Source organism: Cryptomeria japonica, chromosome 10 (genome assembly GCF_030272615.1).
Source record: "Cryptomeria japonica chromosome 10, Sugi_1.0, whole genome shotgun sequence".
Taxonomy (NCBI): Eukaryota; Viridiplantae; Streptophyta; class Pinopsida; order Cupressales; family Cupressaceae; genus Cryptomeria; species Cryptomeria japonica.
This window is the reverse complement of record NC_081414.1, coordinates 430,338,124-430,410,212: the sequence shown is the minus strand read 5'-3', so window position 1 is coordinate 430,410,212 and position 72,089 is coordinate 430,338,124. Positions and strand designations below refer to the sequence as shown.

The 72,089-nt window shown below is 35.7% G+C and overlaps 1 protein-coding gene across 2 annotated transcripts; it reads right to left on the bottom strand.

Moving 5' to 3' along the window:
- Positions 1-42,051: 42,051 nt before the first annotated feature.
- Positions 42,052-65,563, bottom strand: LOC131075654 (ABC transporter C family member 14). Of its 2 annotated transcripts, none has more exons than XM_058012502.2 (12): positions 65,326-65,563; positions 63,097-65,192; positions 62,459-62,779; positions 62,192-62,278; positions 61,236-61,883; positions 60,976-61,140; positions 51,110-51,404; positions 44,190-44,404; positions 43,729-44,034; positions 42,992-43,055; positions 42,635-42,874; positions 42,052-42,538 (listed from the first exon to the last, which is right to left on the bottom strand). In XM_058012502.2, the coding sequence occupies exons 2-12, from the start codon at positions 65,182-65,184 to the stop codon at positions 42,438-42,440; spliced, it is 4,530 nt and encodes a 1,509-aa protein (XP_057868485.1). In that variant the 5' UTR covers positions 65,185-65,192; positions 65,326-65,563; the 3' UTR covers positions 42,052-42,437. The 2 variants fall into 2 exon arrangements, with proteins under 2 accessions (XP_057868485.1, XP_057868476.1); XM_058012493.2 differs by having other exon boundaries at positions 63,097-65,189.
- Between the last annotated feature and the right edge of the window lie 6,526 nt (positions 65,564-72,089).

Genomic DNA, 72,089 nt, shown 5'->3' with positions numbered 1-72,089 from the left:
GGAGGCAAGACCACAACATATACAATGGGAAGAGGAGGGGTAGGAAGATCTAGGTTTGAGATACAAAGGAGGAATATCCATATTCATAGTTGAAGACTTATTAGGTTAACTCAAGGCCGATATCCTCTCTTGTTTGGATTTTTTATAACATAAGAAAAGGACATGTTGGATATTGTTGTTGCTAGGATATGTTGTTGTTATTGACGCCAATATATTCCTGTGTTTTGGTGTTGCAGAGAGTTGGTTTAGTTGTTTTAGTTGGCATGTTGTAGATGTGCTGGTGCAGATTTGCAATTTCGGTAATGAAATATGTCTAGTTGATTCAGTGTTGGTTTCATGATGATTTTTGGTGATTTGATTGAGTTATGGATTCCGGTATGAGGATTGGTTTTCCAGTGTTTAGTGTTGTAGTGTTCTAGTATTTGATCCATTGTGCTCTGAAATGATTATATCTTGAGTTGCAGATTTGGGAGAGTGTTAATTGGGATGTTCATGTGTATCTTCAATTCAAATGGTTCATGATTTGGTGCTCCGCAAGTTATCTTTCCAATCTTGTTTATCGTTATTGAGTATTTTTTTGTATCAGCGTGTTGATCGATGAAGATTTGTTTAAGTGGTGTTGGTGCAGCTATTGTAGATGGTTCTAACGTGTGTTTTGGTGTTTCCTAATCATGTCCTTTTTTTTTCTTGGTCCATATTGATCATTGTGCACGTTATTGAGGATCTTATGGATCTGGTGATGTTCTTCGTGTTATGCAACATTTTCGGTGGTGTAGCATGTTAGGTATGATCTTGATGATATTTTTGGTGGTGTTGCATGTTTGTGGATTTGATTTGGGTCCATGCTATGTCGTCATGGCATTGTATTGGTCTGGTGGTTGATCTATGTATCGTGTGATGTAATTTTGTTATTAGGTCTTAAGGGTTGAGTCGACCTTGTAGTCAAGGTTGATGATTTGTATAAATAAATGTCATATTCATATAATTTGGTGATCGGTGTTGTGTCTTCATTATCACAAACTGGTCTATGTGGGAACAAGTGAATTCATCTTTCTAGTGAGAAGTATAGAGTAGAGAGTGTTGCAGGGAAGACAAATGTGCTTAACTGGAACTGCCATCAGGCATGTGGAGATGTTATTCTTTTAGTTAATCTAATCCAGATTGTTGTGTTGGAATCAATGAAAACTGAGAGGGGGTTGAATCAGTTTTTTGTAGTTCCCAAATTATTTAAGTTGATTCTTCAACAACCAGATGCAAATAACTAAAAGCAAAGTGTAGAAACAAAAACCAAATAAGTGTACAACCATAACACCAAGATTTTTACGTGGAAACCCAAAAAGGGAAAAACCATAGTGGGATTTTGAACCCACAATATTATTATTGTATGGCCAGTAGTAAAACAATATTACATGAGAGGAATGCACATGCATTCAGGCACACTACCTAGAGCTCACTGCTCAATTACAAAACATGGCTACAACCTCGAAGGACTCACTGTCCTAGAAATGAGATATAGAGGATAATACAATGTGTGAACTGGAGTATAGCATCTACAAATGCCATAAATCAGTTTCGCTTAGGCTTAGGAATGATTCATTGTCACTGTTTTGATAAACTGCTATGTTTTGCTCTTCTACCAAATACTAGATCATTAACACTCAAGATGGACATGTGAAACTTCACTCAATGGAACCAAAAACAATTTCGAACACAAAAATTACACCCAAAAAGATCACCCAAAACCATCTTATATATTTGCACCACCAAAATAAATCTCAAACAAGTTGGCTTCTCAAAATATCAAATTATGAAATGTGTAGCTTCAAGTCAGCTCAAATCTTCACAAAACCATATTTTGGATCCAAAACATATGATCACACGCTTCCCATAAGGTGATCTAATTACCTCAAACTTACCAACAACCACTGGATTCACCTCAAACAATTTGGTCCACACGTTACACCACCAATAATGAAAATAACCCTATTTTACTTCTCTATCGGATACCGAACCTTCTAATTGTTGGCAATTGACAATCATTTGATTGGTTTCAATATGTTGTCATTGATGGCAACATGTTCCAGCTTTCACATTTTGTTTTGGTTGATTACCGACGGACACTTCACTGGCACCGGCACCGACACCGACACCGACACCGACACCGACACCGACACCGACACCGACACTGACACTGACACCGACACCGACACTGACACTGACACTGACAGTGACACTGACACCGACAGTGACACTGACACCGACACCGATAGGTATCTTCTCCGGTAGGAGAAATTCTTTGAGTACCGGTATTGCAGCATGACATGTCTTCCTCAGAATATCGGTATAGGAGGTTGACATCATTTTGGGAGATCCGACAATCAGTAATTAATTTTGATATTTATGTATATTTGTAATTGGGCCGACTTTTATATTCATTTTGTAATTATCTATGTAAGCTGACATAAGGCATGAGGATTGTAAAGGGTATATAGGTTAGTTGATTAGATCATTTTGAATATGATAAATATGATATGTAATAAGAGATATGATGGTAGGATATTTTTGTAACACAAAGATTATGTAAGAGGTTATTCCGGTAAGGGTTTAGGGTTTTTGAACCAGAATAGACAGAGCTTAAACCAGAACTATACACAGGCATTGGAGATGCTATCTTTGCAGTTCATTCTCTTTTCCGGATTATAGTTTGGATTTTTATGTAGTCAGTGAGACTCCTTTTTGTGATGAGTAGTGTGCTCTAGGCTGTAAGCCTTCCTGCAAGTGCAAGCCCCCATATTTTGCAATATCTTTTCATATGGCCAGTGGATTGATATTATGGGTCACAAATCCCATCGTGGTTTTTCCTATTTGAGGTTTTCCATGTATAATTCTTTGTGTTATGGTATTCATTTGTTTGATTGACTTATTGGTTGTTTTACTTCTTTCATTTATATATATACTAGCATACCGGTTGGTGAATGCATGATTTAATAAGGCTAAAATTGATCATTTTGGTAGAACATTGATTCACCCCCCCCCCCCCCCCCCCCCTCTCAGTGTTCTTGGATTCCAACAATTGGTATTAGAGCTTTGTGCCTTGGAGAAATTTTAATTTCTTGAGGGAGATCCTAAATCTGGAATCCATGGATATGAATTTGGAAAGGCAACTTGAGGTAGCAATTGAAGATTATGATGCTGAAAGGGTGAAGAAATTGAAATTTCAAGATGAATTGAATTTTGCTCAGGAATTCATTCTTATCCTATAGGAGAGGTTGTTATTTATTCAAGCTAGGAGAAAGGAACTACTACAAAGTTGGGATAATGATGAGAAAGATACCCTTAATGAGAGATGTCAGAAGTTGAGTTAGGAGAACATGGTTATGAGGAATGAAATGCAAGCCCTAACTATGAGAATGTCAAAGGAGATTGAGGACCAGAAGAAGAAGGAAGACAATCTTGCTATATCTCTAAAGGACAAATTTGAGGAATGCACCCGGTTGGTTCATAAAAATGATATGTTGAGAACTGATTTAGTGCAATCCCAAAGTAATGAACAAGAACTTGAAAGACAAATGATAATTCTAAGAGATGATCTAGCTATTGTAAGTGAGTACAAGGACAAATTCAAGATTAGTTTAGCACAACTTGACGAGTTATTGAAATGTCAAAGACAGAATGGAGATTCCAGTGGACTTGGATTTGAACAAGGTTAGAGTTCCGGTGTTGCAAATGAAGATCAAAATCAGAAGGCACTGGTAAAGAAGCTTAATGCTTACAAAATTAATGATAGATGTTTTATTTGTAATAAATTTGGTCACATGGATAGGTAGTGTAGAAATAGAGAAAATCAGAACTATAATTATGCTCCCAGTCAATGTTCTAAATGCAATAAGTATGGTCATAAGACAGAAGACTACATAATGAATGTTAAGTGTTATGCATGTGGGAATTTTGGTCATATGGCTAATCAGTGTAGGTCAAACAATTATACTGGTTTTAGCAAAGCAATTCAAAAGAACAATGTTACATGTTATGCATGCAACATGGTTGGACATATTTCTAAGTTCCGTAGAAGAATAAATCCACCAATTGATAATAATGGATGAAATGATAAAAGAAAAGAGAAGGTCAATGAAATCTGGAAAAGATCATATCAAGAAATGGGCCAGGAAGTCAGAAGATCAATCAGAAGATGGGAATGCTCCAGTTACTCAACCGGCAGAGGAGGTTTCTCCTACACCAATAGGAAACTCATCCGGTAACTAAGGTAGATGCCTTAGGGGTAGGAAAAATTCATGAAGATAGTGCTTCTTCCCCGAGAAGAGGTTCTGGAAGATGTTCCTGACATTTGCAGATGCTTATTCGGCATGGAGATGTTTGACTGAGATTCGGTATCTTTCACCAAAAGTCATTCATATCAATGATGGATTAGGGTTTTTCTTGTAGGATATAAGGTTGAATCCACTTCATTTATAATCACCTTGCAATTAAGAGAGATTCAGAGAGAGTCTAAGGCAATTCAGTACGATCGATATCTTCTTGAGAGATTTCTCTAGCGATCGAAAGAGTTCTTCGGGGTTTCACCGACAACTATTTCAGGTACTTATCAAGTTAATCTTTCATTATGGAAGCGAGATCATCCTCTGCATAAAATTTTATTACAAATCCTATTGTTGTTGAGGCAAAGGATTGTCCTAGGCTGATTTTCAAGAAATGTCTGTATATTGTCATCTTGGATGATTCAATTGGCACTTTTTCCCATGTCCTGGAAGGAGTTGCATATGTTGAAGATGTCAGAACATGCATTCACTATCATATTGAGGATCTGGGTACTAGCTAGTGATATTAAGAGCATGTCTATGAGCGAGTTGATGGGATATTTTGGAAAGATTAAGCCCGAATAAAAGAATATTAAGGATTTAGGGTTTACTGACATCCTGGATATTCCTGAATTTGAATATGAGATTGTCAGATATGTTTTGAGCAGAGTGAATGGAGAATTCATTTGGTTGGATAGGCCGTATAATATTTTTAAGGAAGCCATCAGGGCCATCACTAGTTTGTCACAAGTTGTTCAGCATCTAGAGAAGAAGATTTCTAACAATCAGATTAACAAGATCATTGGCACAACATCAGATTGGAGATTTATGAGGGTTAGTACTATCACCAACAGAGATATCAAATTCAAAAGTACAATTATTAGTTACAAGGTAACTCAATCTAATCGTCTGAATTTTGTTTCTAGCTCCTGCATTTATGCAACACATAATATGATGAGGGATAATGAGTTGTTAGATCTCTGTGGATGGATGTTGGTTGAATTTTTAAATAACCTAGGAAAGATCAAAGGACAGAAGAAGGGAACATTCCAGTATAGTAATCTTATTGTCTGTTTGATGCTATTTTTCATTAATGAGACTCTTGGTTTTGGGAAGAGGCAATGGACATTTGATATCCCAGTAGGAAGACAACTGAAACAATCTATTGCTACTCTAGGTAGTCAGCATGATGATAAGGTTTGGGGTTACTTCAAGGTATTCCAAAAGGCTGTGAAATCTAGAGAGAAGGTTCCAAAGCAAATTGTTGAGAAATACTCAACCGAGATATGCTTCATGGTTAAAAAAGGATGAAACATTAATGGAAGCGATCAAGCCCTGGAAGATATGGATTGAAGAGATGGGTTATGAAGTTGATTCTTAGATTCTAGATGCTTATGCAAATATGCTAATTGATGAACCTATAGATGAAGATGAGAAGTCATTTGGTACTGCAGAGTAGAAAAAGAAAGAGGTTGAAACAAAGTTTAACAGGAGGAAGAGGGAGAAGCAACAGGGCAAGGAGAGCAAGTTTGTGGAACATGTATCTCAAGATATCAAGGCATTAATAGATGTTGTTCCGATAAAAAGAACGAAGAGAAAAGAGCCTAAATTTTTTATTGAACCTATTCCATTAGACTCTGGAACTGAGGATGACACACACTTAGCATTTAAAAGGGTATTGAGGAAGAAAAGTGAAGAGTCAAAGGAGGAAACAAGGAAGAAACCAGTTAGGAAGGTTACATTCAAGGTATCGACAAAAATGAAAGATCCAAAGGAAACACCTTCTGCTCCATCCTGTACTGGAAGAAGAAAGAAGATGGATGACACCAATCTTGCACTTGTTTTTGGTAATGTAACTATTATTCCACCCAAGACTTGTGCAGAATTGGTTGATGAAATAACTAAAGATGGTATGTTAAAGAATATACAATTTTATTATGAGGATTTGGATGATGATGAATAGAGAAGTTGAGGAAGTAGTTTTATTGTATTTGGATATATAAGAAAGCCTAGTTAGAAATTGAAAATTGAATCACAACACAGTTATATAACAATTTAGATGCTAGAAGACTATCAGCAATGGAGGAGGACAAGTAGATAAAGATTCAAGAATTTTTTACTATCTATGTCTCCATTACTCCTAAGGAGTTGGATATGACACTTGAAATTGCAGACAGAAAAATATTTCAAAGCAAGCACAGGATAGTCAATCTTATGTTAGGTAGGGTTAATGAGATTGTCACTGAAACCCACAAGGCATGGATTCAATTATTTGCTGCAAACCTTGGTTTTTATTCTTCACCAAAGCCTAAAATAGATACTACAGACATCCCGGCTGAAGGGAAAGGTAAAGGTATAGTAGGTACTTCATTGACAATTTTGAAGGATATTAAGATATTGGATATAGAGTCCCCGATAGAATCTAATGTACAAGACACAGAGCTATTACTGGCTAATGTAGATATACTGATAGATTCTGAGAGTGTATAGGTTGAGGTCACAATTCTTAAAGAGGAACTGGTAGTAACTGATACTGCACCAAGTGGTGAAGCCACCGGTGCAAGAGAAGAAGATATAAAAGTTGACAAACCATCAGAGGAGAAGGGTAAGGAATTCGGCAGGGAACCGGTAGTGAGTCCATCATTGTTGTCAATTAACACCTCGTAGGTTGAATGGAAAAGCATAACTGAGATGAGTTCTATTGAACTCATGATGATGGCTACACAGAAAATGATGAAGGAAGGATCTATGGACAAAGGAGTTATTGATTAGTCTATCACAGTTTTGCATAGACTTGTCCTGAAGTGCAAATTTTGATAAAGGAGCAAGCCCTTCTGACAAGCTTAAAACAATCATAGAGTACATTTCCAAGGACTTTCAATCTTTACAACAGATATCAAACCGTCGGGCACTGGAGAGATTTACATAGGCAGAGAGACCTACATTTGATTAGATGATTGAGTCGGAGAAGAAGGAGATTAATGATAAATAAATAAATTAAATTTATTTATTTCACTTGCTTGAGGAATAATTAAATAAATTTAATATTTAATATTTAATTACAAAAATCTAGATTTAGGGATTATAGAGGAAAAATTAGTTAGGATAATAAAAATATTATTTGAGTAAGGATAAATTATAGGTTTTAATTGGAATAATATAAAATTATTTAATCAAGGATTTTAGAGTAAACAATAATTAACTAGTTAATAATTATTTGATTATAGGGAATGAAGAAGAAGATTGTCACAATTGAATAATAAAATTATGCAATTAGTTTAGACAAAAAATTAGTAGAATGTCATTGTGCAGATATTGGATAATTTTTCATCATCATAATCTTTAGTATCTAGATTATTATGATCAACATCATCATCTAAATTAATCACAATAGGAGATCTAATGCATAGAGGAGATGAAGAAGACAGATAATTTTGCATAGATAATTTTAATTTTTGACATAGATGATTAAGATAAAGCTTCTCCCTAGGATTAAGTGAAGGTTGGGAAAATGGGACCAAGTTAACATTTGATGGCTTAGGTGAGGAAACACTTTGGGAAGAAATTTCACAATCCTTGGCATGACATCATCATCGGTTTTCTCTTGCACTGCAATTTCTTTTGTTATGACTAAAAGCTTGGAAAGGTTTAGAATCAATCAACACGAGCTTCTTTTCATCATTTCCAGGAGGAACAAAAGAAACCTCACTAAGTTGAGAGATACACGATGTTGGGCGCTTTTATCTTAAACCTTTATAAGATGTACGAGGCAAGACCACAACATATACAGTGGGAAGAGGAGGGTTAGGAATAAGTCCAGGTTTGAGATACAAAGAAGGAATATCCATATTCATAGTTGAATAATTATTATGTTAACTCAAGGCCGATATCCTCTCTTGTTTGTATTTTTTATAACATAAGAAAAGGACATGTTGGATATTGTTGTTGCTAGGATATGTTGTTGTCATTGATGCCAACATATTCCTATGTTTTGGTGTTGCAGAGAGTTGGTTTAGTTGTTTCGGTTGGTATGTTGCAGATGTGCTAGTGCACATTTGCGATTTCATTTTGAAGTATCTCTAGTTGCTTCAGTGTTGGTTTCATGATGATTTTTGGTGATTTGATCGAGTTATGGATTTCAGTATGAGGATTGGTTTTCCAGTGTTCAGTGTTGCAGTGTTCTCGTATTTGATCCATTGTGCTCTAGAATGATTATATCTTGAGTTGTGGATTTGGGAGAGTGTTAATTGGGATGTTCATGTGTATCTTCAATTCAAATGGTTCATGATTTGGTGCTCCGCAAGTTATCTTTCCAGTCCTGTTTACCGCTATTGAGTATTTTTTAGTATCAGCATGTTGATCGATGAAGATTTGATTAAGTGGTGTTGGTGCAACTATTGTGGATGGTTCTAACATGCGTTTTGATGTTTCCTAATCATGTCCTATTTTTTTTGTTTTTTCGCATTGATCATCATGCACGTTATTGAGGATCTTATGGATCTGGTGATGTTCTTCATGTTATGCAACATTTTTGGTGGTGTAGCATGTTAGGGATGATCTTGGCGATATTTTTGGTGGTGTTGCATGTTCTTGGATTTGATTTGGGTCCATGATATGTCATCATGGTATTTTATTGGTCTGGTGGTTGATCTATGTATCTGTAATGGTGGGAAAATGATGAGTGATAGATCAAGAGGAACACTAACCCTTTCCCTCAAAGAGAGATGATAGTTTCACTATTAATTATCCTTCAAGAACTTTTCACCATTACATTAGGAAGATAAGGGATAATTCACTAGATCCAATCTCCACACAAAGATGATAGATTGAATTCTAAATGAATTGGGAAGGTTAGGATGATGCCTTCTTCCTTTGTTTGATTTGGAAAGGAATTGATTAATTATGTAGTGCAAAAGTAACAAAGAATTTATTATAACTTGAGATCTGAATATGGGATGAAGTTGTGCACCTAGATTTGGCAGTAAAATGTCAAGACAAAGTCGCCCTTCAAATTTGACAAAAAGTTGTCCAGACCGTGGCGGGAATGTACATGGTCCTCCAAAAAATCCGCGAAACAAAAAGGGTTTTTCCGCCTCTGCAAATGAAGCCTGAATCCGAAAGTACAATTATGCACCTGCAACATACACACATAAAAGAGAGGGAAATGTGTTGGGATTGGGGGTTTTCCTTTAGGTCAAACCCTAGTTTTGGAATTAACCAAGTAATGAAAGAAACTACTTGCAAGTAGATGTAAATGAAAGATTGAATTGTAAATCACCTCAAGGGAGGTTGTAGTAGAAATGTTGATAGAAATACTTGTGTGGAATTTGAATGTTGAAATCAATCTCCTCTTCAATGGTTGAATCCTTGACTTGAATGCAACACCTAGCCTTGAAGGGAGACTTGAGAATGCTCAGTGCTGGAAAAGAGTGCTTGAATTCTCTTGAATGCTTGATCATTTGTGAATTTCCCACTTATCCAACTTTTCCCACTTATCCAACTTATCCAACTTATGCAACTTGTCCAACTTATGCAAATGAGAGGGCACATGCCCCCTTAAATACATGCTTGAAGGATTTGAATTTCATCATGGGCCGACATCGAGGAGATTTCCCACTCACTGCACAACCCACAATGTATTCTCTAGAAAGGTCCTGCCTCAAAATAGGGCAGGGCCAGGGGCACCACGCCCCTTTCCTACCCCTATCTCCAGGGAAAAGTGTGGACAGAGTGATGCAAAGGCCAAGGAAGAAGTTGTTTCGCAAGCTGAGCACTCTTCGGTCTCCGATCAAGCTAGAGGATTCAAGTTCACGTGCTTGAGGACCCTAATGTAGTCATAAATTGCTAGCATCTCAATTTTATGACACTACATTTACCCCCACTTTAGCGGGAGTATAAGCGTATGCCGATACTGTCGATAAAGTACAAGGAAATAAAATTGAAATAATTTCACCATGTCAAGGAGGCAAGATGCACCAAGCCCCCAGTGGACTTAGGATCTTACGACTTCGTTTGACAAAGTGAAAGGGAAGATCGAGAAGGGGAGAACCATGAATTCAAGTAGTAAAGTTCCCTTCACTATGAGTCATGAAAGGGATAAAAAGATTACAAAGCAACGCAAAGTTCACTAAGTAATTCTAAGTATCACAAGAAGGAAAGTGTTAGCAGAGTGTATGCCCCCACATTAAAGTGATCGCACACGCCTTATCGGGAGCGATTGCTTTAAGGTAGGATACACCCAAGAGAAAAAGAAGAGAGGGAGCACGTTATTGCAAGTATTTAGCCCCCAATAGAGGTTTAAATCCAAGGATAATGAACACAAAACACAAGGTAGTGTCACTTTCCTCGGGGTCAGTATACTTGCAAATACTTGCAATAACGTGCTCCCTCTCTTCTTTTTCTCTTGGGTGTATCCTACCTTAAAGCAATCGCTCCCGATAAGGCGTGTGCGATCACTTTAATGTGGGGGCATACACTCTGCTAACACTTGCAATACTCTCTTCTTATCACAAGAAGGAAAGTGTTAGCAGAGTGTATGCCCCCACATTAAAGTGATCGCACACGCCTTATTGGGAGCGATTGCTTTAAGGTAGGATACACCCAAGAGAAAAAGAAGAGAGGGAGCACGTTATTGCAAGTATTTAGCCCCCAATCGAGGTTTAAATCCAAGGATAATGAACACAAAACACAAGGTAGAGAACAAAACACAAGGTAGTGTCACTTTCCTCGGGGTCAGTATACTGTATGATAATTCATATATATCATGTATGTATATGCATATAATAATCTTCATTCCCCAAAAAAGGACACTACCTTAGAAGAAAGGGAAGAGAGGATGTATTTTGAGTCAACATGAAAGAGACCAAGAGAAGATCTCAATGCTTTGCATCATCCCCAAGTAGACATTAAGGGAACAATAGAAGAACATGGATGCATATAGAATAATGGTCACAAAAGAGAAAGAGAGGAAATAAAAAGATTTGCAGTGCTATTAATATTGCTAATCTAGCACAACATTCATCTCCCGATCTTGCTGATCACTATTTCGGGAAGGCGAGAAACATTCTAAAGGAGAGACATCGAGCAAAGAAGATGGAGCTATCACAAGATGCAAACAAGGACTATGCTCATGTGGTAAGTCACTTTGTTTGATTCTAGGAGCTAGGATTAAAGTTTGAGAAATCTCATCCGATAAATGTTTGTCCATATCAACATACTCATACTCACTATCAGAAGCATTAGGAGTTGTATTACTATTATGAATAACATTTTCACCCATTTATTCATCAAAGTTTAAAGCAAGAGGAGAAAGAACACGAAGAGGCGTAAAACCATCACATGTTTTATGTAACTTATGATTTTGAGATGTTGGTTGAACATCTTTCTTAGGAGAAAAGGGAACAAATGTCAACTGTTGGAGTCTGAGGATATTGAGTATTTTGAGGGATAGCTTCATGAGCTCGAACATGACATCTTCGTCGGTGTTCTCTTATACAACGATTCCGTCAAGTCTCAGTGGAAGGCTGAGAAGGAGGAGGAACATTCGAAGAAGTAGGAATGGTTTTCTCCTTTATAGTGGAAAGTTTAGGTTGAGATATCTTTGGTTGAACAATAGGAGAAGCAGGCCTCTTCTCTCGATAAGAGGAAGGAGGTGGAACTATGCTATAGAAAGGAGGAATATTAGGTGTAGGAAGGAGACTGGGTCCATTATGAGGAGGAGGTATAGGTCTAACCTTAAGAGGAATATTGGTGTTCTCCTTAAGAGAAGGTAAAGTCACATCCATAGGAGTAGGTGGACAATTTTCCTTAGGAAGGAGATTAGTTCTATCTGAGAAGGGAAGAACCTCATCTTGAAGAATAATAGGAATGTCAAGTGTTGGCGATCTAGGTTGTCTTAAGGATAAAATCATATCGTTCTTCCATTTTTGATAAGATTGAATAAAAGCATCGGTCCTTGATGGAAGAGATTGAAATTGTTTAGGCCAAAAGAGATCAATAGGAACACCAGGGCTTCTTTCATATGGACAAAATAAGCTATGGTTCACAGTTATGATTTCTCCATTGTGAGTAAATTTATACACTTGTGGATTGGAGAAGAAATAACCTTCATGGAAGATAGCCAAGGATAGCCCAACTTCACACAGAATTGCTCAGAAGAAGGTATGATAAAAAAGTCAACATCCATGGATTTAGTATGGACTTCAACATGAAGGGTGATAGAACCAATGGTAGGACAAGAGAAGCCATCAAATAACTTCACATCTACATTCGAAGCATCATATAGTGGTTTATGCAATCGTAAAGTAAAAAGATACTCTCTAGTTATGACATTAACCATGCAAGAGGGATCAATCAGGGCACCATGGAAAGGGATATCCTTAAACTTTGCAGATATGTATAAAGGGCCATCAGGTGTTCTAGTGATCTTGCTAGGGTCAAATGTGATACAAGGATCCTTAGGCATATTTCTACCATATTAACCAAGTTTGGAGCCATAAATATGGTGTTTCAGAAGAGAGAGAATGAGGCACAATCTTAATAACATTAGAGGTATGAGATGGCAAGGGATCAGTGAAAATCTTAAGATTTTGATTAGGAGGAGCCACTAATTTATTCCCTTTATCATTCACACCTACCACAGATATAGTATTATTATCAATCAAGTCTTGAACCTTATTTTTCAATGCAAAACATTTCTCAGTATCATGACCAGGTTGACGATGAAATTGGCCAAAGGATTTGTTATCAAAATAAGGAGATGCAAGTTTGGAAGGATCAACTTGTTTTATAGGAGGAAGTTTGATAACATTTATATGCAATAATTGAGACATACTACTATGCAAAGATTCATTCAAAGGAGTAAATTGTTTTTCTCTTTGGAAAAATTTAGAAATAGAAGGCACAACTATTGTAATTTTCACATGATTATTGTTGATTGGATCATTGAACTTGATGAAACTTTTTCTTGGTTTGAACTTTGCAAACATTTGTTGAAAACTCTCCCCCTTATCACTCGGAGCCAGAGGAGTGGATTGCTCCATTTGACTCACAAGCACTTGATAATTGTGGAGTGTTGCGCACAACTACGGAAAGGAAGTAAACTCAGACAAAAGAAGCTTTTCCCTGATATCTTTTTGTAAATTAATAATGAAAATTATTTGAATATCATTATCAAGTACATGAAAAGAAATTTGAGTACACAAATGCTTATATCTACCAATGAAATCAGTCACTTTTTCTTTAATACCTTGTTTACAATGCATTAAATCAGTCAAAGTGATTTTAGGACCAATGTTGTTTTGAAATTGTTGGATGAAAGAATTTGCTAGTTGTTGAAAGGAAGTGATATAATAGGAAGGCAAAGAGCAATGCCATTGTAAGGCCTTATCTCTTAGTGTTCTTGTAAACAATTTTGCAAGCAATCATTGATCATAAGCAAAATTAGTACACAAGGTTTGAAATGTTTTGACATGCGTAAGAGGATCACCTTTTTCATTATAGAATTCCAATTGAGAGATCTCCACATGTTTAGGTGGCACGGCTTTCACAATATCAAGAGAAAGTGGGCTCACAACATCAAAGGTAGGAACATTAAACTTGGATTGACTCATGCAAGCAATTTGTTGTTGTAAGGAAGACATTGTTTGAGCAAGATTGTTGATTGTCATTTCGGTAGAAGAATTGATGTTAGACATAGGTGATTGAGAAGGTGGTGTGATGTTGTTGAAAGAAGGCATGGACTAAGAATAAGGTGGTGGTACACTATGATAAGTAGGCATTGGTGATGATATGGTAGGAAAAGGGACACTTAAAGGAGGAATAAAGTTGTTGAAGGAATTGCCCCATTCTGTCACACTAATTGGTTGAGGAATAGTAGGAATACTCATGGAAGACATGCGTATCAATGGAGGATTAAATGAAGAAGAGGGATTGCCCCCATGACCTATGGTTGTAGGAATGACATTTTGAGTTGAAGTAGCCATGATGTTGGATGTGAAAGTAGGAATACTAGTCATAGGATTGGTCAAAGGAATAGCAGAATTGACTTGTGTTGAAGGTTGTGAGTGACCTAGGGTTTCAACACAACTTTTGATAGGCATGACATTGAAATCAACAATATGTGCAATGCCACACAATATATCAATTTCATTCTTATCACTTTGAAGCATGCATTTAAGACCTTCAATTAATGGAAGAGATTCACTCTTACGGTATTCTTGGGACATCCATTGTTCAAAGTTATCAAATTGATTGTCCAATGTAGAAAGTGGATCTAAAGAAACCCTAGTTAAACATCTTCTTCATCATGGGATCCATCAACAGGCACATGATTGGGATGGGAAGAACTAGCATGATCCTCATTAAAGAAGTCACCCAAATTAGGCTCCATCTCCTTGCTAATTATACCTTGGGAAGCCTTAATTCTAATACTTCGTCTAACGGGGATAGGATAGGTAGGGCTAATAGTGGTAAAACTTATGCACTAGAGGGAAAAATTGAATTTTGAATTACGGAACAAAGCTTACAAAATGTAATAAAATAATGATTACACAATTTGAACTTTGTTGGAGAAACAAAATGAAACAATTTCCGAAAATGAAAAGGAATTGAAATTTTTTTAAATTAGGGCCAAGGGGATACCACTTAATTTTAAAATCAGAATTTTTAGAATCAGGGCAGACAACAATTAACCTCTTAATGTTAAAAATTTTCTTGAAAGTTGAAATGTTGAATTTTGAAGGTTTTTTCTTTTCTAGAGGGTTCAAAAATCGATAAAATCAGCCAATCTTCTGGATTTAAGCTAATAAATATAGTCATAATAGTCTCTCAAAATTTCAGGAAAAAAGCCAAGGACTGTGGCAGGAACGCACATGGTCCGACCAACATTTTCCGAAATTTTTAGGGATATATATTATGATAATTTAAAAGCTAACCCCCCAAAATTGGCAAATTTTACGATCTCTAGATGGGCGAAATGAAGGCACAAAGGTGAAAACATGACCCTATTAGGGTTTTGAAGAAAAAGAGGAATTGAAGTGCAATTTTGAAAAGGGTCAAACCTAATGGATAGGGACAACTTGGAAAATGTTTAAGAATCAAAATGTAACTGAAATTGATTTGAAATTCACACAAAATCCAATTAATCTTAAAAATTAGGGTTTGATGACCTAACCACTTAATTTTGAAATTTGAATTTTGGGAAAAGGGGGGAAATTAAAAATTTGAATTCTAGGATTGAAGACAAATAACAATCAAAAATCTAAAAATTAAATTGAAATCCGATTTTTGCATAAGTTCACTATGATTTTTGAAAATTAGGGTTATAACAAGTAACCTCTTAATTTTGTAAATTTTAATTGCAAATTGAACAAGACAATGAGGAAATTGAATTTGATAATCAAAACAATTTTCAGATCTAAGACAAACACAAGCAATTTTTTACAAATCACAAGTTCAATTTTAATTTTAAAAACTAGGTTTTTTAATGATTTAACCACTACTAAGTTTGCAGAAAATTTAAACTTACAAATGAAAAATATGCAATTTTGTTCAAAGGAAAGCATGCAAGACATCAGGTTCACCAAAATGTAATAGTGGGAAAATGATGAGTGATAGATCAAGAGGAAAACTAACCCTTTCCCTCAAAGAGAGATGAGAGTTTCACTATTGATTATCCTTCAAGCACTTTTCACCATTACATTAGGAAGATAAGGGATAATTCACTAGATCCAATCTCCACACAAAGATGATAGATTGAATTCTAAATGAATTGGGAAGGTTAGGATGATCCCTTCTTCCTTTGTTTGATTTGGAAAGGAATTGATTGAATTATGTAGTGCAAAAGTGACAAAGAATTGATTAAACTTGCGATCTGAATATGGGATGAAGTTGTGCACTTGGATTTGGCAGTAAAATGTTGAGACAAAATCGCCCTACAAATTTGACGAAAATTTGTCCGAACCGTGGCGGGAATGTACATGGTCCTCCAAAAAATCCGTGAAACGAAAAGGGTTTTTCTGCCTCTACAAATGAAGCCCAAATTTGAAAGTACAGCTACGCACCTGCAACCTACACATAGAAAAGAGAGGGAAATCTGTTGGGATAAGGGGTTTGCCTTTAGGTCAAACCCCAGTTTTGGAATTAACCAAGTAATGAAATAAACTACTTGCAAATAGATGTAAATGAAAGATTGAATTGTAAATCACTTCAAGGGAGGTTGTAGTAGCAATGTTGATAGAAATGTTTGTGTGGAATTGAATGTTGAAATCAATCTCCTCTTCAATGGTTGAATCCTTGACTTGAATGAAACACCTAGCCTTGAAGGGAGACTTGAGAATGCTCGATGTTGGAAAAGAGTGCTTGAATGCTTGAATGCTTGATCACTTGTGAATTTCCCGCTTATCCAACTTATCCCACTTATCCAACTTATCCAACTTATGTAACTTGTCCAACTTATGCAAATGAGAGAGCGCATGCCCCATTAAATACATGTTTGAAGGATTTGAATTTTGTCACGGGCCAACATTGGGGAGATCTCCTGCTCACTGCACAACCCACAATGTATGCTCTAGAAAGGTCCTACCCCAAAATAGGGTAGGGACAGGGGCACCACGCCCTGTCCTACCCCTGTCTCTAGGGCAGTGTGTGGACAGAGTGATGCAGAGGCCAAGGAAGAAGTTGTTTCACAAGTCGAGCACTCTCTGATCTCCGATTAGGCTAGAGGATTCGATTTCACGTGCGTGAGGACCCTAATGCAGTCGTAAATTGCTACGGTCACAATTTTATGACACTGCAGTATTATGTGATGTAATTTTGTAATTAGGTCTTAAGGGTTGAGCTGACCTTGTAGTCAAGGTTCATGATTTGTATAAATAGGTGTCATATTCACATAATTTGGTGATCGGTGTTGTGTCTTCATTATTAGAGAGTGGTGTATGTGAAAACAAGTGAATTCATCTTTCCGGTGAGAAGTGTAGAGCAGAGAGTGTTGCATGGAAGACAAATGTGCTTAACCAGAACTATCATCAGGCATGTGGAGATGTTATTCTTTCAGTTAATCTAATCTAGATTGTTGTGTTGGAATCGATGAACACTGAGAGGGAGGTGAATCAATGTTATGTAGTTCACAAATTTATTAAGCTAATTCCTCAACCACCAGATACAAATAACTAAAAGAAAAGTGCAAAAACAAAAACCAAATAAGCATACAACCATAACACCAAGATTTTTACGTGGAAACCCAAAAAGGGAAAAAAACACGGTGGGATTTTGAACCCACAATATTATTATACTATGGCTAGTAGTAAAATAATATTACATGAGAGGAATGCACATGCATTCAGGCACACTACCTAGAGCTCACTACTCAATTACAAAATAGGGCTAAAACCTTTGAGGACTCACTGTCCTACAAATGAGATATAGAAGCTAATACAATGTGTGAACTAGATTATAGCATCTACAAATACCATAAATCTGTTCTGGTTAGGCTTAGGAATGATATGTTGTCACCATTTTGATAAACTGTTATGTTCTGCTCTACTACCAAATACCAGATCATTAACACTCAAGATGCGCACGTGAAACTTCACTCAATGGCACCAAAAACAATTTCACACACATACATTACACCCAAAACTGGATCTTATATATCTGCACCACCAAAATATATCTCAAACTAGTTGGCTTCTCAAAATATCAAAATATGAAATGTGTAGCTTCAAGTCAACTCAAATCTTCACAAAACCATATTTCAAATCCAAAACATATGATCACATGCTTCCCATAAGGTGATCTAATTACCTCAAAATTACCAACATCCACTGGAATCACCTCAAAGAATCTGGTCCACACATTACACCGTCAATAATGAAAATAACCCTATTTTACTGCTCTATCGGATACCCGACCTTCTAAAATACTTAATAAACAACACTAGAGGATAGGATTGCATGATAATCTACTTCTCATACTTAATCAACTTAACTCTGATCACTAAGATAACAAACTTATCACCAAAAATGAGAAATGCCCACCAAAACTGTACATTGAGTATCACCAACAGACTTATACCAAAACTTACTCAAGACATCCATATATCCCAAACTCCATATCGGATAAGATCAGTAGGCCAAGTTTCCATCAATGAAAACTCCTAAGAAATATCATGCACCAGACATCATCAATATTCACCAAATCATCACCAGAATAGTGTCTTATGCCAACATGTTGTCTGACCTTTGTAAGGCAATCAACCTTCCTCAAGGTTGTAGCCCTTTCTTTTTTTTTAGCAGTGGGCTCTAGGAAGTGTGCCTAAATGCATGTGCATTCCCCATTGTAATATTTACACAAACTAATTTAGAGTATCATTTTATTGTGGGTAGGTTCCCACCATGGTTTTTCCCTTCACTGAGTTTTTCACATCAAAATCTTGGTGTTATGTGTGTTGTTGTTATTGTGTTTATCTTTGTTCTTGGTGCAATTAATCAGATATAAAGTTGTGCTTAAATTGTATGATATGGTGAAAACTGATTCACCCCCCTCTTAGTTTTCCTTCATTTTGTTGCCAACAATTGGTATCAGAGATAGATCCTCTGGAAGAAGCTTGACCGCTTGAGGAGATCTGGGATGACAACCTATGTTTTCAAGAAAGAGAGTCTGAGATTTGATGGAAGCAATTACACTGTATGGAAGGACCAGATAGAGTGTCATTTTAAGTGTCATGGAGATGATTATTGGAAGATTACAAAAAATACCTACAATGTTCCTCAGAATGGTCCGATTATTGTTAATGAGATCAAGGATGTTGAACATAACAAAAGAGCTAAAGAAGCATTACTGAGTGCCCTAACCAATTCAGAGATGACTAATGTGATGGGATTGTAGACTACACATGAGATATGGGAAAAGTTAGAGACCTTGTATGAAGGAGATAAACATGTCAAAGTTGCTAAACTACAAAGTTTGAAAGGAAATTATGAGATTCTAAAGATGGGAGAAGATAAGAACATATCATCCTTTATGGCTAAACTGAATGAGCTTGTCATGAAAATTAGATGTGCCGATGGAACTCTTGAAGAAGATGAGATTGTTGCTAAAGTTCTAAGATCCTTGCCTCCTTCTTACAAACCTAAACTTGTTGTTATTGATGAAATCTAGACTGTGACCACTGTGACAAGAGACATGTTGGTTGGTAAACTTGTTGCTTTTGAGTTGGGTGAATTTAGAGAATCACATGGTAAATATGAGACTCCGTTTAAAGTCTCTGTATCCAGGAAGAAGAAGTATGAAATGGGAGAACGTTCATCTAGGGTTTTCAGATATGAAAGAGAAATGAGAGAGATGAAAGAACAGAAAAGAGAGTTGGAAGAGCTTGAAGCACTTATTGCTCCAAGATTGCCTAAGGGATCCGGTAAGTATGATGGGAAATTACCTTTGAAATGTTTCTCTTGTAATAAGATAGGACATTTTACTTCTAGGTGTCCTAAAAGAATGTCAAAGTTATGATAAACATGATAAATTTGTTAAGCATGATATATATGAGAAGCATGACAAGTATGATAAGCCCTATAAACCTAACTAGAAGTACAAATATCAGAAGAAATGTTATTATGCTACTGATGAAGGTGTGACAGATGAAGAGTCTGAGAATGGGAATTCAGAAGATGAATTTGTATTAATTGCTATCAAAGAAAATAATCTAGTACCAGTGGATTCCACAAGCTGCATTGTTGAGGAGAAATATTTGGTTGGTAAGATTAAAGAGAAAGACGAATGGGTAATTGACAACGGTTGTTATCATATAGCAAGTGATAAAAGAAAATTTGTGAATATGGAGAAGTATGATGGTGGTATAGTAAGATTTGGAGATGATAAAGATTGTGTAATTCCTGATAGAGGTTCTATTTCTCTTGATGGTAAGCATAATACTGCTAATGTCTTATATGTTGAAGGTTTGAAGCATAATCTTTTTAGTGTTGGATAGATGGTTGATAAGGGATATGATTTGTGATTCAAGAATGGTAAATCCAAGATTTTGAATGCCTCTGGTATAGAGATTGCTTCAAGATCTAAGACTAAAGGTTATATTTTTCATTTGAATGTTGGTGAGAAAAATTATTTGATTGCTCAGATAGATGAAAGTTGGTTGTTGCATAGAAGGATGGATCATGTTAATTTTGACTACATGATTAAGATATGTTCTACTCAAGCTATTAGAGATTTGCCCAAGATTGTGAAACCTTCTAATCCAGTATGTAAGGAATGTTAGTTGTGAAAGCAAATAAGAATTTTATTAAAGAGTAAGAAGTATATATCTAATGGGTTATTAGATCTTGTGCATATTGATTTGTGTGGTCCTACAAGAGTGAGAAGTATGTAGGGTGACAAATATTTCATGTTGTTGATTGATGAATATTCTAGAATGATGTGGGTTACTTTTCTAAGGGAGAAATCAGAAGCACTGGAGAAATTCAAGATATTCAAAGCTAAGGTGGAGACAAGATAGGATTGAAGTTGAATGTCTGAGATATGACAGAGGAGGAGAATTCACATCCAGTGAGTTTGATTCATTATGTGAAAAGCATATAATTAGAAGACGATTATTTTCTCCTAGAACCCCTCAGCAGAATGGGGTTGTTGAAAGGAAGAACAAAACTATTTTGGATGTTGCTAGGAGTATGTTGATTGAAGGGAATGTTCTAAAGACCTTTTGGAGATAAGTTGTTAGCAATGTTGTACACACATTCAACTGGGTGCATATAAAAGGTGATTTCGATAAGACTCTTTATGTGTTAGGGTTTGGTTATGTTCCTACAGTTAGATATTTCAGAATTTTTGGAAGCAAATGTTAAATCAAAAGAGATGAGGATGTAGGAAATTTTGATGCAAAATGTGATGAAGGAATCTTCTTGGGTTATTCTAATAAGAGAAAGGCCTACCGATGTTATAATGAGAGGTTGAGAAAGATAGTGGAAAGTGAAAATAAGAAGGTTGATGAATGCCATGAAAAGAAGATCAGAGCATGCGGGTATGAGTTTGATGATCAAAATGTTATTTCAAAACAAGTGCATATTGAGAGCCTAAAGTAGAATGATCTAGTAGAGATAGCTAATCCAGATATTGTTGTTGTCGATGAAGAAGTTCAAAAACCTCAGAATCAAAAATAATCAAAAGAACCAAGGTATGTGAGATTAAATTATTTAGAAAATTAGATTATTGGTGATAAAAACAAAGGTGTGATGAATAGGAGAAGGATTGTTGCTGAAGAGATGTTTGATTTCCAAGATTGAACCTAAAGATGTTGCTGAAGCTTGTAAAGATGAGAATTGGATAAAATATATGGAAGAAGAGTCGAATCAAATTGAGAAGATCAATACATGGGAAATTGTTCCAAGACCAAAAGACAAGAATGTGATTGGTACTAAATGGGTGTTCCAAAATAAATTGAATGAAGCTAGTGAAGTGGTTAGAAATAAATCAATATTGGTATGTAAATGATTCTCACAGATGAAAGGAATTGATTATGAGGAGACTTTTGCTCGGGTAGCTAGAATTGAAGCTGTTAGATTACTTCTTACATTGCTTATAATAAATTCACTTGGTATATTAGATGGATGTAAAGTCAGTCTTTTTGAATGGTGATTTGGAAGAGGAAGTCTACATTGAGAAACCAAATGGTTTTTCATTATCAGATGAAGGAGACATGGTATGCAGATTAAAGAATACACTGCGTGGACTTAAACAAGCCCCTAGAGCTTGGTACGCTAAATTGAACAGGTATTTGATGAAGTTGGGATTCTGTAAAGGTACTCTTAATAGTAATTTATAATTTAAGGTTGATAATGATAACATTTTGATTGTTGAAGTTTTTGTTGATGACATTATTTTTGGAGGAGATGATGATTTGAGTATGAGGTTTGCTGATGATATGCAAAAAGAGTTTGAGATGTCTATGATAGGTAAGATAAAATTATTCTTAGGATTGTAGATTACACAGACTAATAAAGGCATTTTTATTTCTCAAACTAAGTATGTGAAGGAATTGTTGAAGAAGTTTGGGTTAGATAACTCCAAACCTATTGGAACTCGTATGGTGACTAGATGCAAGTTGTCTAAGCATGATGAATCTCTGAAAGTTAATTAGATCTTGTATAGATGTATGGTTGGTGGACTGCTATATTTGACTCAGACTAGACCAGATATTATGCATGTTGTTTGTCTTTGTGCAAGATTTCAAGTTGATCCTAAATAAAGTCATGTTACTATTGTGAAGAGGATTTTTAGATACTTGAATGGGACAATTGACTATGGTTTGTGGTATCTGAAGAATGATGATTTCATGTTATGTGCTTATACTGATGTTGAATAGGCAAGTGATGTTGATGACCGAAAGAGTACCTTCGATGATGCATTCTTTTTGGGAAAGAAGTAGGTTTCTTGGGCAAGTAAGAAGCAAGATGCTATTTCTCAATCTACAGTAGAAGCTGAATACATTGTTGCTACTAGCAACTGTACTCAGGTAGTTTGGATGAAGCATATGCTAAAAGACATTAGAGTTGTTTATGATGAGCCTATTGTCATATATTGTGATAATTAAAGTGCTATTAATATTTCCAATAATCCGGTACTGCATTCTAAAACAAAGAATATATCAATCAAGTATCATTTATTGAGGGAGAAATTCAGTGAGGAAGAAGTCAAATTGGAGTATGTATCTACAAAGGATCAGATTGCAGATATCTTTACTAATCCTTTGCATGCAGATACATTTGTATATTTGTATTGCGTGTTTGTGGATTTGATTTGGGTTCATGCTATTTTATCATGGCATTGTATTGGTCTGATGGTTGATTTATGTATCATGTGATGTAATTTTGTAATTAGGTCTTAAGGGTTGAGCCGACCTTGTAATCAAGATTGATGATTTGTATAAATAAATGTCATATTCATGTAATTTGGTGATCAATGTTGTGTCTACATTATCAGAGAGTGGTGTATGTGTGAACAAGCGAATTTATCTTTCTGTGAGAAGTGTAGAGCAGAGAGTGTTGCAGGGCAGACAAATGTTCTTAACCAAAACTATCATCAGGCATTTGGAGATGGTATTTTTTCATTTCATCTAATCCGGATTGTTGTCTGATCTTTGTAAGGCAGTGAGCCTTCCTCAAGGTTGTAGCCCTTTCTTGTTTTTGAGCAGTGAGCTCTAGGAAGTGTGACTAAATGCATGTGCATTCCCCATTGTCATATTTACACATAATACTGCAGAGTATAATTTTATTGTGGGTAGGTTCCCACCGTGGTTTTTCCCTTAACCGGGTTTTCCACGTCAAAATCTTAGTGTTATGTGTGTTTCTGTTATTTTCTTATCTTTGTTCTTGTTGAAATTGATCAAATATAAAGTTGTGCTTAAATTGTATGATCCAATGAAAAATGGTTCACCCCCCCTCTTAGTTTTCATTCATTGTTGTTGCCAACACACGTTGACAGAGTTGCAATATAAGAAAATGGGAAATCATAGAAGTCAAACATGAAAATTTTCTACACAAAAATATTGTTTCTATATTTCACACCCTTCATTCAATAAAGTATTTATACAATTGTAATATCCTATTTTGTAGGAAAAAACTCCTTAATATATTGAGTTGTTTTAACAACTCAACAAAATACAAACAAGCACTCAAATAAATATTTTATCACCTAGAATAGTTTTGTGATTTGTAACTACAAATCAAATTTATTTTCACTTCAAAAAAATTATTAGACTTACTAATGTGAACACTAACATGATTTCTAACACCCCCCCTTAGTGTGAACATGGGGAGAAGGAACACCACACAAGTTGGAAATAAAATAGTATGCCTATGCATACTTTTAGGTATGCATATTGCTATCAGGATCTTGTTACACATGATCACATACATACGATTACTTGTTTCACTTTATCCTATTTTAAAGGAAAAAACTCCTTAATATATTGATTTGTTTCAACAACTCAACAAACATACAAACAAGCACTCAAATAAATATTTTATCATGTAGAATAGTTTCGTGAGTTGTTACTACAACTCACAATTATTTTCACTTCAAACACATTATTAGACTTACTAATGTGAACACTAACATGATTTCTAACACCCCCCCTTAGTGTGAACATGGGGAGAAGGAACATCACACAAGGTGGAAATAGAATCGTATGCCTATGCATACTTGTAGGTCTGCATATTGCTATCAGGAACTTGTTACACATGATCATATACATATGATAACTTATCTCACTTTCACTTCCAGTGAACTCATCACTAGCCGACCATACTTCCAAGAAGTCCGATAGTTAGAGGATCTCTATAGTCAGTCACTCTCCTATACAATTGTTTACAATATCGATGAGGTTCATATGCTCCACCTTAGGGTAAAATTACAAACCCATGTCACACTTTTATAAAGGAAAAGGTTAACACAACAATAATTGTTCAATTTCGATGCCATAAAAGTGGCATTTGTATTTTGAATTTAAAGATGATGTAAACTAATGAAATGTGTAAAATTTGATGAAGTTTGATTTTATTATTTTTTAAATTTTTTTTGTCAAGGATTGATATTTTTTTTTACTTTTAAGGTAAATGTTTTTATTGCTGAAAAATGTTGAAAATCAAGGGTTTTAGTTCTCACCCAAAAAAAAATATATAAATCAACTTTTTTTTTTCTAATTTTGATATCCCTAATAGATGACATACATATACAGTGCATAAAAAAAAAATTAATTTTCGATGTATATTTTCTTCATTATAACATTTTAAAGTCAAACATACCTGAATTTGACAGTTTTTATCTCCCACCACATTTTGTTTATTTAAATTATTGATAATAATAATAATAATAATAATAATAATAAATACCCTTTTGGAGAAGACTCTCTCCTCTACTGAACCATATTTTTTTCAATTTTTTTTGAGGTGATTCAATATTTTTTTTTGTTTTTCAAACCAGCCTCTTACCGAACATTTACCTACTTGTAGTATTTTTGAAATAATATATATTAAATTTAATCAAACCATCAGAAAAATTATATGAGTAGATTCTTGACTTCGATCTCTACAAAAGGGTATTCTTTGTTTTTTTAATAAATTGAATTTACTTGTAGATTTTTGTTGCAGAAGTTAGGAGTTTCATAAATTTGTCAAATTTGGTGATATGGCTACCACTTAGGATGTTCTGACCGGAAGGGTTTCGACCAGAATGCTTCCAAATGGAACCCTTCCAGCTGGATCGTTAGAGGTGGGTGTGACCGGTCATTTGAGCGACCATGCCTCTTCAAACCCATACAAATGATGATTTTTTTGTTTTGTTTTAAAATATGAAAATAAAGGTGTCTGAAATAATATAATTCATTTTTGAATTAAATCAATTGTTTTTGCAAATAAAAGCGGCATTTTTTAATTAAATCAATTGTTTTTGCAAATAAAAGTGACATTTTTTATATAAAGTGACGAAGATTTTCAATTTTTTAAAGATTTTGGTAGAAGGCTTCAAAAATTTTCTAGTATGTTATATTTTTTTTTCAATTAAATAAATATCTAATATTAGAAGGCTTCAATTTTTTTTTAAGTATGTTATATTAAACTAAATATTATTTAGATTTTATTAAACCTTATTTTTAAGATTTTTGTAATTATTTGTAGTTTTTGTACTTTTTTAATAATTGAAATTAAGGGGTCGTTCAGGTCTTTATAGTTCCTAGTATGTACTAGGGGGTATATTGTACCTACTAGGACTTTGAAAGGGGTGATATGGGGTCCTAAGGGGTCACACATGTGTGGCCCCTTAGGACCCCATATGACCCCTTAGGACACTATATGATCCTATGGGGTCATATGGTGTCTTAGGGGGTATGTTGTACCTACTGGGACTTTAGAAGGGGTCATATGGGGTCCTGAGGGGTCACACATGTGTGGCCCCTTATGACCCCTTAGGACGCTATATTATCCTATGGGGTCATATGGTGTCCTAGGGGGTATGTTGTACCTACTAGGACTTTAAAAGGGGCCATATGGGGTCCTAAGGGGTCACACATGTGTTCTACCCCTTAGGACCCCATATGACCCCTTATGACACTATGTGATCCTATGATGTCATATGGTGTCCTAAGGGGTCATATGGTGTCATTAGGGGTTATTTGAGGTCCTAAGGGGCCACACATGTGTGGCCCCTAAGGACACCATATGACCCCTAACAACACCATATGATCCCTTATGAATTTATATGATCCTATGGGGTCAAATGGGGTTAGTAGGGGTCATTAGGAGTCATAAGGAGTCTTAAGGGGTCATTAGAGGTCATAAGGGGTCCTTATAGTCCTAAGGGGTCTTATGGTGTTGTATGGGGTCTTATGTTATACATGATAAGATGCTTAAAGGGGTCAAAAGATGTCCTAGGATGTATTAAGGGGTCGTCCATGTACTAGGGGGTATGTTGTACTGACTATGACTTTCAAAGAGGTCATATGGAGTCCTAAGGGGTCACACATGTGTGGCCCCTTAGGACCCCATACATGACCCCTTAGTACACCATATGACCCTATGGTTTCCTAAGGGGTCATATGGGGTCCTAAGGGGTCACACATTTGTTAGAAAATGTATGTGTGGCCCCTTACGACCCCATATGACCCCTTAGGACACTATATGACCTTATGGTGTCCTAAGCGATCATATGGGGTCCTAAGGGGTATGTTGTACCTACTAGGACTTTAAAGGGGGTCATATGGGGTCCTAAGGGGTCACACATGTGTGGCCCCTTAGGACCCCAAATGACCCCTTAGAACATTATATGACCTATGGTGTCCTAAGGGGTCATATGGGGTCCTAAGGGGTCATATGGTGTCCATTTTACCTTATGTTGTACATGCAAGGACTTTAAAAAGGGTCATATGGGATCACACATGTGTGGCTCCATAGGACCCCATATGACTAGTTAGGACACTATATGACCATGTGTCCTAAGGGAAATTTTGTACGTACTAGGACTTTAAAAGGACTCATATGGGGTCCTAAGGGATCACACGTCTTCTCTAACACATGTGTGACCCCATATGACCCCGTACGACACTATATGACCCTATGGGGTCATATGGTATCCTAAGAGGTATGTTGTACCTACTATTACTTTAAAGGGGTCATATGGGGTGGGGTCACACATGTGTGGCCCCTTAGGACTCATATGACCCCTTAGGACACTATATGGCCCTATGGGGTCATATGGTGTCCTAAGAGGTATGTTTTACTCATTGGGACTTTAAAAGGGGTCATATGGGGTCCTAAGAGGTCACACGTGTGTTAGAACACATGTATGGCCCCTTATAACCCATATGACCCCTTAGGACACTATATGACCATGTGGGGTCATATAGTGTCCTATGGGTATGTTGTACCTACTAGGACTTTAAAAGGGGTCATATGGGGTCCTAAGGGGTGACACATGTGTTCTAACACGTGTGACCCCTAAGGACCCCATGTGATCCCATACGATACTATATTAACCTATGGGGTCATATGGTGTCCTAAGAGGTATGTTGTGCCTACTAGATAAGAGGTATGTTGTACCTTATAGGATTTTAAAAGAGGTCATATGGGGTCCTAAGGGGTCACACATATGTTAGAACACATGCGTGACCCCTTAGTACCCCATATGGCCCCTTAGGACACTATATGATCCTATGGGTGTTGGATATTGTTGGTTATTGTTGTTGCTAGGATATGTTGTTTTCATTGATGTCAACATATTCCTTCATATTGCTCTGGTGATTGCAGATTGGGAAGATCTTATGATCAGGTTCATATTGTTGGTTTTGTTGATCACTATTTTGCAAAATTTGGTATATCCTACGGTATATTCTGGTGTGATCAGATCTTGTGTTGTTTTTTTGGGATATTGCTTGGGATGGTCTTGTGTATCTTCATTTCAGATTGATCATGATTTGGTGCTCCACAAGTTATCTTTCTTCGTGACAGTTGTTGATTGGTTGTGTTCTTGAGCTTCAAACATTGACCAATGAAGATTTGATAACTGGTGTTGGTGCAATTGTTCCTGAATCAATTCTAACATGCTTGTCGGTGTTTCCTAGTCATGTCCTATTTGTTTTGGTGATTTGCATTGATCGTTGTGTGAGTTATTGGTGATTTCTATCAACCGGTGATAATTTTTGTGTTATTCGGTTTTCCTAGTGGTGTAGCGTGTTGCGATTGATCTTGACTTGATTTCTGATGGAGTTGAGAATTTGGTAATTTTATTTAGGTCCATGTTATGCTATGTAAATCATTATATTGGTCTAGTAGTTGATCTTTGTATCATGTGTTGTAATTTTGTAATTGAGTGTTGAGGGTTTAGCCGACCTTGTTATCAAGGTTGATGATTTGTATATATAGGTGATATATTCATGTAATTTAGGTGTCATGGTTATGTCTGCATTATTAGAGAGATGTTTATGTGTGAATAAGTGATTCATCCTTTGGTGTTGTGATTGAGGAGAGATTGGTGTTGCAGAGCAGACATTTGTGCTTAACCTGAACTGTAATCAGGCATTTGGAGATGTTATTCTTTCAGTTCATTTCTTCCAGATTGTGGTTTGAATCTTGTTGTAAGTCAATGATATTTCCCTGAGGGTTGTATCCTTCCAGGACATTATATTTGAGCAGAGAGCTCTAGGCAGTGTGCTTGAATGCATGTGCATTCCCCATTGTAATATTTTCACATACTACTGTAGAGTATCATCTTACTGTGGGTAGGTTCCTGCCATGGTTTTTCCCTTAACCAGGTTTTCCACGTCAAAATCCTGGTGTTGTGTGTTGTGCTTTCAATTTTCTTATGTCTTATTACTATAGTTTATCAAATCTATGTTTTGTGATCAAGTTTGGTATTCTGGTGAAGATCGATTCACCCCCCCTCTCAATCTTCCTTCTTGGATGTTGCTAACAATGGGGTCATATGGTGTCCTAAGAGGTATGTTGCACCTACTAGGATGTTAAAAGGGGTCATATGGGATCCTAAGGGGTCACACATGTTAAAACACATCCATGGCCCCTTTGGACCCCATATGACCCCTTAGGACACTATATGATCATAAGGGATCATATGGTGTCCTAAGGGGTCATATGGTGTCCTTAGGGGTCATATGGGTTCCTAAGGGGCCACACATATGTTAGAACACATGTGTGGCCCCTTAGGACCCCATATGACCCCTAAGGACACCACATGACCCCTTAGGACACCGTATCACCCATGGGGTCATATGGTGTCCTAAGAGGTATGTTTTACTTACTGGGACTTTAAAAGGGGTCATATGGGGTCATAAGGGCTCACACGTGTTATAACACATCCATGGCACTTTGGACCCCATGTGACCCCTCGGGACACTATATGATCCTTTAAGGTCATATGGTGTCCTAAGGGGTCATATGGTGTCCTTAGGGGTCATATGGGGTCTTAAGGGGCCACACATGTGTTTTCCTTAGGTTCCCATATGACCCCTAACAACACCATATGACCCCTTAGGACACTATATGACCCTATGGAGTCATATGATGTCCTAAGAGGTATTTTTTACTAACCGAGACTTTAAAAGGGGTCATATGGGGGTCCTAAGGGCTCACACATGTTATAACACATCCATGGCCCCTTTGGACCCCGTATGATCCCTTGGGACACTATATGATCCTATGGGGTCATATGGTGTCCTAAGGGGTCATATGGTGTCGTTAGGGGTCATATGGGGTCCTAAGGGGCCACAGGAACACATGTGTGGTCCCTTAGGACCCCATATGACCCCTAATGACACCATATGACCCCTTAGGACACTATATGACCCTATGGGGTCATATGGTGTCCTAAGAGGTATGTTGTACTTACTAGGACTTTAAAAGGGGTCATATGGGGTCCTAAGGGGTCACACATGTGTGGCCCCTTAGGACCCCATATGACCACTTAGGACATTATATGACCCTATGGGGTCATATGGTGTCCTATGGGGTATGTTGTACCTACTAGGAGTTTAAAAGGGGTCATATAGGGTCCTAACACATGTGTGACCCCTTAGGATCCTATATGACCCCTTTTAATCTCCTAGTAGGTCATATAGTGTCCTAAGGGGTCATATGGGGTCCTAAGGGGCCACACATGTGTTATAACACATGTGTGACTCCTTAGGACCCCATATGACCCCTTTTAAAGTCCTAGTAAGTACAACATACTTCTTAGTACACCATATGATCCCATAGTGTCCTAAAGGGTCATATGGTGTCATTAGAGGTCATATGGGATCCTAAGGGGCCACACATGTGCTAGAATATGACCCCATAGGGTCATATAGTGTCCTAAGGGGTCATATGGTGTCCTTAAGGGTCATATGGGGTCCTAAGGGGCCACACATGTGTTAGGACCCTATATGACCCCTTTTAAACTCCTAAGGGGTTATATGGTGTCGTTAGTGGTCATATGGGGTCTTAAGGGGTTACATGTGTGGCCCCTTAGGACCCCATATGACCCCTAACGACACCATATGACCCTATAGGGTCATATGGGGTCATATGGTGTCCTAAGATGTATGTTGTACTTACTAGGACTTTAAGAGGGGTCACAACATACCTCTTAGGATACCATATGACCCCATATGACCCCAACAATACCATATGACCCCTTACGACACTATATGACCCTATGGGGTCATATGGTGTCCTAAGAGGTATGTTTTACTAACACATGTGTGGCCCCTTATGACCCCATATGACCCCTAATGACACCATATGACCCCTTACGACACTATATGACCCTATGGGGTCATATGGTGTCCTAAGAGGTATGTTGTACTTACTAGGACTTTACAAGGGGTCATATGGGGTCCTAAGGGGCCACACATGTGTGTGGCCCCTTAGGACCCCATATGACCCCTTAGGACACTATATGACCCTATAGGGTCATATGGTGTCCTATGGGGTCTATTGTACCTACTAGGAGTTTAAAAGGTGTCATAAAGGGTCTTAAGGGGTCACACATGTGTGACCCCTTAGGACCCCATATGACCCCATACAACACTATATGAACCTATGGGGTCATATGGTGTCGTAAGAGGTATGTTGTACCTACTAGCTAAGAGGTATGGTGTACCTACTAGGACTTTAAAAGAGGTCTTTCCTAAGGGGTCACACATGTGTGACCCCTTAGTACCCCATAAGACTCCTTAGGACATTATATGACCCTATGGGGTCATATGGTGTCCTAAAAGTTATGTTGCAACTACTAGGACGTTAAAAGGGGTCATATGGGGTCCTAAGGGGTCACACGTGTTAAAACACATGTGTGGCCCCTTAGGATCCCTTAGGACACTATATGATTCTATGGGGTCATATAGTGTCCTAAGGGGCCATATGGTGTCGTTAGGGGTCATATGGGGTCCTAACCCTTAGGACCCCATATGACCCCTAACGACACCATATGACCCCTTAGGACACTAGATGATCCTATGGGGTCATATGGGGTCAGTAGGGGTCATTAGGGGTCATAAGGAGTCATTAATGGTCATAAGGGGTTGCTACAGACATAAGGGGTCTTAAGGGTTCTTATGGTGTCATATGGGGTCTTATGTTGTACATGCTAGGATGTTGAAATGGGTTAAAAGATGTTTTAGGATGTATTAAGGGGTTTTTCATGTCTTAATAGCTCCTAGGATGTACTAAGGGGTTGTATGATGTTTGTAAAGGTCCTAGGATGTACTAAGTTCTCCTAAGTATCTTAAGAGGTCCTAGTATGTGCTAAGGGGTTGTAGGATAACATTTTAACATCTAATTGTATATGTGTACAACATTTATAAATAATTAAGTATTAAAATATTTTAACCATTAAATAATTTTAAAACTAATATATTATTAAGCATTAAAAAAATTTAAAATTAATATATTATTAAGCATTTAAAAAACTAAAAAATTATACAAAATTATGAAAAAAAACTAAAACATTAATATATTAACACTAATTTCTTTGCCCCCTTATTCTCCTCAACCGCTAAACTCTAAGCCGGTTAGTGCAAAATGAGGCGAAAAGCCTTTTTTGCAACTTATATAGCAAAGGGGTTCCAATCGAAACCCCTTTGCCATGTCGGCGCCACGTGATTGCCACATTGGTCCGGTCGGAACCCTTCCGACCGGATTGCACAGATTAGCTCTAGGTTCGACACGGATCTGTACTTTTACCCCTTAGCACATCCAATTGCAATAAACCAATTCTTCTAGCTCATGATCTTGATTCAAAGGAAAGGTACCTCTCATTAACCTTTCATGGTTTTTACACAAGTTTACCACAAACTTGTACACAAACAGAAACACACTCATTTGTTCACCTCATATGGTTTTCTAGATCACCACTAACCTTTTCAAGATCCATGAATTGCATTACTCTAGTGCTTTTGTTCACTACAATGTTTTACACTAGGAGATTACATCAGAAAATCACACACAAGAATATAAATACCCATTGTTGTTGATCGTACCTTTGGATCTCCAACAACATAGAAAACTTATCACTGCCACACACTAGAAAATAAAATGCCATCAAAGTTGATGAGTGGCCCTGTTGTTGGTGACTAACAAGGGAACATTAAATATCCTCCTTCCTCTATTGCCTCCTACCTCAAATTATTTTTGTACTTGATAGATTTGACTTTTGAGGGTCGATTTTTGAAAGCCCCCCTTAATAAATTGAAGGTGTCAGGTTCCACCGATAGTAAACATCATCTTTATTGAAAATACTATTATATTTAATACATAGAAAATAATACGTATCCCATTTTGGTATGAACTCTAAGAACTTATTACATATTTAGTGGCCTATTGAAAACATGACACTTTTGAATTTTCATAGACATATTTACAATGACATGACAACAATAATACAACTTGACTCAACTATAATTTTGGACACTAAATAGATAACAAATTAACTTCAATCTTAAAACTATCATTAAACAATCAATCTATAGTCATAGACTAGAAACCATACTTAAAAAAAATATGAAATTACTATTTTTTAACTCAAGATTGTGTAGGTGACTATAACATCTCCTCACTTCTCCCAAAGTGAAGAGTGAGAGTCAAAAGTAGGTATAATAAAGTGCCATCATCTATTTACAACTTCCACAAAGTTTTGGGGTGGCTTAAATGACACACGTTAAGCTTTGACTACTCCCACAGTCCCTTTAATCCAGGCCTTTCCCGTCCTGCACTATCTATTTTCACATTTGTCGTTAACATTCTTGTAGCCGTGTTAAGGTTTAAAATGCTCCCGTTTCCCAATTCAAAATCTCGCGCACTTTTGAAAACCATGTTCGCACATTGAAAGTTGTTTCATTTGGTGTAGTTGGATGAACACCATTTGCTGATAGAGGTGTGTATATTCATTTTCCCTGTGCTTACATTTTGTGTGTTGTAATTTTCTCATTATTTTCTAGTTAGTGCGAAGGAAATGCATTGCCAGTTTTTGCTTTGAGTTTTATATGCAAGTGAAATAACCTGTAAATCTATTTGGCTATTAACTTTCTTATTGAGAAGAACCATCATCTGTTGAAGCTCCTTGAGTGTCTGCTATACTTTCTTTGGCTCAGTCACCTACTTACCTATAAAAGCATTAAAGATAGGAATTCTTTTTTGACTCTGCAACCTTTGCCAGCATCCTTACCTAGGCTAAAATGGGAGATTTCGAACATGGTATGGACAAACATAAGATGATAACGGATGGGGGATATTTGTTTGTAGTTGACATGTATGCAAAATCTACAAGTATGGACAAGGCACTCAACTGTTTGACACAATCCTTCAAAGAGATATTACTTGAAATTGATGCACAAGATTATTTGTGTGATTTAGCTTAAGAATAAGATCGGTCTTATAGTAAATATTACTAAAAGTTTGTATCTGTGAGTTTGAGTAAAAAAGCTAATTGTTTGGTTGTCATTCATTCAAAATTTGATGGTCAATAATAATTGTTCAAAGGCATTTTGATTAACTTGTTCAGACTAGAACACTTTTTCTCTACAACATATTTATTATTGTTTCTTACAACCAATCTCCTTAAAAGGCCTCAAATATTTGTATGAGCATAAATTTAAGTTTCATCAGTTCTTATATACAAATTTATTCTTAAATTTATAGAAGCGGGATAATTATTTATCAATTATTAATAGGAATGAGGAGTAAGATTGTTTTTAATCATTTAACTATTGAAGAATGTTATGCTTATGTAGAGTGTACATGGACCATCAAATAATCTGGGACCAAATTTAGATACACCTTATAAAATTTGTTCCACTATTAACTCAAAATAGTTTCTCTCAAGAATTGAATAACAAACACGTTTTAATGATACACATAAAGTACACTTCTAGGTATAGAAATGAAAACTAGTATAAGGAATCGCGGCCTTATAGCCACAAAGAAAAAGATTGAAACATTAAAATTAAAGTAATAACATATACATAAGTGGTATAATTTTGTGCTTGGTTTAGATTGTGCCTTAATTCTTTGTCAACCTTTAGTTACCACCATTCACACTTGATATGTTTTGTAATTTACTCAATATTATTCCAACCTCAACCACACTTCCATACATTTATCCCTACCTCACAAGTATCATTTTACCCCAAGATGCAAGTTTGAGTGGCCCAAGAATGACCTAGCTCAGTCTTGTGATGTGTGACAATCAAATTGAAATTCACATTTTTAAATTTAAATTTTAAGCTTTATACCCATTTCTATTAGTTGTTGTTAACGAACTTAACACATTTTTGTGTGACATGTTGCTATGTCATGGTTTTAAAAAACATTCAATGTACACTTAATTTCATTTATGGAATTAAAAGGAATTTCATCATAATACACTTCAAATTTTAAAGGGACAAATTCACATCTCCGTAAAGGCCAACTACATGTTGTTGAATGTTGTCTTAAATATCTCTCCTTGTTATTAATCCCACTTACCAAAGGGATTTGACTTAGGAAAACCCATTCACCCATGTGGGCATAGACAAGGCACATGAATTGTTTGAGAATGCCTCAAAGAAATGTGATAGAATGTACAGTAATTGTAATATACGCACAAAATATTTTTTTAAGAATGCCTTTAAAATTTTTAATTTAATGAAGCACTTTTGACATATTTTGGCATTATAAGTTTTTCTTGTTTCAATGCATGTGCAACTATGCATGTTTAGTGGATGAAGTTACTACATACTTCGGTCACGTGTAACCCTTATTGCATTACATACATTTTCTCAATTGTAGGTGTGCCTAGGTATAAAATAGGAATATTTGTTCATGCATTTTTTTTTATTGTTTTACTCTATTTATTGTATGCATACAAACCATAGTAATTTGAATCATCTAAACACATTTTAGTTAATTAGATCTAATTAAAAAGGATTGCCTCTCCAAAAACCATATGTACTCCAATGAAAAATGTGACACATATTGTAGGTTTAATCATAAGCATTAGGGATTTAATGTGATGAAAGAATAGGACTATAGAACTTACTAGAAAAAATGATAATAGTAAGGAAAGTGTGGAGGACATCCAAAACAATTAAGAGATTGTGTACTAAAAGGTAAACCTGATCACTTAAAAGATAAATTTCAGTCATGTTCTTATTTTATGATCTGTAAATCGTAATACATGATATTTCTTCATGTCTTTTATATATAATTTTTAAAATATAAGTATGCTAGCATATATATATATATATCACTTTAAATAGTATGATTATTTTGAAAACTATCTCAATTTGAAAATAAAACACTATACATGTAATTTATTCCTAATAAATAAAAATGAAATACTAATAATGTTTTAATTATAAACTACTAGTAGCTTATATATTAGAATAAGTCGAGAGATATCCTTCTTGAGGTGCCTATTGCACTTTAATATGATAAACTAACCTAATTAAACCATAACCTTAATTAAGTAATAACTACATTATAGCCCTAATTTATCCTTAATCATAATTGACTCCTAACTCCAACCCCAATTAAACCCTAATCCTAGTTGAATACTAAGACCAACCCTAATCCTAACCCTAAGTGAGCCATAATTGAGTCCTAGCCTCATTAAACACTAATCCTAATTAATACTTAACACCAACCCTAACCATAACCCTAACCGTAAGTGTAATTGAACCCTAACCCTATTTGAGACAAAATCCTAATTAAACCTTAACCCTAACCCTAGTTCTAATCCTACCCATAATTTTAATCCTCTTTGTAATCCTAAATGTAACAATAACCTAATCCAAATGACAACCCTAATTCTACCAATAATCTTCATTAAACCCTAACCCTAATCTTAACAAGAACCTGAAGTTAACTATAACTCCAATTAATTTGTATCCCTAATGATGCCTAACTACAATCTTAACCCTAAATGAATAATAATTTAACTCTAACCCAGATCATAAGTGAATAGTAACCTTAATTGAAGTGTAACATTAAGTGAACACTAACCCTAATTAAACATTAAACTTAATGCTAATTAAACTCTAATATAAATATGCATACATTGTAATTAAACCTAAGTTGTGATTATTGATATATTATTATTTTATATGAGGTTGAGAAGTGATTTCTTTTTTTGGTGGGTAGTTGAGAAGTGATATTTATTTATGTGATTGTTGGCTAAATAAATTATTTGTTATACATTTTTATTTAATATATTAATGTGATTAGCTAGAGTGGTACAAATGTTTTTTTTGCATTGAGATGTGATAATAAGAATGTGCACTAAGGAAGGAGAATTTGGTCTTGGTACTTGAAGTGCATCAAACTTATTGTTTAATTGAATTAGACGAATTAATATTTTTACTTAATTAATGAATTTATAAAATATTGTTTAAATTAGTTCATTATTATGATAAAAGTTATTATTATATTAGAATGAGAATGAGAGAAAGTTAAAATGAAATTTTAATTTACTTTTTACACTTTAATAATGTTTCATTTTGTTTGATTGTGTTAAAATGTAAGTGGTACAACGGGTCTCCAATTCTTAAGCCTGGGTCACAGGCTTGCAATACAAACTTGGAGCTTAGAAAAGTGTTGAATCGGCATAACTCTGTGAAGAATGTGGTATAAAGTGATGTTGTTGGGGCTGCCATATTTGGCACTTCTAGTAGTGCATACAATAATGCAATGCAAAATCCAATCGATATCTCAAATTTCTCGCTAATATTGATCTATTAATATCTTTGAATTTCCTTCAGATCGTCAATAATCGGTGAAGATTATGAGATCATTGGGATCAGGTGCAACCTTAAGAATAGCAGAATTTCATGCCATTATTTCATGAAAATTTTCTATACAATAATATTGTTTCTATATTTCACACCCTTTGTTCAATAAACTATTATATATCTATAGGATTGTAATATCCTATTTTGTAGGAAACAACTTCTTAATATATTGAGTTGGTTCAACAATTCAATAAATGTACAAACAAGTATTTCTTAAATAAATGTTTTATCATCTAGAATACTTTTGGTAAGTTGTTACTACAATTCACTTTTATTTTCACTTCAAACACATTATTAGACTTAGTAATGTGAACTCTAAAATGATTTCTAACATGCAAAGGTTCAGGTTTTTGAGGCCAAAAGCAATCAAGGGTGAAGTTTCTACATCTTGTTAAGGGTTGATATAGACTATGATTGATCATTATAACACTCATTGTGAGGGGACTTCAAAGACTTATTAATGGAAGAAGGAATATCATTCATGGAATCGAGTCAAGGGTGTCCCAACTTCACACGAAATTGGTCTGGGGTATGGATAATGACAAAGGTAACATCTAAGCACTTATGAAACTCATAAACAAAGAGGGAAAAGCTAATGAAATATATTTGTATTCACGTTGCTTTATACAATTGGTTATGCAAATAAAATAAGTGATTAAGCAATACAATTTCCTAATAGAATGATCACTTAAACACTTAACTAAGAAAAATGCGCCATATAAATGATAGATCTGAACAATTAATGCCTCTAAATATAAAAAAAATGATATACAAAAAAAGAAACAAAAGGTCTAAGCATATAAATTAGAAATCATGCAATGAACTTGTTGGGTTCACCAAAATGTTAAGTGGTGAAAATGGGATTGACAAGTCTAAACATGCAAAATAGGAATCAAACTCATTCACAACATCACATTAGGGAAATAACCAATAGGCCCAACTACAAACCTATGGTAGAGTTGGGGACAATGATTAATTATTTCTTGTCTATTAAATTTTTGTAATTGGATAAGATAGAATGATTAAATTCAATAACTAGGCTAATGATGCAAAATCGAGGCAATCAACATAAACATAGAGTTTTAGAACATATATGTAGACTCTGAGTACAGGTCTGGAAATGGGAGCCAGAGAAGAACATGCGTCTAAAATTTGAGCTAAAAAATATTGGACTATGTGGCTAGGTGACCTAGTCTTGAAGGTATCATATGCGGATATTGAAAACAATTTCAGGATCAAAATGTCACTCAGAATATCCCCTTGAAATTTGGTCAAAAAAGTGTCAGACGTGTTGTTTGTCAATTACCACTATATAGGGTTTTTTTATTCTTCAAAATCTGGTTCAATTTGTCTCAGTATGTACTTTTTGGATTTGTATTCCTTCTCTTCAAAACATGCCACCTGCACACACAAGAGAGGGAAAATGTTGTTGGGTTGATAGGGGATTGCCTAGGTCAAACCCTTGGTTTGGAATTAACCCTACGATGAAGAAAATGGAAAGGAGAGTTTACCCTTGTACGACAGAGGCTAGATCTGGAAATAAAAACTGAATTGAAATGTTATACCTTGTTTATGAATGTCCTTTGACTTTAAGTCTTCATAAAAAGGTTGATGTTGTCATTTAGGAATTCATGGATGTCTTCATAAGAACTTGATCATGGATGTCATCTTAAATGCTTGAAATATGAATACTTGACCTCTCCTTCACTATTGTAATAATGTTTGATTGTTTGCTCACTCGAATTTGAATTTCCCTTGATGAATTGTAATCGATAGATGTTTCAAATAAGGGGATAAGACTTGCTTTTATACCTATTCTCATTAAACGTATTGGAAATCATGAACATAACTAACATTAGAAATCATTTCATGCTTAACTTCTTTTTTTTATCATTAGAGGGTTTAAATTTGGGCCCTTTTGGTCTAGAATATGATGCCTAATGCCCTAGTCCAATCCATTTGGGTTGAATCAAGGTCCAAGAGTCAAAGCAAAGAATGAAGATCACAAATTTGGCATAGGTATGAGTAGAATTAGGCAATGTAATCAAGGCATATAAGGTAGAAACGCCAGAGTGAGGCCCAAGTGAGTATGAAATTGTATAAGCATACAATTTACGACACTACAATAACATGTGTGGATAGATGTGTCTCTTCCATGAGACATGACTCTCTATGACAAATATTTTGGAGTCTAATCAAATATAGTTAATATTTTAGTTCATAACCAACATACAATTTTGGTATCTCCCTTTAAACGTTTAGGTTCAATGGAGCCATGTAGAGCTTTAATGATGGGCTTGGTTGGAATTAAGATCACATTTCCTAACTTAGAAAAATTTTATGGGATTGGTTAGAATTAAGATCACATTACCTAAGTTAGACAAAGGTTTAAAGAACAAAACCATTAACAAAAGGCTAGGCAATATAGAGACCAAATAGATATAACTTGTTTAACCAACATGGGTTCAATATAAGGGTACTTATTTCTATGTCTCTAGAATGAAATAGAAACTTCTATGAAGTTTTAATGTGGCAAGCCCTAAATAACCAAAATAATCAATATGATTATATGAATAAATATATAAACCATCAAGCTAATTTCATCACACTGAAGTGTTTAAAGTATAACAATCATTTGATCGAGCTAGTAGAGACCATCTATGAGTGACAAAGATGGGAATTTTCATAACTCAAATGCAGTAATTATTCAAATTTGACTAAGACTTAAAACTAAAAATCTTGTACCAAGAAGTTTGCACAATGGGTAGACCAAATGACCAAACAAGGCACAAGGTGAATTTACAACTCATAGAGAAAATTGCACCTATCGAGAAGGAAAGATCATCTAATAACCTATTTCAAGACCAACATCAAGATGTTCAAAAATGACACGCCTTATATATTTGTAGAGAAAATAGGGCACGTCATGTGAGCAATAACAATTTCATTATTGGAGGTTCTTAAATTAGTACAAGATTCAAATAAATGGGTTTCACAACTATATCGCATCTCACATCTCATCACTTCATCATGGATTAAGATGGATACACATGTTACCTTTCCATTATTGTCCATCATTGGTTTTTATTTGTTATCTTTCACAATCAAGCACACATCAAGCCTATCTAGCATAGATGGTTGAAGCATGGTGTAAAGCCATTGAGCCTAAATAGAATAACATGGGATATATATCTTGTGGAATCTCATCACATAATTAGTAAAGTGTACTACTGATTTTTCACTCATGCATGATCAAAATGACACATGTAGCATGATTAAATTGCATATAATTATTATCAATTAGTAGAATTAAATCATTACAATAAAAGTAACATCTTATAATCATAATAGAAATAGTGAAGTTGAAAATATTAGTATAGCTTAATCACATAATAATATCATATGTATCATTTAGTCATGTCGTCATAAATTGTGGAAACAATAGATTACTAAAATCACAAAACATAATATAAACATGTCCTATAATCTTTGTAATCATGATTCCAACACAACCCAAAACACTTTATACATTTGGCCTTTGAAGCACTTCATATAAATAATTCATAAATTGATTCAAAACATTTAAGAAGACATGACAATAGCCGAGCATGACCCTCAATCACAAGCATTAATGTATGGATATACTAATAATCATATGATCAATATATGGTATGTTCAAGATGGACATGATCATAAACATCCTTCACTAGTAAGTCTTACACATAAATTATTTGTCAAAAGGGTCTTACAAACATATTACAACATGAACATCACTACGTCTTAAGATAAAACAAAAGACAAAAATTATAGACCTTACAAAATATTCAAATAGGGATGAACAATATTATGCGACAATGAACCCAACCTTACTAAAATTCTTATTTTTATCTATATATATTTATACCAAATTGTTTCATCAAAATAAACCCAGAAGTATATGAAAATTGATATATGATACAAATTTTACCTTCAAAAATTAAATTGAAAAAAAAAAAAAAAAAAAACTATGGTGACTTTTTTATAATATATAAAACTTCCAAACCAATTTTTTTAATAAACTAATATGAGTTTTATATATATAAAACACAAAGCTTCCTGCAATTATTCGAAAGAGAACTACTACCTCACTCACTGTTTTTTTTGGCTTTATCCCAAAGATAAATGAACAAAAAGCTAAAAATAATTATGCATTCACATCTATATTCAAATTTGGAGACAATTTTCAATGAAGTAATGACTATATAATCAAGTAGGATTATTGAATTTCAATCATATGTATAGCAATGTTAGATTTTTATTTTTTTTGTATTTAACAGTTGTCTGGAAGTACTTTTTTTCTTTTGGCCTTATTAAGATTTGTCATTACTTAAAATTTTAAATGTGGCTCCCAGACTTGCATCATCTTTGTAATGAACAAAATAATAAAATCCCCATAAATTCCACTTTTTTTTAAATATACAAAATATGGTTCTTTTTAGGGAAGCCCTTGGCCCAATAGTAATTAATGCCATCACCAGATGGAAGAAAGCATAGATTAAATTGTAAAGCTTCTCAAAGCCTGGGTGTAAACTATAATTTAACTATCCCTGAAGAGTTATCTAGTTACTAGTTTTAACCCAAAATGAAATAAAGTGGACTGATCACGGTTGTATCCATAATGTTTTGCAAATGAGAACTTGCAGAATGAATCTGAAGGAGGAGTTGTAGAATATGAATGAAGCAGTTGAGCTGCTATCAAGATCTAAGAGTCTGATTTCCTCCTTTATGGAAGAAACCCAGCAGAGGAATACTTGATTTTCTGGGATTCACACATCGCATGACCGAGTAGCATATTCCTGGACTAGTGCTCCAAATAAGGATGGATGTTCTAGTAGCTTGGATGGCTTGTCAAATTCTTTAGCAATTCCTGTTTCGATGCATTGCATGGTCAATTAAGTAGCAGGGTAAAAAAAACACTTGATCTTGATAAAGAAGTGGATAGAATTTAGTAATGATTCCTTACCCGCATCCACAACCAAAACTTTGTCACAGTCCATGACTGTGGGTATTCTGTGGGCAATGCTGATTATGGTACAAGAAGAGAAGTCTTCGCGTATGATCTTTTGGATCACAGCATCTGTTTGTGCATCCACTGATGCTGTTGCTTCATCTAGGAACAGGATTCGACTGTGTTTCAACATAACTCTTCCCAGACAAAGAAGCTGCCTTTGTCCCACACTCCAATTGTCTCCATTGTCAACCACTTCAAAAAAAAATTAGCCGCAACATTAGCCTTTAAAAATCATATTCAGAAGCTATGATACAGTTAACGTTTATAGTGTTTAAATCACTTATATCTTGAATTTCAGTTGCAACATACCCAAGGAGTCAAGTTTCCCATTTTTGTTGGCAACTACATTGGCAAGCTGGCATCGTTCAAGGCTCTGTAAGCATAAAATATATCACCTTGTTATCAACCACTTTATAATGCACAATCAAGCAGCTATATAAATGGAGCTAGAACATATTTCGAAACAAACTGGATGAACAGCTACCCTGCCATATTTAAGAGGAATGCTTTTTCTGCAATTGACTTGGAAATACCCTAGTTAGACTGAATCCATGTTAATTTATCATTAAGATAGAAAAAGAGAAAAATAACAAATTGCAGTTAAAGATGAAATAGGAAGTGGTATAGGGATCATAAATTCTGTATATGAGAAGTGACAGCATTATAGCCACCAATCATTAAAAAAAAAAACCACTGCTACACAGCAATAGGATAAAACATGATCTGACGGCAAAGAAATTAACAAGAAAATTTTATCACTTCTTTTAAGCTGTAAAAATGGACATAATTTACCCTATAAGTTGTATTTGAAGGAACTATAAACTCTGTATATGACAACTAATCAGAAAAAGACAGCAAAACCACTGCTACACTGCAGCGGGACAAAACATGGTCCAGCTCCGAAGAAACAAAAAAGAAATTTGTATCATGTTTTTTTCTGCCAAATGGGCATAATATAAAAAGGATGAAAGCTTGAATGGCATTACCTTCCAGATTGTTTCAGGAGGGCAATCAATAAAAATGGATGAAGGTACGAACAGCATTACCTGCCAGATCTGATCATCAGAGTATTGTCCAAGGGGGTCAATGTTGCTTCTAACTGTACCCTCGAAAAGAACAGGCTCCTGTGGTATGATTCCAAATCGAGATCGAACATCGTGAAGGCCCAACTTGGTTATATCCACTTGATCAACAATTATTTTTCCTCCAGCTGGTTCAACAAGCCGAAACATAGCTTGAATGAGAGTCGATTTCCCACTTCCAGTTCGGCCTACAACACCAATCTTTTCTCCTCCTCTGATTTTCAGACTTATGCCTTTCAGAACTAGGGGAGTATTTGGACGATAACGAACCTATCACAATAGGAAGATATTAGCCTTTTTCATACAATTACAACAGGAAGATTACTTTTAGCTTATGTTATTCTTTCTTTTGAGACTAAATGCAATGTGTCTTGTTCAAGCTATAAGATAGTGCACCATAGAATATTATATCCTCTACAGCATACCTGCAACTCCCTCAATTCAACATTTCCTTCATTGGGCCAACTAGAAGGTGGTGTACTATCTGGAACTACCCATGCTGCCTCTGATGGAATTGTTGTAAATTGTCTAATCCTTTCAACAGCAACCATCTTATTTTCAACCAAACAAGAGAGCCAAACCGACCAAAATAGCATTGCATTGAGAGACAAGCCATATGACAGAGATAATCCGACAAGTTCTGCATTTCACACAAATTAACACAATCATCACCATTGGTTGAAAACTTGAAATTACTGTCACAATTAGGTGATTAAAAGCAATGGTAGTGGTGCAAAATACTTGATGCAGCTTATTAGACTGAAAAATTAAAATGCTTGGGACTAGATTTTAAGAATGATAATTTGTCTTCAACATAGTAGGGTAAAGCAGATTTTTAATTATAGTTCAAAGGAAGCAACCCAAATAGACATTCCATGGTAGGACTAGATACAAAAACTGTAAAAGTATGGCAATTTCTTTGGAGTGGGACTTGTCGTCTGCTAAGTGGAGCCTTGTTAGGTGGGAAACAATGTGCAAACCAAAGAAAGAGGGCGGTTTAGGATTACGCTCTGCTATTTTGAATGGGCAAGTTCTTGCAGCTAAGCTATATTGGCATTGGTGTACCAATCAACATCAGTTGTGGGCCCGTATTCTCACCCATAAGTATCTTCCAGGTGTTATTTCTTTTGATGTTCCTCGCTTTCCTTTGGAAGGGAGGGGTTCTATGGTCTGGCATACTCTGAAAGTGGGGCTCAATTGGTTAAGGGCCGGCTTTTTTGGATCTGTCATTCGGGGTCACAGGCTCTTTTTTGGTTTGATTCTTGGGACAGCCACCGTTCTATTCTTTCTTCATATCCTCACCTCCAATCCCTTTGTGATATTTTTACTTTGTGATATTTTTACTGCTGCAGGCTAGGACACAATTGAGCATTATAAGGTTGCTCAGAATTGTGGGTTGGCTGTTAGTTTTAGATGGAAGCACTCTTCTGAATGGCCTCCAGGAGGGTCAGCAGTGGATAGGCGAGAGTTGGCTCAGATTCTCTTGCTTGTGCCGACAATGCTTTGGTGGGACATGATGTTTTGGCTTGGGTTGGCAATGATTTGTCTGGGAAGTACTCTATTTCTGTTGGATATGGGCAACTCGGCAGGCAGATGTTTGGTGACACTGAGGTCCCTTGGTGGAAACATGTTTGGCACAAGTTTTCGTGGCCCAAGTGCAATTTCTTCATGTGGTTGGTGGTTCAAAATTGTTGTCTTATGTGGGATAATTTGTGCAAGCATGGTTTTCGGGGCCCCTCCATGTGTGTGTTGTGTCGTAATAGCGAGGAGAGTGTTTCTCATCTCTTTTTTCAATGTTCTTTCTCTAGGGAGATTTGGCATTTTTGGTGGGGTGTGTGGAACAAGGCCAATTGGCATGTCTCTTCTTTGGTTGAATTCTTTGATCGTTGGGGCAAGGCCCCTGTTACAACCTCATTTCTTCAAGTTGCTTGGGCTCTTGGCCTCTCCTTTATTATCTGGAATATTTGGTTGGAGAGGAACTGTCGGATTTTTCAAAATGTGATGTCGGTGGCTCCTCGCTTGTGGTGGAAAATTCTTCATTCTTTGGGAGAAACTGTTTCGGCAAAATGTGATCTGACAGAAACAGTGGATCCTCGAGACGTTGATTGTTGCAATCATCGTCATCTTCCCCCTCAACAAGGCTAGGTCATGAGAAATAGATGTCGGCATCCTCTTCGGAAGATAAATAGGGAGGGGCATTGGTCTCCCCCTCCTCAGGGAGTTTTGAAACTCAACACGGATGGTTCTTCTCGAGGGAACCTGTTGACATGTTTTTTAGGACTACGCCGAACACAGAATAAAGTACCAACGGTCACCTTACTCTCTCTTGATCAAAATTAGTCCATATGCTAAGATTGCACGATAAGTTCAAACTGTTAACTCCAAGGTTCCTTTATGCTACGAACGTGACTCAATTGGCTGATGTGATTGCTAGTAATCCAAGGGGCCCTACGTTTGCATCATTCTTTCACTTCTTTGTTGTGGCATGGAACTTCATCATCGGATATGGCAATTTTATGATGCTTGTGCTTTGAACGAACTCAACTGGAATGAACAGGAATTTAAAGGGGAAAGGGTTAGAAAGATCCAAATCTACTCCTAAGGGCAGTGATATCAATAGATAATGCTCTGATGGACGAATTCCAAATAAACCAAGCTCTGCTTTGCCAAGATAAACTACAACTCCGCAAGAACCGGTGCAATCTTCTAGGGATGCTAGAGGATTTTCAAATTGAGAAAGTGCATTTGAATACCCAAAACGGCGCAATCCAAACAACTATCCAAAACCGAACTTAGCACAAGTTTAGTGGCTCGGGCTAACTTTACACTGCAACTTACAATCAGCAAGATGCAAAAAGTATGAACCATGGAAATTCATCAGACATGATTGCATTCTCCATTGAAATCAAAGCACTTTATCTAGCAACTGAGAAAATAAAATTCTACTCTAAGTGAGGAAGGTGAAACCATGCAAGTCTTGAAAAAATAACTTAAGTGGACACCATCATAGAACAATGTTTCACTATTATTATCTCAAAACTTATCGCAACAATTTCATACAAGTCTCCCTCCTTTTACAAATGAGGGGGGTCACCCCTTTATATAGGCTTCAAGCCCTGGCTACATGCAAAACCCTAATTAGGGTTTCACCCTAGAAGATTCCCCACTCAAGATGCAACAAGGTGGGAATCAGCAATTAATAACCCATCATGCCCTTATACAATTAATTCCATCCCATTACAATTAATTACATTCCTGCCAAAAATGGCATTCATTGTGCATTAAATGCACTTCTTTCAAATTCTCCCAACATGCGTTGAATATTCATCCATGCAAAAATCACCCCATTATGTCACAAATGCTCCATTATTTCCACATGCGGCGGCTGTATGCAAAAAGAATCTGCCATAAATTCAACATGCAATGACCGGATCACCATTTGGTCAAATATTCCGGCAATGAATGCGTTCAATAGATCCTCGCCATGCAAGTGGACCCCGTCGTTGTATATCCGCTCCTGCACATCTAGAATTGTTGGAGAGAGAAAATTTGATTCAGGAAGAATTTTCTTGAAGTCTCTTCAACTTTCCTTGCTTGAAGAAGGTTTTCCATCAATTTTCACCATCTCCTATTTTTTAGGATTTTTCCACAAATTAGGGTTTCAAGTATAGGAGGGAGAGAATTCTCCTATGAATCTAAATCTTAAAAAAAATTGAATTATGATGAGATTTGGTGTCTAAAAATGGAAATTTCAAAATTTTTCCCGAGGAGATTTTCTGCTTTTCATTCCTCCTTGACCATTGGATTTTCATGCCTTAGACAAATTTTCAGTTTTCCAACTTAGGCGTGGAATTCACTCTTCATGGTGGAATTCATCCTTGCCTTAGACATTTTTTTGCCTTTTCTTGACCAGGGCGTTGATTCTTCCCCGCCATGGAATTTCAAACTTTCTCCATTTTTCCATGCCCTGTGTGTTTTGGTGCCCTCCTTCATTGCTAGGTGCTATTCTCCATTGAGGGAGGAATTCATGATTTTTAACATTTTCCTTCATCCCCTCCATTTGGCGCCCTACCATTCCCTAGGGCGTTATTTCCCTTTGGTCAAGGAATTCAATAAATTCCAAATTTTCCCTGCTGACTCCATTTTGGCTCCCTCCACAGTGCTAGGGCAGAATTTCACACTGAAGTAGGAATTCATACTTTGTTTGAATTATCCATCATCCCTTGAATTTGGCGCCCTATGACCTTCTTGGGCAGATTTTTGACCTTGTCATGGAATTCTCTATTTGTCCTTCCTTCCATGCTTTCTCCTATTTAGCGCCCTCCTGAGGAGTAGGGCGGAATTTGACTAAGGTGAAGGAATTCACAATTTTTCAAACTTTCCATGTTGACTTCATTCTGACGCCCTTTGACCTTCTTGGGCGGATTTTTGGTGGCGAGGAGGAATTTGGCAATTTCCATGCTATCCATGGAGACTTCATTTTGGCACCCTAACCTGGCTTTGGGCAGATTTTGACCATGAAAGAGGAATTCTTGGTTTTTTTTATTCCTCCCTAACTCCTTCATTTTGGCACCCTCACCTGGCTTTGGGCAGATTTTGACCATGGAGGAATTCACACTTCCTTGATTCTCCTTGAGGACTCCATTTTGGCGCCTCCCTTGTCTCATGGCGAAATTTCTTCATAGGGGAGGAATTCATGATTTAGAAGATTTTCCTTCACTACCCCTCTTTGGCACCCTCCCTGAGTGTTGGGCGGATTTTTGATGGTGAGAAGGAATTCACAATTCTTCCAATTCTTCCCTGACCACTCCACTTCGGTGCCCTCCTGAGGAGTAGAGCGGATTTTTCCATGTGTGGAGGAATTCATGATTTCCTTTCTTCTTCCTGACTTATGTGAATTTTTGGGCCTCTTCTGGATCTACCATATATGGATTTGATATGATTTCTCGAACAGACAAATTTCTCGAGCTTTCCACTTCAAGAAAGGGCTTTCAACACTTAGCCATTTTTTGACTCTCTCTGTCTGCTTTCTGACTTTCCAAAATTAAAAGTAGTCGTGAATGCTTGGCCTTCATCACTTCACCTGAATGGTCTTGTTGGAACAAAATTTCCAAAAATAGAAACTTTTCAAAATGTCAACGTTAGACCCTAAAACAAGACACAAAATGACTTACTATAAATGGAAACTTACTAAATATAGAAATTACTAAAAATAGTAAGTTTGTTTTTTGGCAAAATGAAGACATTCTGAGACTTAGTAAAATCCCTAAAAAATAGGAACTTTCTAAAAATAGAAAGTTGCTCCGTTTTGGCTCAAATTTTACTGGGAGGTTCCTTGAGGGGTCCTAATTACAGTGATATGTTCATTTTTTCCAAAACCCTAAAAGAAACCCCTAAAATGTAGGACTAAAGGAAGAAACCCTAAAATTAACAAAACAAGCCCTAGACTTCACCAAACTCACTCAAACGAAAAGCAGACTTAAACAAATTTGACCCCCGAACACTCACAAAGCAGAGAGACTAACGAGACTGCCACCAAAAGATCCCAAAAACCAAAACAAAAGACCGAGAGGGCCTAAAACGTAGGGGGTCTCCATCTGGAATGGGTCGATGTGTGAAAACGTCACAACAAAACCCTAGTCATGCTGGTATTGGTGGAGTTGGTCGGGATAGTTTTGGCACTATTCAGTTTATCTTTTCTGTTTATAAGGGTCTTCATACTAACAATTTGATGGAGGCTCTTGCCATTTTATCTGCTGTGGAGCGCAACTGTCAGTTTGGGTGGAGAAGGATTATTTGTGAGTCTAATTCCTAGGTGGTGATGAATTTGTAGAATAGGTGGACTTTCGAAGATATTAGTTGGCATTAAGCTTTGGTTGTTAAACAGATTCTTAATTTGTGTGCTTCTTTGGATTCTATTACTTTCACTCATATTCCAAAAGAATGGAATGGAGTAGCAGATTGTTTGGCCAAATGGGCTTCTGATCATGTGCAAAATTGGAAGATTGTGGATAGGGGTCAATTACCTCTAGATTTGTTTCAAAAGTTGGACCACTTAGTGAAGCTTGGCAGGGCTGTGTAAAGCCCTTGCTTTGTATTTCTTCTAGTTTGAATAAATTTTTACCCCTCTTTTAGTTTAAAAACTTAGTGCTAAGATGGAAAAGTATGTAGTATAAAAAATATTAGAATTTACATGCTTTACAAATAGATTGTTTGTGGACATTTCAATCAATCAAAATTTTAAGAAATACTATGGTGATTTAGTGAAGAGATTGGTATAAAAATTCTACCAGTGGGAAAATATTTGTATTTTATGAGGTTTTCAAATACATGCACCATAAGTCTTGATTGAAGAGTAAATAAATTTTACAGGGTTCCTAAAATCAAGTTACTGCAAAATGTCAGCAGAAAAACAGCCAACTGACAGCAAAACGGCTCACAGCATACAGAAAAACAAAAGATAGCATAGACCCAAAAATAATTAAGTTTTTTCTTCATGCGAGTTTAAGTTATTTCAATATGATTTTTATGAATAGTCTTTACATTATTGATATTTAAAAAAATAAAATTCATATAATGAAGAAAATATATCTTAATACAATGCTTACTTATAAAGGTCACCTTCAAATGACAAACATCACAGAGGAGTGGACTGGCAGGATATGTAATCTTTGGACATCAGGATCGGTGAAAATAGAATGACATTATATCATATAGTGTACAGCATATGAGGACAAATGAAAATAGAAATGAATCCCTTTTATAATCCATTATGCCAGGTAATCTGTTTTTGGGTTTACAGATGGCTTATAATAATATAGGACTACTCCATACTCCATGTGACGTATCTAACTAGTGAAACAAAAAAGGTGTGCATACCCTACCCCTTACAGAATTCAAGAGTACAAGTTCTCCACCATTAGACCAACTCATATATACACAGGCAAATATGCTAATATTCTAAAAGTAATCCTTAAAAGCTTTGTTCAAGGTGGAACAGATAGCAAAAACAACAGATTACTTGATCAAAATTGATAGCATAAGATCTATGATCAGAAAAGACACAGGATATCAAGAATTAAATGTCGTAGTTTGTTGACTAGACTTCTGTTTGTTGTTGGCCAGTTCAACTTAGCTTCCATAGATTACTTTACTTATAGATATCATTAAAAACTTTCATTTCATTTCATAAATCAAATCCCACAGAATATTAAAATATAAATTAGATTAAATTTGCTTGCAGAAATAGCATAAGTATGTGTTTGTTAATTACAAGTTAAAGTCATGTATTCCTATTAAAAGGAGCCTTGTACTTAAAGTCGCTATACTTATGCTTTTGTCATACCTGGTTTGATGATGTTGCTTGGTAGACAAACCAGAAACAGGGCGGAGGCACATAAAACAGTAGTTCCAATCATCTCCAAGCGATATCCAAGCCATTCATTCGATGCATTGTTGTGAAAATCCATTCGTAGGTTAGAGTTTACGCGATCAACATTCACTTGTGAAAATCCTGCCTCCTTTTTAAAACATCGAATCATAACAACACCTGCAATGGACTCTGAGAAATGGTGAATGACTGGTGCTTTGGTGATTTGATCTAATCGGGTCAGCTCTCGGGAGGAGGTAATATAGAACCTCTGCAAAACAAATACCATGGTTTAACAACAAAATATTTACGCGTGCTAGCTAATAATATAGACGCAGCCTCAACAAGCTGGAGAAGATTTCAATTCTGGCTCTTACTCAAAGATTTAGCTGTTTAAAATTCAAAGAAATAATTTAGCGACTTGCCTTGCAAATTTACTTGATGATGGATCATTAGTAGAATATGAAATGACTTTCGTTACAAGCAGTTGTCTAGCAGAAGCTTTACAATTTAATTTTAAATAATTAATTCCTCTTAAGGATACTTGATAAAAATAAGGATTCTACATGGAGTTCAGAGAATGTTTACTCTTGGAATTCATAGTTTTTCAAGGTTTCTGATAGATCTGTTTGTCTATGTTGCGTAAATCTCAGACTGCATGTTATATGGACAATACATGTTGTTTAAGTAGAATAATAATTATGGTTTAGCACTTGTGATTAAAACTCAAAATGAAGATCGTGTTGATGAGGAAAGATATAAAGAAGCTAGAATCAAGGGTAACATTTAAAGCAATGTATAAAAGCGGTCATCCATGTGCCTAAATCCGAAATTTACAGCTTGAGTCAGTTCTTCGTTCAACCACTTACAAGCATGCTTGGAATATATATAAGTAATCTTATGAGACAGGATCTTGCCACTTGCTATTAAATCTTTCTTGAGTAGAAATTTGATCATTAAATATTTCTCGAGTTGAGAATTCTCCTCAAATGCGGGGACAAGATAAAATGATTGATCATGAGTAGCGTGAGGAAAAGGAAAAAACAATTTTAGATAATAACAGTGTGATGCTCTTCACAGGCTAGACTCAAACTATGATAATTGTTAGCTGTCTTCTACATGGAGAGAGAAGAAAAATTATTAAGAACTCAAAATGAGAATCAACCTCCTTAAAAGATAAGGAAGAAAGATGGAAATTACATAATATCCATGGATGACCAAAAGTGTGTAACAATATCAAAGGGATTGCTTACGGTCTATCTAATAGCTGTCAAACCCCCTTGACCCAGCTTCCCACCCCATTAAATACATAAAAGAATAGCGCACAAATGCTAGAGAACTACAACAAAAAATAGCTGCAAGCCAAGGCAAGTCATCGAAGGAAATCATGTAGATTCTTAGAGCCAACAGTTCTTCCTCTATTCAGGGCAAAGCTTAAACTCGTTGGAGTAGAATAGTTGATGACAGGAACCAAATGTAAGGTTTATAGTGTATAATGTGGACTCGCTTTAAGCAACTCTCCAGGGCGGGCTTATGTGGAGTCTGTCTAGCTTGACAAATACTTTCATTGAAGAAATTATGATCTTCACTTCATCTACTGTGTCAAGAAGACTAAGGCAACCATCCGTAGTTTATGTGGATATAGTATATACACAAAACTTCACAGATCAAGGCTTCAACACTACCATCTGATCAAGGCTTCATCCTACCATGTTATTACCAAACAATATAAAAATAGGCAGTAGGGCAAGTACTAATTGTCGTGCGTTTTTTTTAACATGTTACCATCTTTAACAGATTGTCCCTAATATCCGAAGTTAAACAGATTCAACCATCACACTAAAGGGAGTGAGCCAGATGAACCCCAAATTAAGAAATAATGACGATCTAGAATATCATAATAAATAGGACATGGAAAAAAGAAGTGCTCATTTGTGTCAAGTTGAGTGAAAATATTCAACAAATATGCTAGAATGTATAACTGCAGAGTTTTGATTTAATTCTAAGTCTAATCTATGCCATGGGATTCTGTAGCCCAGGCAATAAATGTCAAAAAAATATCTAAAGGGAATACTGGTATTTTTTACAACCTAAAGAAAATGCTCAAAACAAAAAAACAAGTCTGACACTAACTAGTTTGGTATGTTTTATTCATGAAACCCTGTTAGCAGACAAAGACAATGTCAAATCAATGGCATCTTATTCTTGAAATGTTTTATTCATGAAACCCTGTTAGCAGACAAAGACAACGTCAAATTAATGACATCTTATTCTTGAATCCATGTTCCAGTTTCTTTCATAGACCTAATCAACACAGAATAAATCCAATAAATTTAGTTTTTAATGTTAAAAACAACAAAGTTAAACATGCTACAGGAAAACATTGTTATTGTAGAATAAACCAGTGAAACACGGATGCATTCCTCTCCCCCCAACCTGGGCGTTTCCGGGACAGGGACATCTCCGTGACGTGGGGACGAGGACTGGGCGTCCACCCCACCACCACCACTGGGATGTCCGGAGATGCCGGGGATGTCCCAAGGCCGCCTAGGCATCCCTCGAGCATCTCAGGGATGGCTGGAAGGCTCCCATTGCTGGGTGTAGGAAAAGTAAATTTAAAAAAAAAATTCATTTTTTTTTTTTTGTGCCCTAATTGAACCCTAATTGGACATGGACCCCATTCATGCCCTCTATCCTTTACAAAAACCCCTCAAATCCTCTCTTTTTCTCACATTTGGTTTTCTGATTTTTTCAACAGCTAAGTGAAGAGGAGAGAAAAGAATGATTGAAGGAGTGAAAAGAGATAGATTGAGTGACTGCGAATGCAAGAGGAGTGACAAGGAACAAGAAGAAGAAGAGGAGGAGGATTCTACACCAACTTGGAGAGAGTTTTTTCAAGCACAAGGTGGGTTTTTTTGTTGTTTTTTGTTTGTTTCATTTTCTGATCTACAATTTTTTGTGTTGTTTTTTGTTTGTTTCATTTTCTGATCTACAATTTTTTGTGTTGTTTTTTGTTTGTTTCATTTTCAAAATCTGATTTAAAGCTGATTTTTGAGGGCAAAATGAAGAATGACTCCAATGTTACGTTGAATTTACGACTGCAAAGGCATATTCATACATTCAATTCAATGTAACATTGGAGTCATTGTTCATTAATAGCTGCAACTGCATATTCATACATTCGATTCAACATAACATTGGAGTCATTCTTCATTTTGCCCTCAAGATTCAACATCACATTTTAAATTTTGTTTTTCAAATTTGTTAAGCTAGGCTAAAAATAGGCACTTAATGAATTTATTTTGTGAAATGCACTGTCACAATGAGCTCTCATGACATGAGTGAGGATGAGATAGAAATTCATTCCCATAGTGGAAATGAATCAGAATATGAACCTGAAGCTGAGGGGGGTGACCATGGGGCTGATCCTAAAGCCCAAACTAGTTCCATGGCAAGTGCAGAAGCTAGTATAGAATGCCCCTTCAAATTCTTGGCACAATATGATAAGTCTCCTCTCAAACAATTTACAACAAAATTACCAAGCACATCGGGGACAGGTTACTAGAGTTAATGGAAATGCAACATTTGTGGTGTAGAACGGTATGGTAGCATTACTAAAGTTAATGAACACTTCCTTTTTATTCAAGGAAAAGGTGTGGATCCATGTTCTTTTTTGGAAGAACCTGCAAATATTAAATATAGAATTGAGATCAACAAGCTTTGGGGTGTTCTTGATGACAATGCAGTTGCAATGCCTACTACTTTGTTTGGTAGGGCACAACTTCAACAGAGCCAACAACATGCTTCTAGTCATACATTGTAGACAAAAGAAATGATGTCGGGACCTTTATCCACTTACAATGTTGTAGCCCAATCACGAGAGGGTAAGGGGAAATGCAAGTTGCAAAGTAATCCCATAGCTGAATTGTTCAATGTGCAGCTGAAGGATGAGATAGATGATGCCATTGGCAAGTTCTTCTTTGCAATAGCATCCCATTTCATGTAGCTCGATCTCCTTATTATAAGGACATGATATCAATGGTGGCGAGGGGAGGACCATCATGTGTGTCACCAGGTGAGACCAATTTGAGGACCATGATCTTGGATAAGAACTATTCCGAATCAATGTTTTGATGGAGAAAATGAAAGCATGTTGGGTGAAATCTGGATGTAGCATAGTTAAGGATGGGTGGACGGGATATTAGCCATTGTCCACTCATCAACATCATAGTTACATGTGTAGAGGACCCATACTTTCTCTAGATAGTTGATTGCACAGGGCATTGCAAAGATGTTGATTTTCAGTTTGAGGTCCTCAAGGAGGCTATTGAGGAGGTTGGGCCACAAGTAGTGACAAATGCAACACGTGTGCAAAACTGCAGGGAAAGTTGTTGAGGCAGCCCATAGACATATTAAGGTGAACTCCATGTTGTGTGGAAGCCATTAACAATGCACTCAAGGACATGATGTAAATTGAGTGGATTAGAGAAGTGGTTAGCAAAGTGAGAGAAAGTAAATGTTTATCTGCAACCACCACACTTCACATGCACTCTTCACGAGCTTCTCGAAGGAATTCTTGAAACTTGTTGAGACCAAATATGCATCCTATTTCATTCTCTTGGAGAGAATGATTGAGTTGCAAGAAGCATTGCAACTCACGGTTATGACAAGAAATTGGAATCGATGGGCTGAGTCCAAGACAGAGCAAGGGAGGAGGGTGAAGGAGATAGTGAAGAGTGATGTGTTTTGGAGTGATGCAAAATAAATAGTCTCCATCATTGCTCCAATCTTCCAAGTCATCAAATATAGGGATGGGGATGCACCTACCCTTGGAGAGGTGTATGAGTGCATCGATTCTATGCTTGACTAGATGAGGGTTGTTGTGTGAGTGAAGGACCTCACTTTAGCATTCTACAATGAGCACATTCGGCCAATCATTCGGCGCAGATGAGACAAGCTGAAAGATCCCTGATGGATCTCTTTTACCAATCTGCTGTAATTTTTATTTATTTAAATTGATTTTTCCTGCTTATTAATATTTTCTTTCAGAAATAGACAGAAGTTGCAGAAGGGTTGAATTCTTTTTGTATTTTGATGATTTTTCAACAAGTAAATAATGAAGTACAAGTACATGAACAAAGTACTGAAAATGAAGTTCATATACAGCCAAAACAAATTCGATTCAAGGCAGATTTCTGAATATAAAATCAAATATTTGACCAGATGAAGATTTCCAATAATTTCAGGAAGATTACAATCAGGAATAATTCCAACCTGGATGCTGAAAGAGTAACATAACTAGGAATGAAGTTGTGGCAAGATTCCAGCCCTCCAAGTGCTGCACGTGGGAAGGAAAGTGGCTGCCAGGTACAGCCGTACGGCTGCCAAGTACACCCAGCTGGTTAGAAACCCCAAACCCCACGCTGAACTCTGTCAGAATTGCTGAACCTCCAGAAAGAATGCCGTACAATCTCCAAGATGCTAATAGCTGCAAACAAATCCAAACCACTGTATTGGGGGCTACGTCCCAAACAGGCAAGGCATTGGGGTTGGCGTCCCAGATGCTGAAAAGCTCTTCCAGAGCCAAATCTCAAATCCAAGATGTAAAATGTGTAAAAGATAATCATAGAATGAAGCTCCTATCCCCTTATAACCCCTCTCAATTGCAAATCGAACCCTAATTGTCTCCAAGTGGCGTGGTCTAGTGGAAATGTTATAATTTCTTATTTTAAAGTGGTCATGTTACTAGAAAATGACCTTTTTCCCCATAGACAGAAATCCGCTCACTGAATTGCCCTGAGACCAAAGAGAAAGATTTAAAGAATTTCAAGATCTTTCCAACGAGCTATCACACAATAGGATGCGCATCCAGATGAGACCAAAAATCCCCTTATTACTCCAAAATGGCTAACAACTTAGCCTTATTTAATTATTAAACGCTAACTTAGGAAATATTAAAAATATAACCCAAATAGCCACAAAATGCCCAACTGACATTACAAACCCTAAAATCATCCTGTCACCTGTCTGTGACTGAAGTCGGAAATCAAGGATTCACTGGTAGTCTCATCCCTAAAATCTAGGGATGTTCCTAAAATTTAGGAAACAAGCCCAATCTCTTTGAAACTGAAACCATCTAAAAGGTCATGAATAACCTCACGACTGGCAACTGTCACGACCTCCTAAAATTTAGGGATACCCCCTAAAATCTAGGAACTGCTCCAAACTGGCTCCAAACTGCCTGTAAAGCCAAAATCCAATCACTATATGCACTGAATGAGTCCCAATCAACCTCTGCTAGCCTACGAGACTCCAATGATAGGCCAACTCCTCCGTCTCCGATGTCCACTCTAGAAAGGGGACATGACACAAGCTCAACACTCCCTTGCATATGGTTGCCTATGCATTGAATCCTAAGTGATACAAGACTAGGCTTGGTAGAGGTACACCGATTTAGGATGATGAGGTGAAGGCAAGGTTCTTTAGGTGCATTGATAAGATGTATGATCCTAATAATGTCGTCACAATTCGCACTGAGTGGACCAAATTTGCCACTCTTAGAGATTACTCTGACTCGGCTACGATGGATATAGGAACTATGGCACGAGAGGATGCACTTTTGTGGTGGACTTATCATGGACAAAAATCTTTGATTACCACTCTAGGCATTTATTTGCTATCTCAGGTTTCTAGTTCATTAGCTACTGAGAGAAACTAGTATACCTATAGCTTCATCCACTCTCTTAAGAGGAACAGACTTACCTCTAGGAGAGCAAAGAAGCTTGTGTCTGTACATAGTGCTTTGTGTCTCATTGACCACAAGACACTTGTGTACAAAGAGAGTCCAACAATAGGATGGAATGTAGAGCCAAAGGAGCCATCATAGATTGATGAGGATGCTACAACTTCATATGCAAGGCTGGTTGGTGTTAGTTTGGCAGATCTTGACCGTGAGGAATCTAGTAGTTTTAGTGATGAAGAGTTTGGGTAGAGGCCTCCCTTCACAATATTTTGACATTTTGTACTTATTTTGAAATCATACTACTCATTGTAATCATCTTTATGATATTTGACTTGGGTAGAGGCCTCTCCTTCATCCACTTCTTACAGTTGAAACTACTGTAATGCTAAAAGTGGTATTTGTGCCTGTTGCAAAACAACTTTCTGTAACAACTATGTTGTTGCTACAGAACAGCTTCTGCAGGGCTGCAAGACCACTCCGAAACAACTCTAACAACAGTGTTGTTACTACGCAACATAATCTACAGCAGAATAGGCTGCTACAGAACATATTCTGCAGCAATAGTGAAAATTTTCATTAAACAACTTCCATCCCTAGCTGCATTTATACAGTCTGCCATTGCTTAAATCTACCCTGCCTTCCTCATTACAGCATCCTCAAAATCCTTCATTTGTGCTCAATGCAGCCTTTGACTAAAGGGGACAAACATAATTCCACCTCCATGTGCCTAAAAGCACCTAATTCTTTTTGAGTCATGCAAGATTGCACCATCCCTGAGATGCTCCTACATCAAATGGCCTCCTTCATCAAATGGCCTCCTTCATTTCTCATGGGAAGGAAGAAGATTTGAAGGATTCTTCAAAGATATGAACAGATGTCTATAGATTGAAGAACTGAACTCCTCAAAGCATTGACAATGTTTATAGCAATGAAATCACTAGTTAAGCATTTCACATTTTTAGAAGAAGAATGAGACAACTACAAGTAAGGGCATCAGTGCCTCATAGATTCTTTATCCACCATACACTGTAGTTTCTATAGATAAGAAATAGGGAATACAATCTTCAGAAGGAATGTGATCTATAGTTTACTTTTAAAAAACTCTTGGGAACTCTATGATTTTAACCATAATTTTTGGCAGGATCTCTGTGTGAGCCTGGTCAAATTAACTGATACCAACCCTCAAACTTCTGAAACATAAATAACTATGGTTTAATAATATTCATCAATAAGCTGCACCTTAGTTCCCATATCTTAAAAATATAACTGAAAAATAAGTCTTTCTGAGACAGAGAAGAGCACACCTTAGACACAATGGGTTTGGAAGGGAGTCACGTGCTAAAAGAAGAGAAAAGAAATCTCCTTGAAAAATATGTTAGCATGTTGCCTGTTCTGTTCTTGAGTTAAAAACTTAAAAATATCAATTATCATCTTCATCTATTACTAGAAAAGATTGGGTCTGATTTTGAATTGATATGTCGTAGAATATATCAGAAACAAGCATTCTCATAAAATTGTAACTAAAGAGAAGTACATTTATTTCAGAAAAGAAATCCAAGTAGTAAAAAGTAATTACCACTTTAGTAAATTTCAGAATATAAACACAAGAAGTTAAAATTCTATATCAAACATTTTTGTCAATGTAGTCTTGAAATTCTCAAATGACTTTGGGAAACTATTAAGAGTTGTGGAGATGAGAACTTTATCAACAATAATCTTAGCTATGTTAATGAGATAATTTAAAATACCCTTGAGCTTCAAGAGATGCTTAATTATCGATCCATCCATTCTTGAATTGTATAATCGAGTTCAGAGCATGTGTGCTCTCACATCATTCTTATGCTCAAAGATTATGTTGATTGCATCCCAAGATTCCTTTGGTGTGGTTGCATTCCACACATTCTCTATCAATGTACCATAGATAGACAGTTTATCAAGGCCAGTGCTTGGTGTTATTTCTCGTCAAATTCTTCCAATAGATGAGCATCTATGGGATGTCTTGCCGTGATTCCTTTGACGACGGTGGTGAAGTTTAACAAGAAAAAATCTAATGTTGTCATTCTCCATAGTTTTGAGCATTGGTAAATTTAACGGAGATGGCAATCAATCTAATATTTGTCATTCTGCAAAACTTCTCCAAAAGAATTTGCTAGCCCAATAGAAGTTATTTTTGGTTCTATATTATATTAAGGCAAAGACTTCATAAAAATATTTGCACAAGCTCTTCTTTGCTTTAATATTTTATTTATACCAAAGCCTTCTCATTATTACAAATCACAAATCCATTTCCCTCAATTAGAAGCTTTGATTAATGCCACTTGGTTTAATACGAAGTATATTGTAGGAAAGGAATTCTCATGACCTTTTATATCGAGCAATGATTCTTGTAATCAATGTTGCAACCTTGCTTTGATACCAATTGTTGAAATTGGAGAGCTTTAAATAGATTTGCCCTACATAATTTAGAGATCCAAAGATCCTTTAAATAGACAAAATATGTAGACAGACGTAACTCTACAAGACAGTTGTGTCTCTATGTAACAGATGTTTAGAGTTTTTAATGAAATAGAATTTATATTCCAACACTTAATTACCATTTCAAAGAGGATGCATAGTCTTGTAGCATAGGGTTTTTAGAATTAAGCAGCTTTTATAAACGCTTCAGTCTGATTTTATTTCTTCAGTCTACATTGTTAGAAAAATGTTAAGGAACTGTATTATGCCCTGTTATTTGCACAAATCTTGGCCAGTACTTATTATGCTTAAAGTTTCACTTTGAGGTATTTAAAGAAATGTTATCAAAAGCTTTGATTTTTAGAAATGTCACGTATTAGTGTGAAAAACAAATTTAGATCACATACTCTTATCCAGTAGTGAACATCGACCAAAACATTTATTTTCAACCGACAACCATTTCCAGGAAAAAAATCCGAGCATTAGCCTCTTACTCTTTTTATTCTAGCATGCTAAACTTGGTTTGTAGCTGTTATATGGATGTTATGTAGCAAATGTATAATGCAACCGTAAAGTGTAATCTAGTTACGAAATAGAAGCCACTATAAATGGAGGGTAAAATTTAGACCCAAAGGACGGTTCTCACCTGATACCAAACATTCACCCAAGCTAGTGGCGCTATCACAAAAATAGTTGGCCAGGCAACTTGGCATGTAACAGCAATGATGGCAATGCCTGTGAAATATGTTGAAACACATCCTCCCATAAAGAATGGAAGAAAAATATCAAGTGACGTTTGATCTGTAGATGACTGTAACCACAGAACCAAAAAGAAAGCTTCTCTCAGATTTTAATTGTTAAATAGTACTTATGCAGTAAGAACATCAAGGAATGAAAATAGTTTACCCTGCTCAGAATTCTGCCTGATGGAGTCGTATCAAAAAATGACATAGGAGCACGAAAGATGCTGTAGAGCATTTGTTTATAAAATATCTGAGAGGTTTTGAGTCCAAATGTTGCAACCAACATGGAGCGTAAAAGTATACAAATCCATGCTCCAGCCGAAAGTATGACAAATACTTCTATGAAGAGTTTTGGATTATAACCTTTCCCGTTTGTATCTGATGTTTCAAATGCCAACCAATAGTCGCTTCCTACTTGAACAGCCTGCCATACTACTTGAACTATAAACAGCATTAAAATAATGGACCAACCATATACTTTGGTTACGTACAACCAATAAACTTTCCAACTCACGTGCCCTGTCTCTCTTTGTTCATCTTCTACAATCTTTGATGTTCCTTTACTGGCCTTCGGTGCTGATTCGTAAGGTTGTGCTTGAGCAGCAGTATCAGGTTTACTTTTGATCTGATCCACTTGTTCCTCTGGGACCATTTCTGGCTCTTTTTCATTAGCATGAACACTAGATGCATTTCCTGTTTCAACTGATCCCATAGCATCCTCGTGTGCTGCAACTAGTGCTTCAAAATCTGTCCCTAGACCCATAAGCTCGTTATACTTTCCTGATTGCACTATCATGCCATCCCTCATTACCTGTTAGGATACAATGTTGAAAATTATTAATTTATTTCTAAAGAACTCGTCATATCATTATGTCTATGATCTTTGATTTTGTGCTCCATAAGTATCAGACCGTCAGTCATTCTAAAATGATAGATAGTGGTGCTATTGCTTTTGGGAAAACTTCATTATCATTACATTTCGAAATTGGAGAAGGAATTTTTTGGTAATATCTGATTTGCATCTTTATATCAAACTATAATTATAATGTCACTGGAAAATCAGAGGAACCCTTATATATTTGATGCTCGAATAAATCACAAGATATTGTTCATATGTACCAAAATAAGGTCTGCTGCATGCAAGAAGTCTACTTGGTGAGTAACTAGTAAAATTGTCTTTTGACCGAGAGCACCCCTCACACATTCCTGCAAGATGAATAACTAGAATAATTAAAGCTCCAATATACAGATAATAACATTGTCAAATTGGAAGCCCTGATCAGCAAGAAATGCGAGAGCAAACTGCTCTTCAGATAAATATTTCAATATAGCAAATCAATGTGCAGTATGAATAAACAGACATCAATGAAAATAGAACTCTTGTACCTTGTAAATTTCAGAGCCAGTGTGAGCATCCACAGCACTGAAAACGTCGTCCAGAAGATAAATATCTGTGTCCTGATAGACAGCTCTTGCCAGCTGAATCCGTTGTTTCTGCCCACCACTAAGATTAATCCCTCGCTCTCCAATTTCAGTCTGGTCTCCAAACTCCATCATTTCTAAATCCTTTTCCAATGCACACACCCGAATGACATTATTGTACTTGGAAATGTCCATGGGCAGTCTAAATAAAATGTTTTCTTCTATAGTCCCATTTTGTATCCATGACGTTTGCGGCACATACCCTGTGGTACCACTTACCTTGACCTGTAATTACAAACAAGCAGAAAGAATAAACTAAAGAGTGAAAATCAACCTGTGATAAGATTACTTTCAGCCTATTTTCAACACTAATTAGGTGTGTGAGACATCATTAACAACAACTTGATGCCATCTAGGTATGTAAGACATCATAACCAGTTATACATTTCCTAGTTTTCCATGTTTAACTAGCTACGTTTTCTATTTTATAATGTCAAATCCTCCCTATTTGTGCCTGTTGTAATTCAAGCTGTGAAAATGATTATTATACCTACTGAAGAGGAACAAGCAGAAAGAATCAAAAGTGAACATGATTATCATACCTTCCCAGAGATTTTTGGCATCTCCCCAAGAACAGATGACAATAAAGAGGATTTCCCACATCCAACAGTGCCAACAATAGCCACCAAAGATCCATGCTCAATCTCTATATTGATATTCTGGAGAGTAGGCTTAGATTCCTCTTCATCCCAACCAAAACTACCATTTTCAACAACAACGGCAAGCTTTTCACCAGTTGGCATTCTTTCAACTGCCTCAGTATCAAGCTCCTTGCAGGTCATGTATCTATCTAGCCTTTCCAAGGATACCATGGCTTGTGATAGAGATATTAGAGCCTGAGGAAAATTCCTAATTGGTTCCTGCAGAATTTTGAAAATGGATGTTGCTGTAAACACTGTTCCTGGTGTAAGATTCACTCCTACTAGTACACACGCAGCAAATGTGACTGCTGATACAAAGGAAGGTGTGCTCCATAGAACAATTACGTTCATAGTAACAGAATACATAAACTTGGAGAGCCATTCATACTCAGAATCCCGAAGAGACTCTACACGGTTCCGAAAATGTTCTTCCCAAGCCTGAAGCTTAATCACCCTCATATAATTTAGCATTTCATTGGTTGCCTTCATTCGGAGGTCACGCATTTTCATCAACTGGAACTGAAATCTTCTGTTCCTTTTGGATCCCCATGCTACAATGCCCATTATGACAATCATGCAGAAAAAGCCAGACAACATAGAAATGCCCAAAACCCCAAACAGCAATGCTAAAGCCACACCTACCTGGAGAGGCATCATCCAAATGTAATGAAGCTGCAACATCATATCTGAAAGCTGTTGAGCATCTACAGCCATGTAATTCACAATCTGTCCTACACCATGAGCTTGCCTAGCAGAACTTGACAATCTCAACCCCTTTCTGTATAGAGTAGTAATTAGAGTAGACCTTATAAGCATTCCTAGCTTCTGGCATTGAAAGTTATACTGATGTGAACACAGAACCTCTATCGATTTTGCCAGTAGTAGGATCAATACAAGCACATAGCCCTCATAAGCAAAAATTTGCTTTCCAGAAGTAAAATCGACAAATTTTTGTATTAAAATTGGGCCTATATACATTACACACAGTTTTGCAATGACCAGGGATGCGGTCAGTGCAAGGTTCGGCCAAAAACAGCGGAGCAACGTTCGGCAAACAGGGTGACTGACTTTATCATTTGGCCAATTTGATCTAAACAGCTCGTACATTTTTTCTGCACTATCAGAGGGTGCTAGTGCAGGAACATCTGTTAATTTCAAAGCACTTTTGTATCCTTTGTTTAGTACTGGATTCAGCCATGCCCATGTTGCTCTTGATAAAATTCCTGCTGTAGCATAAGGAGTTACAGAGTCCTCTTCATTGCCACGACTCGAAGTACTACCATCCCCAACTGTTTCTTCTACAAGAAGCGGTTCCTCTAATTTTTTTCCTTCTCTTTCCTCAACAATAGTGATGCCTGTAGCCTTTGTAATGGCTATTACTAGAAGAAAACCATTAGCAGGGAACACTATCAATGAAAAAAGATCATCCTCACGAATACTGATATCTGCACTGTAGATTCCAGACATGAATCTGAATATTGCAGAAACCAAAAACATCACATTCAGAATGAAACAGATGACCCACCACAGACGGAGAGACTTCGGATGGACAGTAGCCCTGAATTTCTTTTCATGACCAACTATTGCTGCAAATATAATCCATGAAAGTGTTTGTAATACTGTATAGATTGCCTCATAAGTAGCCCATTTCGTTCCAAGGCCCCTTCTAAATCTCCATATGCATAGCCCAATATGCACCAAACTTTCGATTCCTAAGATTGCCAAAGTGGCCTTGAATTTCAGGCCAGTTTGGAGACGCTGATTAGTTTTAGAAGGAACAGAGTTTTGTATTGACAGCAGTCTAGAGAACAGCTTCTGAACAGAGAATACAAGAAACGATAACATAAAAGCAATATCAATCATGGCGAAGAGTGTCCGTTGAGGACATGGAGCGAGCACCGCCCATCCCAGAGCCTCTAATATAGGGAAATCCGCCCCCACCGACCTCTGAGGAGCTGAGCAACTTACAGAACTTATCCACGCCTCCATTGCCCCTGCTTCAATATCATTTTAAACACTTTTTGTAAGCCACCCACATAACAGAATCCACCATGGATTCCGTTGATTAAATTCAAAAATATAATAAAAAACAATTAACCCAAGCAAATTCAACATAGCAATTGGCTTTACCTGCCACAGGAGATTGATCCAGCGACAGATCAATCTGGAGAAGGCTTCTTGTAGCTGCTCATAAGTTTTAGTGAATGGAATGGAGAATTTATTGCAGATGCCGTGCATGTGGATTGGAAAATTCAGCGGGTCATCAACTGGACAGTGGGCTGGTCTTGTATTTTAAATTAATTTGGAAAATTAAAATTGGTCTTGAGAATGAGAAATATGATATAGGTAATAGTCAGGAAGGAGCCAGTTTAGCTTCTGCCGAAAAGTAGGTGGTTAAATAAATATATTTTAAAATGTATATAAAGTGATAAAAATTAATATTAAAAGAAGTATGATCCAATAAGAATTCTAAAGATTCCACCGAAAAAAATATGTGAATAATATTGAATTGCTTTTTAATTATAAGCAACAATTTCTATATATTGTTGCTTGACTTATTTTATGAAGAATAAATATATGTTTTTTTGGATTTTTTTAAATTTAAAAAATTAATATTATTTTAATTAAAACATTTTTATTTCATGGTTCTTTCATTTATATTCATAAATAGAATCATTTCTATTTTTTTATAAATTAGAATTGAAAGTTAGTTTTAAATCTGAAAGTTAGTTTTAAATCTAGATTTTAGTGTTTAACTTATTTTAAAATTATCATTAGTCACTGTTAATTTATTTGTATTAGATAATAAATATTTATGAAATTTATAAATTACAATTTATTAAAAATTTTAAGTTAATTGTAAGCTTAAAAAATATTGTGGTGATTTGATTAATAATTTTAGATCCAATAATACTTAATCCCACATAGAAATAGAATTGCACTTAAAAGCAATTAAAATATATATTATTAGTGTCAAATTTATAATAATCCTAACCATAACCCTTATAATACTTAATTATGGTCTAATTCTAGCCCAAGGTGCACACAAAACCAATTTTAAATGAAAAATCATAATTATAGTTAAGTTATTAGAGACAGTACAATATGCATCATTTAAGATATGATAAATCTTAAGGTTATAATCTGGATTGTGATCCAAATAATGTTAATAATATTAATTATATTTTAGGTACATGTTTTAGTAATATTTTAGTTCTAATATATTAAAAAAATAGTTTTTTTTTTAATTTAATTATTTTTTAATTTAAAATATTTATTATTTATTATAAATTTTTTTAAATTATTATTTTATTAATATTTAGATTTTCATTTATTTTGACTTTGCATTTAGTTTTTTCTATTTTAGTTTTAATTTCAAATTTAAGTTTGAAATTTATTTTTAATTATTTATGCATTTTTTACAAAATTACTGTAGCGTAGAAATTAGGAATCATCAAAACAAGATATATCAATCAAAACACAAGACAATCAAAGCAATATCATGAGAATACTCATTGAAATGAACCTAATTCTAAAGCACATTCAATAGAGGTATGAAAACGAAGCATTCAAAAGAAAACATTATGCAAACCAGATGTAAGATTGAATACTCCTTCCATGCGGCTCCATTGTTGTTCTTTCCTCTTCAATAGGTTTGTGGATCTCACCTACAAGTGCTCACACAATTGAAAGCAAAATTGATGAAAAGCTCAAGAGTACTAGAAGCGTAAGTTCAATAGTCTGATAGGAATTAAGATTCAAGATTCAAGGGATTCGAAGGGGCTTTGAGTGAAGAAATTCATCCAATTTATAGAGAAATTGGAGAGATGGACAAATTAGCATGAAATAGATTCGAATAGAAATTCCAATCAAGAATAGCAAAGTTATGACATGTTGCTATGCAAAGAGGCTTGTGACAATTTTATGACAGATTTTATGACAAATTTCCATGTCAAGACAAGTTCTATGTCAAATTGCTATGTCAAGACAAGACTCTATGACAAATTGCTATGTCAAGACAAGACTCTATGACAAATTGCTATGTCAAGAGTATGACACATGAAGCACAAAAATAGGGAGAACTAAAGACAAGTTAATTAGGTGGAATTTGAATTGGAAAATTAGAAAAAAGGTGGAAATTAGGAATTAGAATTTAGGAAATTAGGAAAATTAATGAAAATTAGAAAAATTAGAAATGAGGAAAATAGGAACTTAGTGAATTAATTAATAATTTCTCATTTATCAATTAATTCACAAAGAGGAATAATTAGCCAATTAAATAAACATTTAATTGTGAAAAGAAGACTTAGGATAAATAAATAATTTATTAATCCTAGAGGAAGAAATGACAAACAAGGTTAAATGATTAAATCACAAAACCTTGGAAGGTGAATTAGAAAATGCAAGGATGACAATTAGGTCTTGATAAGAGATAATTAAGGTCGATTTGATTTGATCATGATTTTGAATTGATAAATGAACAGTGTTGATAAATGATTTCATTGAGATTGGTTGACAAAAATCAATGACAAATTGACCAAATTGACATGATTGAAAAGGACAAGGATCGATGACGAATCGATCGCAATATGACAAGATTGACAAAGATCGACCAAAATCATGATTGAATATTGTTGTCGACAAGACCAAATTCGAAGGCGAGATGAATGAAGAATACAAAAGAATGACTCGATGCTAGCAAATGATAAAGATCAAGTGTGTGACATAGGAGAAATGTTAATGCGACACAAAAACCTAAAATGAGGGAATGCACAATTGTTAAAGTATGATTCCGCAAGCGTTGACCATTTTTAGGTGTCTACAATTACAAATAATAATCGAATGTTATTAGAGTTAACTTAATTTATAATTATTTATCTTATTAAAATTTTAATTTATTGTAGAACAGTTATATTTTGAGTTTTTCTTTTAATTTATATAATACATTTAACCTCTCTCTCTCTCTCTCTCTCTCTCTCTCTCTCTCTCTCTCTCTCTCTCTCTCTCTCTCTCTCTCTCTCTCTCTCTCTCTCTCTCTCTCTCTCTCTCTCTCTATATATATATATATATATATATATATATATATATATATATATATCTCTGTGTGTGTGTGTGTGTGTGTGTGTGTGTCCTTTCCTCTCCCTCCCTCTCCACCTATTGCAAACATAACATGATCCTATTCGTAATGAAATTTAGTTATCTTCCCAATTCAAAGACTTTTTAAAGTCATGTTTGGATCCCCATAACTAGATGCATAGTTCATTTTAAGCTACCACTTCTTGATTGAGACCTTGGTTGCACAAACAACGTCAATTTTTAAATGGCCTACCAATTGAACTTGCGCACTAAATAAATGTATGCAAAATAGACCAAAATTTTCTTTAATTGGCCTTACACCTCTTTGGCAAACCCATTGCACACCAAAGTGAGATTGCTAGTTTGTTATTCTTATAATAAGTAGGAGGTATTTCCTATGTGTTAAATTATAATATTTGTATTAGGATTCGATAGTTTTGAGTCAAACTTGTTGCTCCATATTTAATGAATAGTGGTTCGCACAAACCCATCTCTCATGAGAATGAATGCTCCACTTGACACTCATTGTATCTAGGTGATGCTCACAGAGGTAGAGCTCTAGGATTTCCCAATAGATCACCCATTCTAGTACTACTTTGACTCAAGCATGCTTAATCATGGATTTTTCCCCAAGACCAAGCCTATTTAGCTTGTTAAGTGTGTGTGAGTCAGAATAGTATTGGGTTGAGTGACCTCCTAGGAAGACCTAATGCTTCACCCTTATGAGCATCACATAGATATAATGTGTATCAAGTGGACCATTCATTCTTGTGACAAATGGGTTCATGTGAACCACTACTCATACAACATGGGTCAATGAGTTTGACTCCAAAACTATGTAGCTAAATCCTAATATACATACCATGCATTGTTAGAATATATAACACATCTATGTAAATATTGAAAGTAAATAAATAATATAAATAAAATAATTCTAAACTAATTATATTTTTAAAGCTTTTCTATAATAATTGAATTTTAATAAATATATTATCTATTATAGACACCTAAAATTGTGCCATGCATGCATAGCCCAATTTTACTAATTGTTCCTCATTCTTAATGAAATAATTTTAATCATTTAATTAATATAACTTTGTTCTTCCAAACAAATATTTCAAATTCATAATTTAAAATTTCCCTCTAATTTCTTAACCAATTAAACAATCTTTCTAATAATAATTAAATAACTATTATTTAATTAATTTTGAGTATCCACTTTTATTAAATGATCTTTATTGTTCAATTAAATTCAATTTCTATCTTCTCATGATTGAATAATTTTTTAAAATTATTTAATAGCTAACAATGTCCTCTTCATTAAATGAATTTTTAGATTTATTTAATCTCATTTCAAATCAACTTCATTTCCCTCTCAATTCAAATCAACTTCATTTCCCTCTCATTCCAAATTCAATTTCATGTTTTTGAAAACCCAAATTTCCTCCAAATGACATTCATTTCAAATTTCCTACATCACATGTGGAAAGTCCTAACTACCACTAGCACTCAGTTCTAACTAGTGACTCAGTAATCACTTTTCCTAACTATTTAGTCACTCTCCCTCTTTTCGAAATCACCTTTTTTCTAACTAGCCAATCAATCCAGTTCCACTCTCAATCAAATCTCTTAACTAGTCAATCAGATGAGTTATTTCCTCCATCGGATTCAATCGCATTAATTGATTATCTCCAATCACCTTGTCTCATGAAATATTAGCCATTGATCAACTCTATTCTCAAATCAATCTTAAATGTCGAATCGAATTTTTCAAAATCTATAAATTCAACATCAATCCTCCATTTTCAACAGTTGTGCTATCTTCATATTTTTGTGCATCTATTTTGCATTTTTTTCCACGAGGGCTTCACTAAATAGGCAATATCATATCATGTGTGTTCATATTTGGGGGTTTAATATCCCAAAAATGTGGGTGCAATATATTGCCCATCAGTGAAAATAGGGGGGTTTTAATTCAAGCTATGAAAAAAGCAATATTTTGTGCAAATAGGGGGGCTTTTAATTTAGGTTGTGTATTGGGAGGGGGTGGAAAAACAGGAGTTTAGGGCAATATTTTTTGAAAATAGGGGGATTCTTTAGTATGCCATGAATGCAGGTGATATAACCCAGGTTCACTAAGTGAAGCCCCTGTGAGTTTTTCATAAGTGTGACTTTGAGAGCCATCATCCAACACAAGGAAAAGAAGGACAATGGAGGCCAAGTACTTGAGCATCAACATGAGTTTGATTGTTTCATGATTATTTCATTTTGTTGACTTATCTTAAGAATTCCTTCATTGTGTTACAATTGGACTTTGTGATTAGATTCAAGGTTTAGTGGTTGCCTTATTTAGTCTAATTAACATGCTAATTTTCCCTCATACACATCTATATCTTAATATTATTTTATCTAAATAAAATAAATGATTCAAAAATCTAGATTAATTAAATAAATGTAATTAAGCATAAATCAATTTATATTAGTTGAAGTTAAGAAAGATAAATGAATTCAAATAAATGTTATGGCTAGGGGTGCTTAGCTTTAGAACCAAACATGTTGAAGGTGTATTGAATAAAATCACCACTATCGAAAATAAAAACTAAAATTATTTTGTTGTGTAGACTTTCTTATAATTTAAAATAGCATAGAAAACTTTTGAATCATTCTTAAGCTTCATGGCATCATTATTAACTATCAAAAGTTAAATAGGTTCTCTTAGGTCAAGCCCCTTGGTACGGAAAATTAAAGGCAATGAGAAATATCAAAGAAAAGATTCACCAACTTGCATATAGCCTATATGTAAAAGCAATTCATTTTCCCCTTTAGAAATCAATATGTACACTAACTATCCTATTTATCCTCCTTGATATTCTATTTTAAAGATGATGAATTAATTGCATACTGAATATCTTTAATACCATGATATAACAATATGTTGCACAAACATGTACCAAGCAAGCTCATAACAACTAGTAGAATTTAGAGGAAATAAAATTGAGTTCTTAGCTAATAAAATTGAGTAGATCCAGAGGAAATTCCTTTGGACTGGATTTAAGAAAAATCAAGGACAACTCTAGTGGGATGGGATAGAGTTTATGCTCCTAAAAGACAATGTGGTCTTGGGATAAGGAAGTTAAATTTATTGAACAAAGCTCTTCTAGCTAAGATTGGGTGGTAAATCATTCAAAATTATAAGGATTGGATTGATATAGTGAAAGCAAAGTATCTTCACAATGAATCCACAAATCAGTTTCTCTGGGAATCTAACCTCCCCCAAGGATCAATGGTCTGGAATAATCTTCTAAAAAATAGATCGGTTCTCAAGAAAGGGGGGAGAAAATTAGTGGGAAATGGTAAGAAAAATTTGTTTGGGGATGATTCCTAGGCCATTGAGGGGTCCTTAACTTCCATCACTTGTTTAAGATCCGCCAAAAAATACCTCATCAATAAAAATGGCAGGTTTATGAATAACTATATAGATTGGCAGGGGGATAATCTTAGATGGAGGAATTTTAAGGAGCAACTGGCAGATGATGATACTCAAGGAAACAAGAACTTGAATAGATGGGATCATGGCATTGTTATCCTAATGGAGCAGCTAGAAGGGTGTGATTTCATTGATTGAAATTTAGAGGATGAATGGGTTTGGAAGTTATCTTCGTCAGGGAAGTTCTTGGTTAAGTCTACGGAAGTTCTCAGTTAAGTCTACCTACACCTTGATGGAGCATCACGATGATATGTCAATGGACTAGAGATAGGTCTAGATCCCTAATTTTATTTCTAAAATTAACTATTTTTAGTGGTTGATAGCACATAAC

What these genes read in the sequence shown, in the direction of transcription:
- LOC131075654 (XM_058012502.2), bottom strand. Translation starts at nt 65,184, where the DNA reads ATGGAGGCGTGGATAAGTTCTGTAAGTTGCTCAGCTCCTCAGAGGTCG. An exon ending in AAGCAACATCATCAAACCAG is followed by an intron (nt 44,405 to 51,109) that starts GTATGACAAAAG and finishes TGTGAAATGCAG; the next exon opens with AACTTGTCGGATTATCTCTG. An exon ending in AGTTTTGGTTGTGGATGCGG is followed by an intron (nt 42,539 to 42,634) that starts GTAAGGAATCAT and finishes GCATCGAAACAG; the next exon opens with GAATTGCTAAAGAATTTGAC.